At 41.2% G+C, this 70,860-nt stretch overlaps 2 protein-coding genes and 1 long non-coding RNA gene across 15 annotated transcripts in view; 1 reads left to right on the forward strand and 2 right to left on the reverse strand.

Moving 5' to 3' along the window:
- JAK1 (Janus kinase 1) overlaps positions 1 to 8,742 on the reverse strand; it is a 104,837-nt gene extending 96,095 nt beyond the window's left edge. For 2 of the 5 annotated variants that reach the window (XM_044430071.1, XM_044430069.1), the window contains exon 1: positions 8,469 to 8,741. Coding sequence is in view for 1 of the 5 variants with exons in the window: in XM_044430067.1 (XP_044286002.1) it covers positions 8,469 to 8,477 (9 nt within the window). In the remaining 4 variants the exon portion in view is untranslated. Of the gene's footprint in view, positions 1 to 8,468 lie in introns of all 5 variants that reach the window. The other 3 variants (XM_044430067.1, XM_044430068.1, XM_044430072.1) reach the window with 2 other exon arrangements.
- A 25,297-nt stretch (positions 8,743 to 34,039) lies between these two features.
- Positions 34,040 to 52,525, reverse strand: LOC123023501. 8 transcript variants are annotated; one of them, XR_006414757.1, is made up of 8 exons: positions 52,016 to 52,148; positions 51,306 to 51,438; positions 48,859 to 48,927; positions 43,437 to 43,588; positions 42,643 to 42,788; positions 39,051 to 39,138; positions 36,082 to 36,118; positions 34,040 to 35,275 (listed from the first exon to the last, which is right to left on the reverse strand). It is a non-coding gene; the product is annotated as an uncharacterized LOC123023501 (long non-coding RNA). The 8 variants fall into 8 exon arrangements; XR_006414753.1 differs by having other exon boundaries at positions 39,051 to 39,145; XR_006414759.1 differs by lacking the exon at positions 39,051 to 39,138.
- Positions 52,526 to 63,185: 10,660 nt separating this feature from the next.
- Positions 63,186 to 70,860, forward strand: part of AK4 (adenylate kinase 4) — a 47,939-nt gene continuing 40,264 nt past the window's right edge. The window contains exons 1-2 of one of the 2 annotated variants that reach the window (XM_044430321.1): positions 63,186 to 63,428; positions 64,218 to 64,372. In XM_044430321.1, the coding sequence (XP_044286256.1) occupies positions 64,228 to 64,372 (145 nt within the window). In that variant the 5' untranslated portion in view covers positions 63,186 to 63,428; positions 64,218 to 64,227. The remainder of the gene's footprint in view (positions 63,429 to 64,217; positions 64,373 to 70,860) is intronic. The other variant, XM_044430322.1, reaches the window with a different exon arrangement.

Consider the following 70,860-nt stretch of genomic DNA (forward strand, 5'->3'; position numbering starts at 1 on the left):
TCCCTTCCTGGAGAACGATTGCCTGGTGACAGTGACCCACGCGTTGGTAACTTCTCAACTAGACTTCTGTAACGCTCTCTACATGGGGCTACCCTTGAAGACGGTCCGGATACTTCAATTGGTGCAAAATAGAGCTGTCAGGTTGCTGACGGGGACTGGGCATTGTTCTCATATAACCCCAGTTCTCCATCAGCTTCACTGGCTCCCTGTTGAAGTCTGGGCCCAATTCAAGGTGTTGGTTATGACCTATAAAGCCCTTAACGGCTTGGGACCTGGTTATCTAAAGGAACGTCTGCGTCCATATATGCCCTCCCGCCCCCTACGATCGGCAGCAGATGCCCTTCTCCGGGAACCCTCCGTGAATGATATTAGGAGGGTGAGTACCCAGAGGAGGGCCTTCTCTGCGGTGGCGCCCCACCTATGGAATGCGCTCCCCAGAGAGGTCTGCCTGGCGCCATCATTATTTCCTTTTCGGCGCCAGGTGAAGACCTTTTTCTTTAAACGTTATTTTAACTGTTAATTTATTATTATTGTATTTATAGATTTTAATATATATAGCAGAGATGGTACCAGTTTTTAAATTATTAATTGTATCTTTTTATGAATGTTGTGAGCCTCCCCAAGGCTTTGTTGTGATGGGGGTGGCATAGAAATGTTTTAAATAAATAAGAAATAAATAAGAAAATTAGCAAAAACTGGACTAGATGGAAAAACTATTAGGTGAATCCAAAATTGACTGCTAAATCGGACACAAAGAGTGCTCATCAATGGCACCTTCTCAAATTGGATGGAGGTAATTAGTGGGTGCTGCTGGGTTCAGTTCTGGGCCCAGTGCTCTTCAACATCTTTATTAATGATTTTGATAAGGAAGTACAACACCCTAGAAAACAGAATGAAGATCAAAGACAACTTTGATAAACTTGAACGCTGGGCTGAAAGCAAAAGAATGAGATTCAGGAGGAGCAGGTGCCAAGCCCTCCACCCAGGAAAAAAAAATAAAGGCATCAACACATCATCAAGATGGGGAATATGTGGTTCCACAGAACTGAACATGAAAAAGATCTTGGAATAAGTGTGGACAATAGGCTAAGCATGAGCCAACAATTCAATGCAGCCGCCCAAAGGGCAAATGCTATTTTGGGATGAATTAATAGAAGTATTACTTCCAAATCACAAGAAGTAGTAGTTCCTCTATACTCCTCACTAGTCAGACCTCACCTGGAATACTGTGTCCAGTTCTGGGCACCAAGATTTAAGAAAAACGCAGGTAAATTAGAAAGGGTCCAGTGGAGGGTGACAAAAATGATCCAGGGTTTGGAAATGCTGCCCTGTGAGGAGAGACTGAGGGAACTGGACATGTTCAGCCTTGAGAAGAGAAGACTGAGTGGGGACATGATATCCCTCTATAAGTACCTCAAAGGGTGTCACAAAGAGGAAGGTCAAGATCTCTTCTTGCTAATGCCAGAATGTAGGACATGGAATTATCAATTCAAGTTGCGACAACTCAGATTCAGGCTGGACATCAGAAAAAGCTTCCTCTATGTCAGACCAATGCAACAGTGGAACCAGCTGCCTAGAGAGGTGGTGGGCTCTCCCACACTGGAGACATTAAAAAAGAACCTGGACAGCCATCTGAGTGGGGTGGTGTAAACTGGTGTCCTGCAACAGCAGGGGGTTGGACTTGATAGCATTCATGGACCCTATCAACTCTACTATGATTTTAAGTTGCTTGAATATCCTGGATTGGATCTTTAATTAATTTACTCTTGGTGCCTTTGAAGTCCAGCATGAGTTTGATGGGATATGAAGTATCTGAGGGGAATGTTGGGGAGGCAGGAGCCACCATACAAGTAGTTCATTGGAGCAGAGATGGTGATCTTGATACCTGTGTACTATTTCATCTTCTGGCCTGCAAGAATAAATTGCAATAGCCTTTCTGCAGTCCTTCCAAATCTTAAAGTGCTAATGATAAACAGTCAGTTGGAGAAAAGAGAGCGACCAACTGTGATCTGGTCAAGGAAGAGAAAGCTGACATGAATGTTCATGACCAAGTCTTGGTTAGTTAAAGGAGATGGCATAAAACCCTCTCATATGTGTCCTTCAAGGAATGGAGAGCAATACCAATCATAGTTTGAGATACGGGGAGAGCGGTAGTTGTAGTCTATGAAGATTTCATCTACCTAAGCAGATGCCCCATTCAGGAAACAACTAGTTGTGACTTTCTGTACCTTATGCAGGACAGTGTACCATTTGCCCCACTACCTATCTCCCTGTCTGAACTGACAAAAGTAATTTCAGCTGAGGACTTCAAGACTTACATGCCTTATTTGGTGCAGTTCTCTTGACTTCAAGACTGCCATTACAGTAATAGACATATATTAAATTATATCTGACCCAACACACTGTATTTTTAATCTTCTACATGGGGATGCAGGATGATCTATAGGTGGGGAGGTCTATGATGCTCCACTGTCATAATAGATTAACTAGTCAGGTTTGAGTAAGTTGCCTCTACCCTTAGCCAATGTGCCAACTTGAACGGTCTGCTCTTGGTTTCTTGATCCAGATGGCTGCCCAGAAGACATTTGTTGCCTAATTTTGCAGTGCTGCAAGATCAGCTTCTCAAATTCCCAAATGTACAACTGGTCCCACAAAATTGGTTGGTAGGTCTACTCCTGGAATAGGTCTAGGTCTACTGGAATCAAGGAGTGACTAAGTCTCTTCTTACAATATCCTCATTGCATCATATTAGTGTGATTGTAACAGCAAAATTGGCAGTTAGATGGCCAAGATTCAAAGTATATATAGCTAAACAAAGATTAGAAATCATTTGAGTACCTAATCTATAGTTGTGAGGTCAGAAAAATGCACTTGCTTATTACTACAACACCACTGATTCATATAATGTCAACCAATGGAATTCCTTGGAATGATCAAGAGCCTACTGTTTGATTACTGTAAAGCAATATAAGTGGGGATAGAACAATCTCCTCCAAAAAGGAAGCAACAACTGGACACTGCCAAAACACTTACTTAAAGCAAGCATTAGCTATATTGCACTACCAGCATTTAGCTGAATCAGCCAATCCCTTACGAAAGAGATGTTATGTTCTCCAACAGATATAAAGTTTTTGCTGAATAAAAGGCAGTCTAACATCTAAAAAAGTAGACATCACAGAGGCAATCCACTTAAATGGACATTTTGCACTGCTGCCAGAACAGCTTCTCAAATTCCAAAATGTCCAATTGATCCATAAAGTCCAAAATGATACCTGGTTTCGAAGTTGCATGCGGTGCAGAATGCAACAACTAGAATACTTCTGGAAACAAGACACTCAAATGATACAAAATAATTACATGATTTGCTTTGGCTTCCAATTGTTTCCAGGTACAATTCAAGGTTTTGGATTCGATCTTTAAAGTCCTAAATAGTTTGCCACCAAGTATCTGAAGGAACATTACATCTGCATGAGCCTCCCAAAGCTTTATAATCTGCAAAAAATCTATTATCTGGCCCATCAGCAAGAGTCATTAGTCTGGTGGAAATTAAAAATATGGTTTTCTTATTCCTTTGGAACTCCCCCCACAGGGAGATAAAGAAAATATGAGGCCACATTTACTTTAGTGTGCATTTCATATTTTAATTTTTTTTACTTGCTGTTGGCTGCATTTTGCAAATTACCCTTGTTTTGTATTCTATAATGTTGTCTGCTGAAGACAGCACACCCTGAAAGGCAAGTTATAAATATCTGAAATAAAATAAGTATCCTTCACCTTAAAGTAGAAGGCATTACATAAAATACCTCACATGCTAATCCAAATAATGTAGACTAAGGTCCAGTAGAAGAAAAACACAAGAAACAAAACAAAACTCTACCAAAACAAAAATCCAATGCCAGTTTACCTGGCAGTAAACCCACTAAACCCAATGAGGCTTGCTTCTAAATACACAAGACTGCAATATAATGCCACTAACAACAGCCTCAGCTGCTGGCATTATTTCCTGTTCTTTTCAAATATAAGAAAATGCATGTGAGAAAAATGAGTATCTGTAAGTTCCATTTGCAAGTCATATACAATTAAATTGGTATTCATTTTTCAATTGGATATAAGTTACACATACACTTCCATAGCTAGGCAACTCACAAAATTCACATCATGGCTGTCATCCACAGTATTAAGAGACAATACTGTTACAGCCAATTCTAAGTATGAACGGGAAAGAAGACCCACAGAGTTCTACTGTACATACTTATTAAAACTGTAGTCATAGGCTACAATTGTACACACATTTTTCTAGGAAGAACCCTACACTTCCTTTCAGTTGTATTATCAGTTATCAAATTCCAACAGTTACTGCATAATTTTCTTCACCCAATATTTTGTACTTTAACATTAAAAAAGAAAAGAAGTTTCTTGCCCTCCATGAATCATATTACCTTCAGAAATACAGTGGCTTAGGGAAACCACCATTTATTTGGATTCTTGATTCACCCACCACCTCCAGAGACTCAGGGGCAGGTATCAATGTTTTAGGGAACAATTCTATGCATTTAGACAGAAGAAATCCCATGATTTTCAGTATGCCCTGGTCAGCATGGCTGCTTGGAATGATACTAGATGTTGTAGAACTTTTTTTGTCTAAACATGCAAAAGATTGCACTCTGAAATGTTTACACTTGTGGTGTAGTGGTTAACAGCTCAGGCCTGGGACTCAGGTGATCTAGGTTCTAGGCCCCACTCAGTCATGAAGCCAACTGGGTGACTTTGGAGCAGTCCCAGACTCTCAGCCCAACCTATGACATAGGGTTATAATGGGGATGAAAGAGAGAGAGAGAGCTAGAAGAGAATGATGTAAACCAATTTGAGTTCTTTAAAAGAAAGGTAGGATTTGAATTCTCATAAATAATAAAATAAAAGTGAGCAAAAAGCTTAAGATACAAATCTTTTTAAAACCATGACAGCCAGTCAACACTTCCAGTTCACACAATCACAGAGGGCGGAAAAACCACTTGATTTCCGGTCCCCTCTGCTTGTTGCCATTCAAAACATATGGGATGTTGCCTATGATAGGCGGAGGATGCTTTGTTACCCATGACAATAAGCCACCTGGGTACACCTATAGCCATGCTGCTGAGTATAATTATGCAAATACTCCCAAAACCTGACTCACACATAAAGGGGAACAGTGGAACCCTATGGGTATTTCTTCCTCTGAAATCATGTGAACCTGATCTCTGCTGAGCAAACTGATATTACATATGCAGCAGGTTCACATGTAAATAACAAGCTGTGGTGGAAACTATGGGAGCATGGCTTGTCATTACAACTGAACCCAGCATCCATGGTGAAGTGTAGCATGCCATAGAAATAGCTTATTGTAAGGTGTCCATGCTTCACCTTGGCCTGCTTTCCTGTGGGGTTTCCAAGCCTTTAGCATTGAGTTCTGCAGCAGGAGTGGTTTCAGCACCAAGGGATCCTCCTGCCTGCATTCGTCACTGACCAAATCTGCCTAGTAAGTGTTGAGCTACTGGAGCAGTGCTCTGATTGCCTGTTCTATGCTGTCTTTCTGCCTTGTCAGGATGCAGCTTTCAGATGCCTAGTCACAGTGATGAAATCTCACTGGCAGTGGGGCATCACTGCATGCCACCTCCTGCAGCAGCAGCCACAGATACAGCCATGCTTGGTACTTTTGGGCTAGTCACTTCACTTTACTAGAGCAGCACTTTGAAACTGCAGCTTGTTTGTGCTCTTCAGTTAGCCAGCAATCTCCTCATGTGAAGGCTCCCATACACATGAGGCTCATAAGGGCTGTGCATCGGCATCACCATCAGGACAAATACCCCGAAAAGCTCATGTCTCCCGCTCTTCCATCATCTCCGCTGCTTCTATTTTGTCTGTGACATTCTTTAGGACTGTCAATAAGATCCTTGGTCTCCCACCATCACATCGAAGCTGTGAGGCAAACATATTTCTTGCAACAATCTGGAGAACTTTCCCGGGCAGATGCTCACATAAGCTCTTCCCAGTAGGTCACACCTCCTCAGTCCTCGACATGAGTGTCCACCCTGAGGCCCTCTGTGTGCCAGGATGGCTAGGGCCACACCAGGGAAGAATGTGGACCAATAAGGGAGAGGCAAGTGAGGCAGGAAATAGCAATAAACCATGGGGTTGATTTTCAGCCATGGGGCTTATATAATACCAACCACCATAAGGAGGAAAGATAAGGGAGGGTGGAAGTCACTCATCCATGGAAAACAGGTGCCTGTCTGAACCCTGGCCCCAAAGTAAGATACCAAGCTGTGCAGCTATCATAGAGCATGGTTTACCTTTATGTGCAAATGCACCCATAGTCTTCTTCACTACATTGTTCCACATATGGGTTGCTGATAAGCCTCAGCGGCTTATTGATCACCCCTACACATGCCAGGTGGCGACTGCCCATTTTCCTAATTATCCGTGTGGGGTGCAGCTTGTTGTTACATGTAAGCCTGGTGAATGTGGGTGGCTGGGATGGTTAAGAACAAATCATGGGTTTGGGGTGGTTTGTCTTCCACCCTCTCTCATCAGGTTTCTACATAATAGCCTGGGTACATATGAACAGCTAGAAAAAAAGCAATGCTGGATTCTTTTCCCTACCCCTATTCATACTGAACATACTCTGTTCAGTATGGTATGTTCTCCTAACATGGACACATGCACAGTAAAGGTTCCCCACTGTGCACTTACTGCTTTCAGGTGACACAGCAAGCTGTGCACTGTGGGAACATTTAGGCAAATTTCCCGGCACACATGTAACACACACAAGAGCTGGAGAAAGAAGCCAGGTTGTTGCCTCTTTTTCTGGTCAATTCAGCTGGTGAGGAGCCACACCAAGAAGGGTCATTAGGGAAATCAGATGGTATACAGGTAGCTTATAAACCCCAGCAGCTTATTAACCTCCTGTGTGTCATGCAAACTGGGCAACTGAGTGAACAATACAACCTATGAAAGTTTAGGTTACCTATGCAAGTTCAGAGATACCTTAAATGCCAAGTGACACTTCGTGGACACCTGAATTTGGATCTTTTAGGTCCCTAAAACCCATCCCACAAAAAAGGTAAAAACCTAAAACCATGAGTAATGTGAACAACCAGAACAGATTAACTCAAATTCATCTTTCAGTTGCACAAAATGGTATTGCTCAGTTTTGTTAAATTCAATAATTGTTCTTTATACTAATAAATGACATTGTTCTTTATACTAATAAATGACACTAAATAGTAACTTTATAAAGATGGCTACACTGTCATATAGAATCAGAATTTACCCTGTTGTGTTATTATTGTAACACCTTGTTTGTTAGTCACATATAATTCTACTTCATTTTAACCAATATCAACATTTTATTTTTGGCTGATGCAATCCACTTTACACAACTGTAATATGTTTGCAATAGATTGTTCTGTAACATATTACTACCTAAGTAATCCATAAACCAAAATTTATAAATAAATTGATAACGTACACAGAAAAGTCATATATTTTACTTAGTACTACATGGCTTCTTTTCTACAACACCAAAGAGCTCATCTGCCCTTGTGCAACACTGCCAATTGTGTATATATCAGTTCCTCTTTCTTCCAAGACCAGTCCCATTTTTGTCCTAGAATTACTACTCTTCTCCCCGTCCCGCTCTACACACACATCTGCAAAGAACAAGAAACTTCCTAATGTGACAACATTTAACAGGAACCATTCAGTCAATAATCAATATCACTATTGTACTTGATCCCTTTCCCTGAAGATTGCTACAACAAACAAAAGCATAAGAATTAGCAATTGTTACAAGGAACTTGAATCTTCATGTTGGGTCATTTACTCCATTTGGTGATCTCCGAACTGAGACAAAAACAAACTTGTACCAAGAAAGTCAGGCAGGCAGAAGTGACAAGAAAAAGGAAGCGGGGAGAGAGCAGAGAGTGAGACCAAGATCTCTGAAGAACACAAGCAGCCCCGGTTACGATTATAAACAGGATGTCAGCCATACCCGCTCTGGTCGGGCTGTTTATATCCAAAGTGCAATGAGAATTTGCACTCGCGAGCCGACCGTGTAGGCAACAAGGGAGGAAGCGGGTTCTTTTTTCATTTGCTAACCCCTAATCCGGTAGGGGCAGGAAGGCTCTCATCTCAAGCGCGCATCCCCTGCCCCGAGTCCACCAGTCACCTGACCTAGCCTAGCCCTCCCCTCCCCGTATCGAACTGTCGCTTCCCCACCGGCGCAGAGACTCTTGGGGGTGCACGCCCGCCTTGCCATAGGAGGAGGGGAGGGCTTAGGGATTCCCGCTCCCAGGAAATCCCATCCATCCTAACCCCATCTTTCACTTTAGCTCCCCTCCCATTCCCTCCTGCTCTCCCCTTTTTAAATAACCCCCACGGAAGGGAGAAAAGGGCCATTACTTCTTTGCTATCGACGCCCGCACACTCACCGCCTCCATGGACGCTTCTCCGAAGAGGAACGGGTTGCGCCTACCCCGCTGGCTCGCTCACTCTCTTTCGCTCTCTCTCACTCACTCCCTTCCCTCATAGTCGCCTCTCCAGTCGACGAAAAAGTTGAGAGCCGCGACAGAGCGTTTCTTCTAGTCCCCAGTTCCGGCCTCAAACCCCAAACGTCTCTCGCCGTCCACGCAGGACGCGGACAGCCTCGCAAGCAAGAGCACCGCCCGAGCCACACGCTTGCCTACGCCTGCCGAAGACTGGGCGAGAAAGCCACGACATGAGCCTTGTACGCATGCGCCTAGAATTGCTCGGAACAGGCGCATTGATGGTGAAGTTTTGTAGGCCTTGACGACACTTTCGAGCGCTTGAGGGTTCTCGTACATCCTTAGTACTTAAAGTGATGCGACGCTCCTCCGACAGGCTAAGCTGCTAGGGAAAATGGTGTCAACTGTCTTTTTTCTTTTTGTATCATGTTCTGGTGGGGCATTACACATATAATGCTTAATAACGTTTAAATGTAAACGATATACAAAATGCACAATTGCTGTGTGACTTTTGGCTAATCTGATTCCTGAGCATATAAGTAGTGAGACACCATGTATGCATTTTATTCACAAGCAACCTTTCTTTTGAAATTTCTGGTGGTATAAGAACCCTTCCAGACAGTCTCACCCATAAAAGGTAGTGACCAAAAACCAGACCTGCTTCAATTGAGGCCAGTGATGGCTGTTTTCAGATGATAGGGTTCTGGAGTCAGTGAAAGAGTAAGTCTCAAGAACCATGGAACACTAGAGTTGGAAATGGCCATGAAGGCCATTGGGTCCAACCCCCTGCTATTGCAGGACACTAAGTTACAGCATCCCATTTATCTGACTGTTCAAACACTTTTTGAATGTCTTCAGCAGGGGAGAGCCCACATCTTCCTCAAGTAATAGATTTCACAGTCGTACTGCTCTGACAGTGAGGAAATGTTTCCTGGGGTCTAGTCTAAATCTGGTTTCTTTTAACTTAAATTCTATGTGCTGCACTCTGGAATGAATGAGAAGAGATCTTGTCCTTCCTCTTTATGGCAGCCTTTGAGGTACTTCTATAGTGCTATCACATCTTCCCTCAGTCTTTTCTTCTTGAAGCTGGGCATACCCAGTTCTCACCAACTTCTCTCATAGGGCTTTGTGTCCAGTCCCTCAGTCATTCTTGCTGTTCTCCTTTGTACCCTTTCTAGCTTTCTGCATCTTTTAAAAACTTAGGTGCCCAGAACTGGACACAGTACTCCAAGTGAGGTCTGACTAGTGCTGAATATTGTGGAACTAGTATTTCATGTTTTGAAGGTGATGCTTCTGTTAATGCAACCCAAAATAGCATTTACCCTTTTTGCAGCTGCATCACATTGTTCGCTCATATTTAGTATGTGATCTACAATAACCCCCAGATCCTTCTCATTTGCAGTATTGTTGAGCCAAGTGTTCCCTATCTTGTAGCAATGTATTTGGTTTTATGTTGCTCTCTGCCCAGTGTTCTAACCTATCAAGATCACCCTCTTATCCTCTGTCTTCCAGGGTATTTGCTATTCCACCCAGTTTTGTGTTATCTGGAAATTTAATTATCTCTCCTTGTACTTCATCATCTAAATCATTAATAAAAATGTTGAAGAGTACTCGTCCCAGGACATAGGTACATAGAAACATAGTGAATCAGAAGGGGCCTCCTGGGCCATCTAGTTTGACTCCTGGATCCAACTGGCTCTGCTCATATTGAAGGAGCCTGATTAGTTTAACTAATGCTATTTGCTTTTAGCCTAACAAACATATAGCCATTTGCTTTCTGTATAACTGCTTGCTTTGGAGAGGAAAAGGGAGAAGGCAAAGGAATGTTGATAAGCGGCAGTGAGTGAGAGAAGCCCCCCACGCAAGGACTGGCAGGCAGTGATCACGCTCCGCCTGGATGCAAATAAGGGGCCTTCAAGAGGCCAGGCATGCAGTGGACATGCAGACCCCGCAAGGGGATTGGTTAAAGGGTCAGGCAGACCCTGAGAGGGGATTGGATAAGGAAACAATGGGGACAAGATTAAGTGAAAAAGAGAGAAAAAAAGCAGGATTGTGTGTGTGTTGCTGCCTGCCTGCGTGTGGGAGCAGTCACCCGGTGCCTTTGCTCAGCTGAATAAAGGAACCTAAAATGAATCTCCACCTTGCTGAACCTTATTGGCATTCGATTTGGGGGTCTGTAAGTCACCTGGCTAGCAGGGGCACCAACAATACCTTGCAGCACCCCACTTCTCATCTCTCCCCAGCTTGAGAATGTGCTATTGATGAGCACTGTTTGAGTCCAATTTTGTAGCCAATTCTAGATCCACCAAATGGTTGCACTATCTAGCCTGCTTTTTGCTAGTTTGGTCATCAGGATATCATCGGGCACTTTGTCAAAGGCTTTGCTAAAGTCTGGATAAATTATGTTCACAGTATTCCCATAGTCCATTTGGGAGTTTACCCAGTCAACAAATTAGATTAGTCTGGCAAGATTTGTCCTTGAGAAATCTATGTTGGCTTCTAGTAATTACTGCATTTTCTTCAAGGTGTTTGCAGACTCTTTGCTTTATCATTTGCTCTAGAATTTTTCCAGGGATTAATGTCAGACTAACTGGTCTTTAATCCCCAGGTTCATCTTTTTTCCCTTTCTTATAGATAGGGACAACTTTAGCCTTTCTCCAATCACCTGGCACTTCGCCTGTCTTCCATGAATTTTCAAAGTGGTTCTGAGAGTTCTCCCACTAGCTCTTTTATGATGCTGGGATGAAGTTGATCAGGTCCTGGAGATTTGAACTCATTTAGCCCAATTAGAAGATTCTTGACCATTTGTCTATCAATCTTGGGCTGTCATCCTGCCCCTTCAGCTTGTACTACACCTTCCTCAGGAAAGTTGTAGTTCTTCTTTTGGGAGAAGACTTAGCTGATGTAGGAGTTGAACACTTCTGCCTTTTCTTTGTCATCTGTTATCATTGTTCCGTCCATGTTAAATAGCTGAACTCCCTTCTCTTTTGTCTGTCTTTGGATATATTTGAAGAAGGCATTTTTGTTGTTTTTAGCTCCCCTTACTAGCCTCAGTTCATTCATCGCTTTAGCCTTCCTGATGTCATCTCTGCAGTGCCTTGTTACTTGTTTACACTCTTCCTTTGTAGGCTCCCACCTCTTATACATGTCCTTTTTTGTTTTCAGATTATCTCTTAGCTTTTTGTGAAGCCACATGGGCTTCCTCTGTTGTCTACTACTCTTTTTCCTAGTTGGAATTGTTCGTAGCATTTCTTTTTTTAGAAATATACCACCCGTCTTGGGCTTCTTTTCCTTTAGAGTGGTTTGCCATGCAACTTGGTTTATCATAACCCTGAATTACTTAAAGCTGGCTTTCTTGAAATCCAGGATGTATGTTTGGCTACATTTAGTTGTAGTTCTCTTTATTATTGAGAATTCAAGTAAGACATGGCCACTTTCCCCAGGGTTCCTGTAGCTGTTACTTCGTCTGCTATGTCTTCCCTGTTGAGTAGGATTAGGTCTATTATTATTATTATTATTATCATCTTTTGTATGCCATCCTATCATACAAGATCTCACGACGGCTTACAATATTTAAAAAGACAATTAAAACAACAATTTCAATAAATAAAACAGAACAAAACAATAAATCACAAAACAAACAGAGAGACTAAACTTAAAAGCTATTAAATTTTAAAATACTGTTTAAATAAAAAGGTTTTGGCCTGGCACCGAAAAGAGTATAAACTTGGCGCCAGGCATACCTCTCTGGGGAGTACATTCCAGAGTATGGGTGCCACAGCAGAGAAGGTCCTACTCCAAGTTGATGACCTTTTTACCTCTCTGAGAGAGAGTTCCCGGAGCAGAGCTTCTCCCATAGATCTTAAGGGGCGTGAGGGCATATAAGAAAGAAGACGTTTCTTCAGGTATCCTGGTCCCAAGCCATTTAGGGCTTTATAGGTCAAAACCAGTACCTTGAATTGGGCCCGTACTTCAACTGGAAGCCAGTGAAGCTGGTAGAGGACCGGCGTTATATGAGAGTAATGGCCGGTCCCTGTCAGCAGCCTGGCAGCTCTTTTCTGTACTAGTTTCAGCATCCGGACTATTTTCAAGGGCAGCCCCACATAGAACGTGTTACAGTAATCCAACCGGGAAGTTACCAGAGCATGTATCACTGTTGCTAGGGAGTGCTCATCCAGGTAAGGACGCAGCTGATGGATCAGTAAAGCCATACTTCTCATTCTCCTTCTACTACTTTCTGCTGGAGGAAATTATCAGCAACTCATGTTAAGAATATTTTAGAGAGGACTTGTTTGGCAGAATTTGACTCCCAACAGATATCAGAGAAATTGAAGTCCCCCATAATGACAACATCATGCCTTTGTGAAATACTGGCAATTTGTTTTTTGAAAGTTTCATCTTTATCCTCACTTCTGTTGGGTGGACAATAATAGACTCCAGCTGTTATGCTCCTTTTATTCCTGTTTCCATTTATATTAATCCAGATACACTCTTTCTGATAGAGTGCAGTACCTGGAATCACCTGCTCACCCAGACTGAAATGAGTCAAGATAATTAGTAACTCACCTAAAAAACTTCTACAATTTGTCAGCCACAGTCTGATCCAAGCCAGACTTTCAAGGAACCAATGTGAGCTATACAATTGTATGTATAGCTGAGGCATAGTTGCTTTGAAATGGGGCAAACTCCCTAGAAGACAGGATCTGCAAAATCTGGGCAAATGCCAATTCACAACTAACAATTCACAAATAACAGAAAGCAGAACACATAAATCTTATTGAAGGATCACTGCTTCTTTTAATGAAACTGTACAAGAATGGGTATAATATAGACACATTCATCTAATAGTTTATGTATTAATTACTAGCAATTAAATGTGCATGGTTTTCCTTTTGCAAAATTAAGTATGCTGTATGTATAGAGCAGGAGATGGTAGGGAATAATTATTTGTATGCATGTGACATGCCCAAGTATGCACATATTAGGTACTGGAGCAACTGAAAAAAATCTATTATTTCTATTATTATTATTATTTTAGTAGTATTTTATTATTAGTATTATTAGTATTATTTTATTTCTTTTATTTCTATCTCTTTATCAGGAAATGAGTGGTCTGGACATGGGTGTTAGTCTGTTGCAGCCAAAATGAGGAGTCTTGTGGCATCTTCAGGTACAATAGTAAGCATGCTTGGACAGAAAAAATATTGTATACTTCAGCCAGACATGTTGGCTGGATGTAGTGGGAGTCAGAAGACTTTTTTCTGCCAAGCATGCATAGGATTTTATCCTTAAAGATTAGCAAATTTATTTTGGCAAAAGATTTTGTGGATGTTGTCCACTCTATCAGATGCATTAAGGAACAATACTATGCACGTTTGGGCAAAAAAAAAAAAAAAAAAAAAAAACAGCTGCCAGCATGCCACAGCCAGCCCTGCTCTTTTTCCTGACTAAACATGGTTTGGATTACCCATTTAAGCTTTCTTGCTTAGCCCCCCATAACCATTAGCCTCAATATTACATGCATGCTGTTTAAAACCCATTAGTTTCCACTGGGTTTAGGCGGCTAGCTTATATCTACATACCTGGAAGCCATTCCCACCAAACTTAGTGGGCAAAGCTACAAAGCACTGTTAAGCAACGTTATTATGTCAGCAGTCTCTGTGCATATAGTGAACATTATCAAAACCTAATGGTAATAGCATGTACATTTAAATAGTTACTCCATTTTTTGTATCATATATCTACACTTTATTAATTAAAGATATGTCCTTTGAATGTTGTAAGGAATTGCCTAATGATGCTAGACCAACCGTAGGCCAAACAATTAATTATTCTTGATAGAAAATAATACAAAATCATACTGGTAGCAAAAAACATAAAGCAGAAGTAGTGGAGCAAGCCTGGAGGTTAACTGACTCAAAATACTAGTTAGTGATATCATAAATAAATTTAATAAGGAATTAAATTTTGTTTGCTCCTCTGCCCCCAAATAAGGTTTCTACTACCATATAGCCAGTACAACATAGAACTGGAATCTAGTAACCACTTTCAACATTACGAAACTAATTGACTTCATTAATTAGTGAAGAAAGAAAGGTATGCACAGCTGTGATGAGAAAATATTAAATGATTCAAACAATTTTCTTTAAAAATGTGCCATCCCTGAATTCCTAAAACATGCGTCCATCATTGTCTGAAGAAGGGACTCTAAAAGAAGCATGAAAAAAAGAGCAGCTTAATATTTCCAGACAGGAACAACTGAATGCTTTGAGAAATATGTATCTTATAGAAGATGCCCTAAAATGAATCCAGTTTAGTTGGCTTACTAAGAGAGAATATGTAAGTATTACATATTGGTTTGCTAAGAGAGAATATGTAAGTGGTGTGCAGATTGCATGTCCTTGTTTGTATATCTATAAATTAATATTACTTTTGTTTTTCTGCCTGATAATGAGTTCCAGGGGATAATGGACTAAGGTAGAGTAGGGAGACGGGATAAAAGAGGCAAAGATGAGGCCAAATATACCAGTCAAAGAACTAAAATGTTGCATTCAGAAAGGCAGCAATCCTCCTGGTGGTGCAAGGTGTGCAAATGTAGGTCCATAGTTTTAGGAACTGTATCCATTGTCTGAATTCCTAAATCAGCCTTCCTTGTTCCCCAGCTGTTTTGGACTAGAATTCCTAGCATTCCTCCAGCCAGCTTTAGATCTTGTATCTTGCATCTGGAGGGCACCAGGCCAGGGAAGTCCTACCTAAACTCTTCTCAGGTCACTGAGGTAGGCAAACCAACCCTGGTCATCCATACAGATGCTGTTAATGTACCCGAGTGATCGTCTCACCACCTTTCAAGGACAACTTCAAGGCCAGAAAAGCAAACGTAAAGTGACCTGGCGGACTGTACTACTCTCCCTGTGAAATTCCCTTCTGGACCATTCATCTCTAGACCTTCCAAGTCTGTAATATTCGCCGTTCAAGAAGCTTCAGTCACACACTCTGCTGCTAGCCTCTTTCCTAAGTTTCGAAACTTAAAGAGAGATGAATGTGCTTTTTAAATAAATAATATTTTCGGTGTCAGCAATGGAGCTTTGCCAGTGATGTAGCGTGGCTCCACAACTTAAACATGATACAATGCTGTGGAGCAAAATACGCTCTAAGAAGGAGTACACTAGGACCCAGCAGCTGCAGTAACCCAAAGAGGAAAGGGTGGTGACTAGATGCGAGTGACGTCACTGCCAGAAAATAGGTGGTGGGCGGGAGCAGTACCCTGGGGTGGGTGCCGGGGGAGGGTTGATTTTACCGAAAATGAAAGCTAGTTGGCCGTGTGCAGATTTAATATCCTGGAATTCTCATCAAGTATCGATTTGGTTTTGAGATAAATAGATCAGGTTTCATGCCTGCCGCTAATTTTGCTTCCCCTTCCCCTTCGGACCCTTTTGCTCGTTTCCAGGCGGGTAAGAAAAGATCAATCCTGTGCTGCTAACCTTTCTCCTAAGATCTGAGACGGCAGTGTTCTCGCAACCGTAGTTGGGGAGCGGGGGGAGTAAGAAGAAAATTACTCATAGATTTTCCGGGAAAGCAAAGGTTATAGGAATAATGAGACAGAAAACTTAGCTGGCGAAAGACTGTACGATAAATCCCACAATTGTCCTCTTTCTCTTGCAGTACCCTCAAGCAGAAACCGAAAAGGGAACTGCAACAACATTTTCGTCTCAAGATTACAGTTGGCAAAACCGGCCTTAAAGAACGGGCAGTCAAAGCAGGCCTCAGAGGATAAACCTAGGGAACCACTTAGCTGAATAAGTAGGTGAATAAGCAAGGTAACCATCAATCTAAAGAAGCTTCTCCTTCAGAAGTCCAGAACTCTTTAAGCTGCGAATCTAACAATTTAACCTAACTGCCCTGCTGAGGAAAGCTTTAGATATTTTATTCAATATTGCATTTATATCCCACTGCTTTTCCTCCAAGGAAACAAAGGCAACTAAATGATCCTTCCACTCCTTCAGTTTATCCTCATAACAGCCCTGTGGAGTAGGTTAGGCTGAGAGTCAGTGACTGACCCAAAATCACCCAATGAACTTCATGGTTGAGAACCCTGATCTCCAGCCCAGCACTCTAATCCCTAAAACACACTGAGGTGGGTGGGAGTATTTTTTCCTTGCTCATAAAGAAAGCCTCTCTTTCTATTTTTACCTTAAAGGAAACTGCAGTTTACAGACACATATACCAACTGGGAATAGACACCATATTAAGCTTTGAGTAAACATGCATGGGACTGCAGTCCATGGCAATTAACATTTCTAGGATGTTTGGTCCTTATATTTGGATATTCGTTTGTTGTTCATTAATTTTTATCCCATCTGTTTTTCTAATAGAATCCAAGATAGCATACATGCCACAGATTAATATGTAGAACACCACTAATAAGTTCTACATATTCCAGACCATGGCCTCACTGTTTACATTATGGTAGGAAAGTAGGAAAATTCTACAGCAGAATACTAATCTTATCACTTCTTGTTGCTCCTTCTAAGTGAGAGCCATAGTTCCTACTGTACAGAATGTGGTGAGGACTGTGGCAGAATACAAAGATTCTGTGAGGATTAGAATTTGGAAATATCCAATTGTCTTTACCTGTAATTATAGTAGAACACCTTCTGATGTCATAGTGGAATTTGTTGGAAATGTTTGTCATCAGTAGAATCACAAGAGCATTAATTTACCCAGTTGTTAAGATCTTTGTTACAGGTTCTTGTATGCATCTCCTATTAACTTACATAAGTCACATATTAAATCCTGATTCACCCTGTGGCACCCTCTATAGGGAGACAAATGTGGTGCCAAATCTTTTTAGTAAGCTTTTAATAGAAATTAAGTAACCTTTAAAAAGTTATGCCTTTTTATATGTTTATTTCCAATGTGAAGGAATCCTCTTATAGCGAAGAGCCAGGTCTCTTCTAATGGGATCTACAGCTATAGAAATAACAGAGGTGTGCACCACAGAAGACTATTTTTTAAACCTGCACTATATAATCTTCCTCTGACTTGTTCCTCTCCAAATGTGTTGGACTACAACTTCCAACATCCCTAGCTGTCATGAAGATTCCATGATTAGCAGTGTTTATCTCCCTGCAGATATAAAACTAGTTGAAGTTTCCCAATAGTTCTAATTCTTGCCTCTCTGAAAAACTGGTAATTTGTTTCATCATCCACAATTTCTTGGCATGGTGGTCTGTAGGACAGTGATTGCAATTTTGATTATATTTATTTGCCCTCTTATGCTTCCCAATGGCTACTGTGCACCTTCACTTAGACTTCTGTGCTGATCTACATATTTTAAAGAATATTTGGCTACTCATCCTGTCCATGCTGTTTTCTGTTGTATGAGTGCAAGAACCCTCAGTAACTGAAATTGTGATCCATTTGAGATAGGTTTTCAATGCAAAAACAACACATTACATAGTGTTCTGAGAGCACTGTGCTAATCAAAGAGTATAGAACTGCTTTAAATAAATAAATGTATATCTAGCCTTTGATCCATACTGTAGATATATCCTGCTACATGCTGAGTTAGCTGTTAATTGCTTTGGTAACATACATATCACACACTTGAGTGACCCAGGCAAATGATCTTTATAAGTGTGGCTTCTGCTGGCTCCTGTTCCATGTAGGAATAAATCAAAGAGGAATACCTGATATTCCTGATCCCAAAAGATTGAACATGAAGAACTTATGAATAGAAAACAAACCATGTCCAAAATCTAGAACACTCCTTCCAAGCACTGTAATATAAACAATAATAAAACTAGAATCAGTTAAACATAACTATTTATGCAATATAAAAATATATTTTATATTTGTACACATAGGTACAATTGCATGTTTCCTATCTTCCTTTCCTTTCCTTTTGCAACTGAGCACTTCCTTCCTGCTGCATATCCTGTAAGGCAAATAATCCACTGTGAGTTAATTTCTCTGACAATTTAAGATTTCTATGTATCATAAAATGAGCTATTTATCCTCATGACCCTGCCATAATGTAGTTGGAGCTAGATGGGGAGGGGGGGGGTTCTTGCTGGTAGGGCTAGCAAGCTGTCTCAGAGCTGCATAACAGGCAGTAATGTTTCCTTTCTCAAAGGTTCACTTCAGTGAGGCTGCCCATAACCTTCAGAACCTGGAAGATTATAGGCATCTTGTGCAGAGCAGGAGGCTGGTTTTGGCCACAGAGCTGCAAAACTTTGGAAGGGAAGCTGAGGCACCACCTGAACACCTAATATCCTGGTGTTACTTCTTTCTCCTTCCCCCCAGAACACCCAGCCACTTCTCTGATGATGCTTTGGTGACCTTCCAGAAGCTACCAGTGCAGTTCTATTCTGTGCTGGCTGTGAGGCAAGAGAGGTACTCAGAATGTAAAGAGCTGGGAGTCCAAAAATTCCTCTAGGCGTCTAAACACTTCTAGGGGCAATAAGGCTGCTCTACTAGTTGCTTTTAAACAACAATCTTACTCAGAGGGCATGCTTTAACTAGAACCTTAAAATCTAGTTGTATTGCTGCTGTTTGTTGAGTACTACTCTAGGCCTGAATTTTAATTTATGTATTGTTTTAATTTTTATTCAAGAGAATGTGGTTATTATAAAATGATATATAAATTTTGGAATACATAAGTTCATATGATACTAGCTTTCTTTGTCATCATTCCATTGTGATCATAGTTGGGTGAAGGTTTTCCTTTCATGAAAGATGGAAAAAACAATTAGAATTTTTATCTGGAGCCAAATGGTTGTATGCTTAAGCCCAGCAAAAGAGGTTCATTTGCACATGGACTTCCCAGGACTAAACCCTAAAGCAGCCTTTCCCAACCCAATACTCTCTAAATGGGACTACTATCCCCATCATCCCAGCCAGCATAGCCAGTAGTCATCCTGCCTAGAGATGATGGGAGTTGTACTCAAACACTTCTGGAGGTGCAGGGATGGGAAAAAATGTAGAGTCTTGACTGTGTAAAAGCTCCAGTTCCTTTCAATATTTTTTTCTTTTGAAAAAGTGATTTTTTTCTCCACAGGATCATATGTGTTTATGCTTACATATGCTAAGAAAAAGGCAATAGGGAGCCACTGCTCAGAAAGCACACCAGATTCACAAGACATGGTGTGTGACCTTGTGCAAGCACAGTCAGTGGGCACACTCTCATGACACAACAAGCCTGCAAGTTTATTAAGATATGCAATATGGTTTCTTTGCAGTTTCTTTGTGAGAACATCTGACAGATTATAGTTTTTCCTGGGTATTATCATTCTAACCTTCACCCACTGTTCTTTTCCTTCCATCAGAATTCTGCTGTACAGCAACACATATCCCAGGTGTCTTTGTGGCAGAATAAGTGTCCTGTGGTTGGACAATGTCACCAGCGTTTTCCTTATTGATTCATTGCTGCTGCATCACAACTTTTTTTCTGTTGGTTGGCTTTGCAAGCTGGACTTGTTTATACTTTTCAACAAATCTCTCTCCTGCCTACCATATTCCTCCAACCAATCTTTGCAACATCTCCTCCACCAAAAACCCTGTTCCAGTGGCTTGCAAGCTCCCCTCCATTTCCTCTGATACCCCATCTCATGATTTCTGCTTTGGACAGCTGTCAGCCATGGAGAGGTCCTGACAAAGCCACCAAATTCCCTTCTCGGGCCATGCTGTTCCTGTCTCCACCATTCATCTCTGCTTCCCTGGCAGTGCCACCCTTAGCTGAAAAAGCCCTGTCCTCATCACATCAGCATGGCGTTTATGTCTGAAGCAACCCACCCACTGAGCCTTCTCCACATGAGATTTGTCCGCTTTGCTCAATATCTTTCCTCTCCATTTTGCAGCTTCTCCTCCCACCCTGCAATTCAGTGAAGTACAGCTGTAGCAAATAGATCTTCTTTAATTGGAAAGCAGCTCGCAAACATCTGCTTATTTACTCTGATCCCAACATGTTATGGTTTCTGCTGCAGAAGAAAATCACTGTGCTGAGAAGGAATATGAGGAAGGAGTGTGGACAGGGGAAACTTATATGCAAGGAATGACAGTGGTTAGAATTTAGGATGGAGGGTTGACTCCAGCAAGTGGAAGGCGATCTGTCACCAGGCAGACTTTGAAAAACTGGTCTGCCCATGAAAACATAGAAACAGAGTGAGTCAAAAGGGGCCTCCTGGGCCATCTAGTCTGACCCCCGGCTCCAGCTGGCTCCACCCATGACATGCCTATCATGTGCATGTCCAGCCTGTCCTTAAACACCCTCCCTGGTGGGGCTTCAACCACCTCCCTTCTATGCCCTAATCCATTGGGCAGTGCATTGGTCTATCCCAAAACTCCTCAAATTCTCAACCAGACTATCATGCGGCACTTTTTCAAAGGCCTTGATGAAATCCAGGTAAACCACATCCACCACATCCCCTCTGTCTAGCCACCTCGAAATCTTGTCATAGAATCCCACAAGGTTTGTCTGACAGGACCTGTTTTTGCGGAAACCATGTAACGTGGCCACCAACCTCCCTTCCCTATCTAGGATTGCTAGCTCTTTTGCTACTATGGGCCTTTCCATTGTCTTTCCTGGAATGGACATAAGGCTAACTGGTCTGTAATTCCCCATGCCCCCTCTTCTACCCTTTTTGAAAATTGGGACCACTGATGCCACACTCCAGTCCTCTGGAACCTCACCCATCCTCCACGAGGCCTCAAAAATGGAGGCCAATGGGAGCAAGGGTACCCCTGACAACTCCCAAAGCACCCTTGGGTGTAACCCGTCAGGGCCTGGCGCCTTTGTAACATCCAGTACCCTGAGTTGCTCCTCGACTTCTAGTGGGATGACTCTAATCTGTGCCCCTAAATCCCCAGCCTCATCCAGTCCCCCATATAGATCTCCCCAGTCCTGCTTTGGAGAGAACACAGAGGCAAAACAATCATTTAGCATCTATGCCTGTTCCCTCACGTCAGTCACTGAATCCCTTTCTTGCTTATTAAGCAGTCCCACTGCCTGTCTCCCCTTCCTCCTGCTATTTACATGTTGATAGAACCCCTTTTTGCTGCTCCTGATATTCTTTGCAAGTCTCAGCTCCTAATCAGCCTTAGCCATGTGAAGAATCCTTTTGCAACAGGCCTCCTCCTCCAGGTATACCCTTTGGTGTACTTGCCCCAGTGCCTGTTTCCTACAGAGGTTCCTCTTATGCCTAATCTCTCTTACCACCTCTTTTCATATCCACAGCGACACTCTCCTTCACCTCCCCACCTTGCTTACTAGCTTGCATCTTCAAGACCTCCCTTTTGAGTGCCATCCATCATTCCTGAACTGTCCTGAACTGGGAGAACCCTCTCCCAGGAGACCTTCCCTAGACTGGGCTTCAGTTGACCAAAGTTGGCCCTCGTGAAGTCCCAGCTTCTAGTACTCAACCTGCCGCTTCTAGTACTCGAAAGTTTTTTACCACTTTTGCTTCATGATTTTCCAGTTGCTTAATCTTGAAGCACAAGGAGAATAGCATGTGGGTTTGGATGGCACACTAAGCTGCAGAAGGATAAGCAAACCTTACAACAAGCAATGGCTTGTTAGGGCTCCATAGCTACAATAAAACACCTGTGGGAAGCACACTAGGTTCAAACAGTACACTAAGCCACAGTAGTTCATTGTCATCTTGGCTTAGTGTGTTGTGTGAACTCGGTCTGGTTTGCACTATCATCGTAGCTTAAGCTACAGTAGTTTGTTTAAAGCTACATTGTGTGCCAGATGCCGTCTGAATACTTGCCACTCACATGCAGCTTGTCAAACATGGACAGCATGGTTTGTTGGAGGGTTAAACAACCCTCTAATAACCCATGGGCAAGATGCCAATGTTTTAAATCAGTGAATCAATCATATTTGTCTAATTTGTGGGCATGGGATGATTGCTCATGTGTGTGTGTCCATCTGTCCATCTGTCCATCCATCCAAAAATTACCTCTTGCAGTAGCAAATTATCAGTGGCAAATTTCCAGTAGCAAATGTTCATGCTCATCTCCATGCTGCAGGAGGGTTCATCCACTGATTTCTGTAGATCAAACCACTGTTTAAGGTAAAGGGTAACTGAGGTCTTTAAAAAAGTTCTGTAATGGGGTCAGTGTTCTGGGTTTCTAAGCCTTCTCAATATTGTTACCTACTTAGTAGAGAAATATTTCCTGAGGAGACTCTTGTTACCACTTGAGTGTGATAAATGTGGCTGGCATCACATGTCACTTTGCATGAAGGCACAGTTGCTGTGACCCCCTTATTTAGTAGATGCTTGTCAGTACCACTAAGGGAGCCTGTCAATTACAACATATCCCACTCAGAGCACCTCTAGGACAAAAAAAGACTGGGGGCAACAATTCAATTGTCTTCTTTCCAGTGACTTTCTTACATTGAAAAGCTCAGTGCTGATTGCTTTCCTCCTTAATTAACTGCATGAGTAGAACTAGAGAAGACAAGAGAAACTAAATAATTCAAGATGGACAGAAGGAATGAAGGCACTAAAACTTTTATACAAGGACCATGTACTTTTAGCTTAAAAATCAAAGCCCACAAAGTCAATATATAGAACTATCTGCCTTTTACATACCGCAGGCTTAAAAGGGTATTATTTTCATCCTTCAGACTTTGACTGAGCCAGTGAAAGATGTGAATATAACACATTAGGAACTTTGCTAACTCCATTGACCTGCACATAATTTCATTTTTACCAGAGGCCACTGCTAATTTGCAACCCATGGGACTTGCAATAACCAGTGTCTGGGGAGCTGTGTCAGTTACCCAAGTCAACAAGAGTGACACTGTAAATTACATTGTGATAACCTAAGGAATCACCACTGCAACACGATCAGCATTAGCTGGCATAAGCAGATTCCTAGGAAAATGCATTTCTCCAGTTAATGCTGTTGGTATTGCTCTCATACCTTACCTTAACATTCATTCTAACTTGGATGCCTCCCATAGTGTTTGCATTATCACTGTATACATAGAATTGTTTGGTGATGTCCATGTGTAGAATCGTCTCTTGGGTTGTTGGAAAACCCTGATACTTGCTATTTAGTAAACCAGAAGGGGGGCTTATATTTAATGACCAGTTTTTACATTTTAGTGTTGTCTAACATGGTTTTATTGTTAAATATCATGCTCTACCTCATGTGGAAAGGTCTGAAACAGAAATTAAAAATAAATAATAATTTATGTAACTTGTACTGTTGCTGCTCTCTCCCCTTTCCCTTTCCCTCGCCTCCCCTTTTATTCCTTCTCTCTCTCTGTTTTAGCTGTTTTAGTACCCTCCACCCCTATCTTTTGTCCTTTTAATAAATCCATATTTTTCCCCAACGCTTGGGTTGTCATGTGCTGAATCCAGTGTCTGGTTTGGGGCTCAGGGATCAGGAAGTTCCTGGGCAGGATTTTTAGCCCAGTTGGCCATGTGAGTGGGGAATTCTGGGTGATGTTCTGCTACAAATACAATCAAATTCACCAGTTGGTCTTCATTAAGTCTTTTCTGTTTAAAGAACAGAGCAGGCAGGACTGAAAGCTAGCCAGTACAGAAATGCATGAATTTAATAACAACACAATACTTCAAACTATAGAAGTCCATCTATTAGAAAGAGCAGGAGTTCAAACAACCATGAGTTTATCATAACTTTTCCTGAAAAGTTATGGTAAGCTTTTCAGCTATTTAGCAGAACATCCCCATGACATCAAAGTACTTCAGAAAAGTCATGGCATGCTCTGAATTTGATTCAGTTATGACATTACAGTCACTAAAATGAGTGGCACAGGAAGTCCTCCTACATGACTATTGGCAGGGGCATTCCACTTGGCAAGTGGTTCTCACAGCTGCAAATCTGTGCAGAGGCTATAAAGGAACATTTCCAACTGCTTCCACATAGTGTCTGTAATATAAGAAACCAGAAGATGGACAGTGCATGATAGTCTCTTTCTTTATCAGCATTCATATCATCCCTTTTTATACTGAGATAGTGCTCTCCCTGAACTCAGTGTATGACAATTTTTATAGCATGTTTCATTTCATAGTCATTTTAGTACCCTTCCTTTTAAAAAAAAATGTGTTTCTATGATGATTTAAAATGTCTTGCCAGCAACAATAAATGTTATCAGGAGTTTGAAGAATGTAGCATCCTAGAACTTTGTGCCTTTACACCAGCAAGTAATAGCCAATAAAAACTGGATTAATTAGCATCACCTCGTTTCATTAATGCCGTGAAACAATTGTAAGCATTCACCAGTGTTTCAGACATGCAGAATTGCTCCTCTGACTATTCAACAGTTTTTCTGGGTAGAAAGGTCATGGCATATGTTCACCCTCTTGAGAATTTCCATTACTGAAATGTAAAGACATAAAAAGGTTAAGGCACACATAGATCAGTGGCATTACCTAAACTGGGGACATAAATCATCCGGTTTATTAAGAGTGAGGGAAATAATATCAGAAGGATCCAAAGCAGAAAGGCTAGAAATTATCTGACAGCGTCTCTGCTAGCGAGGCTAAACTTTGGTGTAGTTTGACTTAGAACCGATCTACACATTCAAGGAAAAGTGCATATTATGGTATTCCTGAGAGCGTACCATGTCAGAATTCACATAGGATCCCTTGTTCCCCCAAGCAAAACATTCTGCACATAGAAACCCAGCACATCAAAGTTAAGAGTAGAAGGAAATTGATTTCCTGGCAAACTAAGTTGGCCATAGGCAGTAAGATTTTGATAGTTGGAAGCAGGAAACAAAGCAGTTCCTGAGCTGCATTTTGTAGTGGTACAGCCTGAAGAACCCTGCCTCTCAGAACTTCTGAATAAAGTAAAACCTCTTATAATGGCAGCCCCTTATATCTCAAGTGCTTCTAGCCCTTATGTTGTTCTTTATTCTCCTGGCCTCACTCAAGTCCATAGCTAAGAGAGAGCAGAGATTCCTTGTAGAAGATTTTCATGCTTATGTAAGTCAGATTTATTCCACATTTGCCCTGTTATTTTGCTTTTCTTTTTGTTAAAGAAGTAGAAATGGTATCTATGAATGTACATATCCTTTGACAAGTTTTGTCATAATGAGCAACTGCAAATAATTCCATTGGTTTTCTACCATTTAAAGGAAGATAGTATAAACTTTTTCTGGTTCACACTTCATTTAAAAAAAATAATGTCTATACAAGCACTTTTGTCCCATAAAATTGCCCTAGTTCAGATGTAGCTTTCTTCTCCTGAAGCTTTGGTACTCTTGTTGCTAGGGTGAGATAATGATAGTGCCAAGAGCACTAGATGTTCCCTTGAACACCTTCCACTTCACTTTTATTCTACCCCAAAAGCAGGACAGGAAAATAATAATGGAATTACATCTTTCAACAGAATGGAAATAAAGTAAACAACAACATCCTCCTCCTCAGAAATGGCCACTGTCAGTCTTTGATTTCCTGGAACAAATAACTCCAATGTTGCTTTCTCTTGGTGAGACATCATCTCTGGGGGGCATAGAAATTACAAGCAACTTCCTTTCCTAGAGTAGAGAAGAACTTTCCATTTTAGTCAGTTCCCTTAAAAGCTCCATATTCCTCAAGGAATAAAGTATTACATGCATTTTATTACCATAAAGTACATTTTGAACAAAATGATGAGTTCTGCAGCTTGTTTCCTTGCCTTCTTCCAGTAACAGGTACATTGCATTTGTATGGGAAATCCTTAAGTGGGATGGGAGAGGAATTCACTTATGAAGAAACTCTTCCTATGAGAAAGTCAGCACCTGATCTGGTTAATCTGTATATAAATGGTGTGATCTTCTGCCTGTCTATTTAGACTTAAATCTCATTATGTTCAATGGGCTTTCTTCCTAAGGATTGCAGTCTAAAGCTGTCCCCCACACCTTTAGTTACCATTGATTATATCACATAGGGAATGGCCAATGTGATCATATTATTGCAATACTTTTCAGTTTGCATTGTCTGTTGGTCCATTTTCAAGCTTGATTCAAAGCATTACTGTTCTAAGCCCTAAATGGCTTAAAGTCAGTTTCCCTGAAGGACTGCCTCCTCCTGTATATATACCTTCCTGGATCCTAAAACAATCTGCAGCATTCTCTTCTAAGAGTCCCCACCAAAGGAAGTGAGTCAAGTTGCTACCAAGAAGAGGGTATTTTATGTTGTGGTACCATGACTGTGGAAGGCTCTTTTGGCATCTGCATTATACTCTTTTTGGCACCTAGCAAAGACCTTCATTTTCTAGGCTTTTTAATTTTTCAGTTTGTTACATATATGTTAGGGTGAGGTCCAATAGATTGTGCCCTCAATACTCATAAGCATTTGAACTTGGATGCTGACAAGCATGCTAGGCAGAACAAGGGAGGTGATGAAAGCAATCTCTACCTACTTGCTTCTCCTGCTTGGCAAGTGAATTAGAAAGCTAATCTTGGTTGTCTAGTTGTGGGTATTTGGATGGGAAGGGAGGATGCGTCATATCCTGGCAGCTCTGGCCTCCTCTGCCCACTTCCTCTTGCTACTCTCTTTCCACTTTCTGAGATCACTTTGCTGAGCTCAGAGAAGCAGCCAGTGTGGTTCTTTCTACACTGGCTGTGAGAAGGGGATGGGGTGGAGATCTGAGCATGGATCCCCAACTCTGAGGTCAGAGCACTGTCTATGGGTCTTCACTCTGTTATAGCACTGCTGTTAGGTTTTATTTTGCTTTATCTTTATACTGTACTTTTACACATTTATATTGGGTCCTAAATCAAATAAAGCCAGACCTTTCCTTAGATGCAAACATGACAAAACTGAGACAAGACAAGACAATCATGCTAGGGAGAAGAATTGCAGGACTTTACTGTCCATGATGAAGAAATCGGAATTGTGAAAGATTTCACATACCTCGGCTTATTCATGAATTCAAAGGGAGAGTGCAGCAAAAAAATTCAAAGAGGACTGAGACTTGGAAAGGTGGCAATGAACAAACAAGGAATGATCATCAAGTATAACTATGTTTCATTAGAGACCAAGGTCAAGATCATCCAACCCATTGTATTCCCAATCACAATATATGAATGTGAAAGCTGGACAGTGAAGAAAGCTGGTGCATTTGAAACATAGGCAGGGCTCATGCCATTTTCTGTTTGCTTTTGACCACTAATTGCAGTGCCTCAGGATTCCTAGCATTTTTCCAAAACTTTACCTCACAACATTACTCACTTTATTCATGGTTCTTTCCTACCAGAACTCATTCTGTTTCTCACTTCTGCTTAAATGAAGTTACCGTACAGTTGTTCCCCTCCCAAAACGACCTCAAAGAAACCCCCTTCTATTATTTACCCCCTTTACCTCAAATCTTTCTCACTTCTTTCTATCTTGTTTTTTCCTCAATGAGCTTCAAACTCGCTTTTTGAAAGTTAGGAGATGAAAGAAAATTTGGTGTCAGTCAAGCTTCTCATCAATAACTTAACACTTTTGTTGTATCTGCCCAATTAATGAGGTCTGGAATATAGACAAATGTATAAAGTCAAAAAGAAAGCCCTCAGAAAACTAATGCAAAGCCTTAATGAAATGTGTGGAAGCCTTTTCATTCACAGAAATGTGCTGCACCGAAGAAAATTGAGTGACTTGGTTTTATTTTGTTTTTTGAAAGCTGTGTCAAGTGAAAATTCCAAAAGAAGCTGAGTTACAGTGTACGGAACCTCTGAACCTGTGGAAAATAGGGGCAGGATGTGCTGCCAACCTCTCCCTCCAAAGGGGGAGGGGGGGAAACTGATGCACCAATCAATAGGTATAAGGTACACAGATATAATCATGCAATCATTGACATATAACCAGGCAAGAAAAACCCTCTTTTCTAGAAATCAGCCTGTGTGCATCCTTGAAATGTAGCTGACACTGGCCAGGCACCAGTCCAGAGAAAGCCAGTGATTACAGTTATTTAAATATAATTTAAATAAATGTAATCACTCTGTGCAAACAATCTAGCTATCTCAGTCTGAGAACTAAACCCAAGCATCAGTTTGCATCACCTTTCTAGAGATACCGCTTCAATGACATACATATCCTCCAGTGAAAGAGAACTGAACATCAGATCAGATGTATCTTATTTGTGTGTCAGTGACAAATTCTGAATGCATAAATGATAAACCACAGTTAAGCAACAAAACAACAAAGTCTATGTTAGACAACCTTGATGTTCTCTGACTTTATGATGGGTGGAACCACTCATTCTGATTGGTAAAATTCTCTCTCTCTCATATCCCACTCAGATGACTGTCCTGTTTCTCCTTGAATGTCCTGAGTGTTGGAGACCCCATGACCTTTTTTAGCAACTGGTTCCACTGTCCCATTGCTCTGACAGTAAGTTTTTCCTGACATCTAGCTTTTCCTGACATCTAGCCTGAATTTGATGTGCTGCACTTTAAGTTCGCTGTTCTGTGTCCTATACCCAAGGATGAGTGAGAAGGTCTTTTTCCTTCCTCTCTGACAGCTTTTGAGGTATTTGTAGAATGCTATCATATCCCCTCCTAGCCTTCTCTTCTTGAAGTTAAACATGCTCAGCTCTCTCTGTCTCTCATCGTAGGGCTTAGTTTCCAGAGCCTGGATCATCTCTGTTGCCCTCCTTTGAACCCTTTCTAGATTTTCTGCATCTTTTAAAAACCTGTGTTCCCAGAAAGGAACACAGTATTCCAGGTGAGGTCTAACTAGGGCAGAGTAAAGGGGAACTAGTATCTCTCTAGTAGAAATTATGCTTCTACTTACATATCCCAAAATAACATTTGCCCTTTTTGTGGCTGCATCACATTGCTGGCTCATATTTAGCTTGTTGTCTACAACAGCTCCACTTTCTTTTTCAGCGCTGTTGAGCCAAGTATTTCCCTTCTTGTATCACTGCATTTTTAACCCCGCTCAAAGATGGACAACATGGCATTTATCCCTGTTAAATTTTGTTCTGTTGCTTTCTGTCCAGTGTTCTAGTTTGTCATGGTTGCCCTGGATGATTTTTTTGTCTCCCAGGGTGTTAGCTATTCAATCCTGTTTTGTGTCATTTGCAAATTTAATTATTGTTCCCTGGACTTCCTCATTTAGATCATTAATAAAGATGTTGAAGAGCACTGCTCCCAGGACTGAGCCCTGTAAAACTCCACCCATTACCATTCTCCAGCTTGAGAAGGTGCCATTGATAAGCACTCCCTGTGTCCAGTTTTGTAGCCAGTTGTGGATCCACCTAATAGTAGTTCTGTCAAGTCCAATTTTTGCTAGTTTATCAGGATTGTCATGAGGTGCTTTGTCAATGCTTTGCTAAAGTCTAGGTAAATTATATCCATGGCATTTCTGCTGTCCATTTGGGAGGTTACCCAGTCAAAAAATGAGATTAAGTTAGTTTGGGATGACTTATTCTTAAGAAATTTGTGTTGGCTTCTGTTCATCAGTGCATTTCTTCAAGATACATACGGACTGGTTTTTTGAAATAAATTGTTCCAGTATTTTCCCAGGGATTGATGTTAGACTGACTGGTCTATAGTTCCCTGGTTTGTCTTTTTTCCTTGTCTTGTGGATGGGGACAACATCAGCTGTTCTCTAGTCATCCAGCGCTTCCTCTGTTTTCCAAGATTTCTTGAAGATTATAGATAGTGGTTCAAAGAGTTCTTCCACCAGCTCCTTCATGACTTGAGGATGGAGCTCATCAGGTCCTGGAGAACTGAATGCATTAAGTTCATTAAGGTGCTCCTTGACCATTCGTCTTTTGATCTTAGGCTGCCATCCTTTCCTCTTGTACTTCCTCTTCGATAGGTAGGTCATATTTTCTCTTGTGGGAAAAGACTGAGCAAAAGTTGGAGTTAAGCAGCTCTGCCTTTTCCTTGCCACCAGCTATCTTTCTGCACTCCATGTTAAATTGTTGAACTCCCTCTCTTTCATTTGTCTTTTTTTCCTGTGACTGTAACTCTGTGATGAAAAGGTGTACCTAGGATAATCCTCTTTGTAATATAGCTCCAAAATAAATTGGTACCCTTTTGAAAACCAAAATTAGGTTTTAGAGCTCCAGACATACTCTAAAAAGTTAGGAATTAGGTACTACTATAGACAATTCATTGCATTTTAAAATATGGATTTAAATTGGAGTTGAAATGTATATATCCCTTATGGAATGATGGTCATGGCTGATTTAATCATGTACCTCTTGATTTAGGCAAGTTTAGGATGATGATGAGCCAAAAATTGTTTTGCTTGTGTTGGTGAAGACTGTAAAAACTGAAATGGTGATACCTGTTTTTAATGTAACAAAGACTGTAGCATTTACTTAAACAGCAATGGAGACCATGTGAAGCTGCGAGGCATTCATGAAGCAATGAAGCCATGTAAAAGAGAATTCCTTTGTCAGAATTTCATCAGATTCATACAGCAACAGCAAAACTACCACCTATGGTCCCCTCTAGTGTGAGGTTTTCAACACTGCAGCTTGTACTAGCAACAGAAGGTACTTTGTGCTTACCATTATCAATTATATTTTAGAAATTTTAGATCAATTTTACAGCACTTTTGGATGTTCCAGGAACCATTGAAACGAGCTATGTGAAGGAGCAGTACATCCTGTTTCTATGCTTCTTCTTTATTCCCCCTTCTTTATACTTCTTCTTAATTCTTTTCTCCCTGGACACAGCAACTGAATGCATAGAAGTCCAGACACAGATGCACAAGCTTCATTTAGAAAGAGAAGTGTCTAAAGTGTCTCTTCCTTTCTGTACTTGTATATGTGTTGAAAGGACCCTGTCTCCTATGGACACCACTATTTGTAAACAGGGATGCATGGACGGGAGCAGGAGGCATTCAGTTTCAGAACAAAACAAAACCTCAGACAAAAAGATTCTAGTGGGGCAGCAGCAAGTGAAGCACATATGAGCCCAAACCAAACCACGCCAGTCAAGGGGATCAGAAAGCATGCTCTCCAGTCCATTTAAACTGCTGGTTCAACACTAGTTCTGAGATGAAAGGTAACAACTGAAGACACCAAGTCCCATACAAAGGAAGCATGAGTTACAGACCACATTGTGGACAGGTTTGCCAATTGACTAGTATGGGAAATTGTCTGTGTTACTTTTCCTCTTTAACAGCAATGCAGCTAGCAAAATTCAAACAAGAAACTACTTGGAACGGAATTGCTGATTGCTGCACACAAGGGACAAGGTACTGAGATATACAAAGCACAGCCTGATCAAATTCTTTTGGATGAGTTTCAGTTAGTACATCTTGAGGATGTTGGCAATCCTCAAGTGCTTGGAGAAGTTCTTGTTAAACCCATCTGTACTGGATCCTTGACCCTCTTGGCCTATAAAAGCGAGCAAGGAGGGAATAGCTGGCTAGGCCAGGGAAGTGATTAATGCCTCTTTACAATAGGGAATGGTCCCATGGCATCTGAAATAGATGGTGGCAAGACCACTCCTAAAGAAACTTTCTTTGGGTCCAGGAGATCTGAATAATTTTAGGCCAGTGGGAAATAGTCCCTTCTTGGGCAAGGTTCTTGAGTGGGTGGCTGTCAACAATCCCCAGGCACTTTTGGATTAAACTAATTTCAGTAAAGATTCAGTCTGTATTTTGATACCTTTGGTCATCTGGTATGGTGACCTCTTTTGGGACAGAGCCAGGTAGAGTGTGGACCTGTTGGTACTTCTAGATATCTCAGTGTCTTTAGATACCATTGTAGGGGCCCTAAAATATGGAAGACATGGTACCTAGAGGAAACAGGTGACATAACATGGCTATTCTGACCATGTTGCATTTTTTGAACATTAGTTACTTGAGCCTTGGTTAAATGCAGGTACTCTTCTCCAAATGTACTAGGTTATCAAAAAATAGTATGAAGTTAGGAGGTACCCCCTTGGAATATCTGAGAGCAGGAGAAGCTGGGTACAGAAAATTAGCTGCTGTCCATTTATGCCAGCCATTTCAAAGCCAGCCTATCTATCATAACACAACTGATAAATTAGAAGACCCTCTGAAGCCACATGCAAATTATGAGAGACCAAATATATATATACGTCCCAAGACTGGAACAGATGGTAATCATGAATGTAGACTGAAGACTGTGTGGAAGTGCTGCATGCTGGCCAACTGCTTGGAGTCTATCACCTGAGGCTGAGCTTCCTGGAGACAGAAGGGAGAAGTGTTGCTTCACTCAAATCTATAGGTTAGCTTGTATTTCTTCTAATTGTTTGCCAACATCTGTTGTGATATAAAGTGTTAACTGGATTCTTTAATAAACACCATCATTCATAGCCCACCAATGTGCCTATGGCTGTTGAATCCCAAGAAAGGACCTCTTGCCTCTGGTAAAACAACCATCAATCAAGGTATTTTACTGGGACAGCTGGCTGAGTAGGAGGTACCACATTGCACTGGTTCTGCTCTTACTTGGACATCTGGCTCCAGAAACATAGAAACAGAGTGAGTCAGAAGGGGCCTCCTGGGCCTTCTAGTCTGACCCGGCTCCAGGACCTACTTGTTTCTCTTTATGTTAGTCCAGGGTATTCACAAGCATTCCTCCAGCACCATGTTTGAATGCATCAATGTTCTTCTCTTTTCAAATTTACTCTGCTTTTTAAAAAATTCTAATATTATTTATTTATTAAAACATTTCTATGCCGCCCCATTTGCCGAAGCCTCGGGGCGGCTCACAACATAAAGTTAAAATACAAAAAATAGTCTATTGCTCACTCCCACAATCGGCTCCTGGTCTTAAAAACATAGAACACAGAAACAGAACGAGTCAGAAGGGGTCTCTCAGGTCATCTATTCTGACCTCCAGCTCCAGTCAGCTCTGCTCATGACATGCCTACCATGTGCATGTCCAGCCTATCACTGACCACCCTCACTGATGGGGCTTCAACCACCTCCTGTGGAAGCCCATTCCATACCCTAGGGCTCCTAATTGTCTGGAAGTATTTCTGGCATCCAAATTGAACCTTGGTTCCCTGAGCTTTGCTCCACTGGAACGTGCCCTGCCCTCCTCTGCAGGGGAAAACAAGTCTCTACCCATCTCTGTGTGACAGCCCCTCACGTACCCATATGTCACCAACAGATTCCCTCGGAGTCTCCTCTTCTCCAGGCTCAGTTCCCTCAGTCTCACCTCATACGACTTCCCCTGCAATCCAGCCACCATCCTTGTGGCCCTATGCTGCACTGATTGCATCCTAGCTATATCCTTTGTGTAATGTGGAGCCCAGAAGGTAGTGCTTGGGGGATATTGCTCAGCCCCTTGGATTCTCCAGTATGGGGTCTCTCAGGGTCTGTCTTGTCACCCATTCTATTTCTACATAGAATGAGTGACAAGACAGATCCGGAGAGACTCCACTGAGTGGGGTCATCCAGAGCTTTGGCGTGTGTTGCCAATGACACAAAACTCCTTTTTATTTCCCTTTCATCTTCAGTAGGTGAAGCTGTGGATGTGCTCAACTGGTGCCTGGCTAGGACAGTGGACTGGATGAGGGCCAACAAACCAAAGCTCAATCCAGACAAGACTGAGGTACTGTTAGTGGCTGGTTGGTTGTCAGAAAGAGATTTCTTAATGGTGGGTGCGAACACCTCATGCAGTCATTTCATGAACAATTGCCTTGTGACCCAAGCTTTCGCATTGGCCCTCCATATGACAGGCAGTCTGGCCTTGTTCACATTCTGTGCCTTGAATGCACAAGGGGTCTGGGAATGGCACACCAGTAGTGGCTTAATCTTCAGATCGGCGCTTGTGTTTGCACACAGCAAAAGAGTCAATCTGTCCTTCATGGGCTTGTGCCCTGGCAGTGTCTTTTCCTCCTGTGTGATGTAGTTTCTGTTCAGCATCTTCTTCCAGAAGAGCCCTGTTTCATCGCAGTTGAACACTTGTTGAGCGATGTATCCTTCTGCCTTCATGAATTCTGTGAATTCTTTCCTGAAGGCTTCTGCAACAGCCTTGTCAGAACTGGAAGCCTCACCATGTCTTATCACACTGTGGATGCCACTTCTCTTGCAGAAATTAGCAAACCACCCTCTACTGACTTTAAATTCAACACTTGCTGCACTTGTAGAGGGTTTTTTTTTTTTTTTTTTTTTTTTGCAGTAAATTACTGTCCAATTTCCTGGCTTTTCCACAGATCATAGCTTCACTAACACTATCACCTGCTAGCTTTTTTCCACCTCTTCCAGCACTTGAGTCCTCTGCATGCTAAACAGAGTTATTCCTTTTGCCACATCAGCTCCTTTGATGGCATCTTTACTCTTCAAAATAGTCAAGATTGTCAACTTTGCCATCTTGTAGTCAGAGGCCAGATCAGTCACATGAATGCCATGAATTTCTTTCTTCAATTCAATGGTTATTTTCTCCAAAACCTTCTTACCATTCTTGCTCTGCACATTCGGGTCACCTTCATTACCGCTCTGCATGTTCTTTTTACCACCATGCTTGCTCTGCACTTTCTTTGGAGCCATTATTCAATAAGCTTTACAGCAAGTGACCACAGGTCTGTCTGCGACCGCGAGCTGGGAAGAAGGCCGCGATCACGATTGTGCTAGTGCAGGGTAGATGGCCACGATCGCGATCGTGTTTGTGCAGGAACATGGCCATGATCATGGTCGTCACCCAATGTGGAGTTTGTGAACTGGGGCAAAATTTTTCCAAAATTTCTATCCACGACCCGATTTGGTTGTGAACTCAAGCATTCATGAGCCGAGGTACCACTGTACTCCAAATTATAAGGTTGCCCACAGCAACAAGGTTTCAGTGGGTTTTCATGCTTCATATTCCTGTAAATAAAAGGAAAATACTTTGTTGTTCCCTCTCTGCTGAACAAAGGCCAGTTAAGTTGCATCTCAGACACTGACTACTTTTATTTCTCATTTCACACCTTTACTGGAATAGTCTAGTCTAGACTTTCCAAACCTGATGTGTCCAGGTGTGTTGGGCCATGCTGGTTGATAATTTGGAGAATTGTTCTCTGGGTATGTTTGAATTACACTAGTTTGAAGAAGGCTAGTCTACTCTGTTTAAAAAGCAAACTTCCCCCTATATCTATGAAAAGAATTCAAAACTATGTAAAAAATGTTATATATTAGAAACAAACCTATTTAAATACTCTATTCAGGTAAATAATATAGGCTGCTATCTTAAACAGATCTACCAGGGAGTAACTTCTATTGAGCAGAATAATCTTACATCCAACTAAGCATACATAGGATTGCATTATCAGGCTGCATGCAGTTGCCACAGCAGGATCCATTTTGCCAGAAAGTTCTATTAGGATTCTCTCCCTCAGAATGGATTCCATTCAAGCTAATAATTGCAAGAACTTGTGCCAGAGGACTGAACTACATGCTACATTAAATGTGCAGCTAGAGCTGAACCTTTTTAAAACTTCAGTATAAGCACACAGGGCCACAGTCCAGCTTGAGACCAGTGCACCTATGTGCCCGAGGTATTAAATCTTCCTATGTAATCACTTCCCAGCCTTCTGCTAAATTTCCTCTCTCATACTAGAGTTAACAAGGAAAAACCTGCACTGGTACTAATTGTGGTTAAACAATAGGCAGCATGAAGTTGGTATGACACTTACCAAAATGTCTGCAGGAATCACACCATTTTGTTTCCACCTTAAATAAAGGACACATTAATTTTAAATGACTGAACTTCAAATGTGTAAAAGAGCCACCACAGAAGCAGAGACTTAGAAAGGAATTGCCTCCTTTCAGCACCAGGGTCTTTATCTATTTAACAATAAATAATAAAATAGAGTGGAAGAGGCCAAAGGGCCGTCAGGTCCAACCCCCTGCTCAGTGAGGACTCCAACTGAAACCATCCTCTCATGGCTCTCCAGTTGCATCTTGAATCCCTCCAATGTGGGAGAGTCTACAGGCTCCCTAGGTCATTGGTTCCATTGTCATACTGCTCCTACAGTCAGGAAGTTTTTCCTGATATCTAGCTGGAATCTAGCTTCTCGTAACTTGACCCCATTATTCTGTGTCCTGCACCCTGGGATGATCAAGAAGAGATCCTGCCCTTCCTATTTGTGACAGCCTTTCAAGTACTTCTAGAGTAATATCATGACCCCGCCCCCAACTCTTCTCTTGTCAAGGCTAAACATGCCCAGTTCTTTCAATCTCTCTTCTCAGGGTTTTATTTCCACTCCCCTGATCATCTTTGTTGCCCTCCTCTGAATGTTGTCAAAATTAAGACATTTTGGCAGATTTTGCTTTTCCAACTGTGGCAATGATGTGTTCTAATGTTGAAAAATTGACTACTAGTAGTTTAGGGTGTATGATTTTCATCTTCTGGAAGGGAAGTTTTCCCATCCAAATATCACATTTATCAACTTCCACTGCTTAGTCTATACTACTGGCAAAAACCCCAAATAGCAAAAACAAGTTACAACAGTTGAGCATCTTTCTTTCTTTCAAAATTTTATTATACGCCTAACTAGTGATCAGTATCTTTCCCAAATAATTAAGCTACAAAGTTAAGTTTTCCAACTTTCATAGTGTTTGCCTTGCTTTCATCAATAAAGTATAACCAGCTTTCAGAACAGTCTTTTATCTCCATTTGTCAAATTCCTGTGAAGCTAAGATGGCTGCCATCCTTCAGTTATCACAGTACTGTACCTTTTGTATAGACAGCATCAGCACAGTGATAACTGAGCCAGGGCAGCCTGTCAGTCATTGCCTACCCCTATGCTTGGGATAACTGAATTTCCATTTACTGGATGCAGATTTTCCTAAGAATCAAAGGCTTTACCACTCCACGGCTGTTGCTCCAAAGAGATGATGATCAGTGTTTGATGTTTGACTCTTGAATGCTATTGCTGGGTTGACGCTATTGAATCTGCTGTACACATAATAAATTTTATACAAAAATAAATACTTCCTGGAAGTTTAGTTAATCATCAACCACACTGAGGTTGTGTATTGTATGACTCAATATGAATTATTTAAGAATCAATCAATAGATATTGTTTATTGAAAAACTGATAGCTAAATCATTTGAAACAGTATAAGAGCAGTCAATGCTGCAACCAGAGCTATTCACACAGAGACAATGTTCACAACTCGGATAAAATGGCCTAAGATGTGATGTTCACTCAGCATTTCTACTGGGATTTATGATGCCTTTTTTTTTTTTTTTTTTTTTTAGCAAACAGCTTCACATAGCAAACCATGTTTTACAAAACAAACATTTTAAAAAGCAGCGTCAGTGGTTCAGAATGGAGACATCTTGAAAGGAGAAATGCAATCCGATGAATAGCTTTGCTCACCTTACTAGGATTGGAGCATATAGGTTTAGTAGCATATTATTGTTAACAATACATTTAAAATTCCAGGCACTATATAGGGAAGGAAAAGTGCAGGATTACAAGCGCTTGACCATAGTAGTTTAAGGCAGGGATTTCCAGGATTTTTGAATCCATGGGCACAATTGGGAATTTGAGAAACTGTTGTGGGCACCACCACAGAATGCCCAGTCAGTGGATCATCACTTTGGCGTGTCCCTGTTGCATCTGTGAAACTTAGACTATGTCTTATTCAGCAGAAACTTGTTTTGTGTCATTGGACACTGCACCATCTCTTTAGAAAGGGATTGTCTAATTTAGCAAATTGCTGATACTTGGATGCTGCTAAAACTTCTTTTAAACCTCTGTTTTAAAAAAGTCCAATAGTTGCTTTTGTAGGGGAGGAGACTTTTATGCAGAATTTTATTCTGAATAGTCTTTAACATTCACTTTTTAAAATTTATGTACTTCATTAAAACTAATAAATGGTCCACATAAATACATTCTCCATGCCCTTGGAACAGCTAAAAGACCAGCATCACAAGTTGGAAGGATAAACACTCACAAGCAATGAATAAAGAACCTTACAATGTTTTCAATATTTGAAGGTATGCTGCATGGATGTCACTTTTAAATGGGTACTTATTTGGAAATCTGATCTGACTTTGCTAAAACATATGTATAATTCCTAGAAAGTCATATGTATTTCATATGTAGTCATTGCTATGCATGTATACAAATCCATGTATACATTTTAAAAACTGGGGAGGTGGCGTTGTCAGCCTGGGAACCCTTTCACAATCACCCTTAGAGGAGATGCCTGTGTTGGGGTAATGCTGGCTGGTAATGCTGATCTAAGGGTAAGGAGTACACATTTTGGAAGACTCTCAGTGGCTCTCTCCCTTCCTCAGTGCTGTTGCTCTTTCCCACCATGGCTTGCTGTCTTGCTGAGAAGACAGCCAACTGATGCTGCTCTTTCTTTCTTCTCCTCCATTTGTTTACTTGCCCTTTGGAGTCAAAGGGAAGGAATAAATAAGCAGCATAATTCAGGATTCTTCTGGCTAGCCTCTGTAGGAGAATGCATTTCAGCAAGTTCCTAACCCTAACATTTGATACCAATTTATTTGTTTGCACTATTTATAAGACATCCAATAATAAAACATTAGTGATGCAGCTCACAAAAAATAAAGCACAGTAAAGCTACAATAAGATAAAATGTACTGTACTTTCAAATTATGTTTTCAATACTTTTGCTATTTTACCTGGTGCAAAAAGTAATTTGCAAGACTACTCCCATCCAAACTCAGTGTTGTCCAGCAATCATAGTGTACTTGATAGGAGAAGTGTCAACTGAAATCTCAGATGAAAGATCATATAGTCACTACTCTCTAGCGTAGCATCTATGCATATATAGATAGGGGAGAAAGGGTCCTACCACTCCTGGAATTCTCAGCTAGCCAGCAATGCTGGTTGGGAAATCCTTGGAGTTGTAGGACCTCTTTTTGTTTCAACATGCCAAGGACTGTGCTCCTTAGGGCCCTTTAATTCAATAGGTGGCCTTAGGAAAGCTGCTGTCTCTCAGCTTCCTCCCTTTTTATTACTCTCATGTCACAGATGTAAGAATACTGATCTACATGATAGCTCAGTCATCCTTGCCATGGACCTAAGTATGTAGTGTGCTTTGAACATTCAAAAGGTGCTACAGAGATGTTAAATACTAAGCAGTCTTTGGATTCATCCCATCTCACAAACCCAAATCTTTAGTTGATAAAACAGAAAATAGTGCGAGAGGTGTGCTTTCTATTGTAAAAGTGTAAAGCAGACATAATTGTATTTTCACCATTACATCATTTACTTCTGTAAAGCTGTCAAGATTGGGCATCTGCATTTTATTCCAATCCAGGGTATGCAGCTCATGATCCACCAAAGTTTTGGTATACAACTCCAATCAGCACTAGGTAACTAGGTATCACACTAGGTATCTTTTTTAGGCCAAAAGATCTGGAGGACCACAAGTTGCCAATTCCTGCCCTAAAGCATCCTGATAAAATGCCCCTGCTGAAATTCCCATATGAAAAAGATGCATAGCCCTGAAACTGCAAAACAAAAGAAAATACATGCTGTCTTCCATCATTGGCACCAAGGGCTACTGGAAGCTAGTCACACAAAACATCAAGGGGAAGGGGAAGGGAAAGACCAGTCTAGTCCCATATATTGGCCAGAGAAGGGACAGCAGCAGGCAACTTACACTTTGCTCCAATTACAAGTTGCTTCAGAGTACAGAAATACATGAAAGGACACTTTCATTTCAATCACTGGTCCAGAAATTAACAGCTGGTGTGAGTATAAGAGTATTATTGCAATCCTCTAGAGTATTACTGCAATCTTCTCATGTAAATAAAAATACATGACCCGTAATGTCGAAGGACTGGCCACCCCCAGTTAGGCTATTGTGCTCATTTCAACTGGAGGACACAACAAATAACTATGCTTTGAATGCTTATGTATCATTAAAAAGAAAATGCTACTGATGTTTTCCCGTTGTTACCATGATGACACAGGTGAGGTGTAAGATTTTTGTAAGATCACAAATATTTCAGAATGTTCTTATGGTCAGATGAACATTTAGCTCAACTGAGCCTTATAACTCTGATAATTCTCATTTGGGAGCAAAACAATGATAAAGGCAGTTCAGACCCAATTAAGCACAGCAAGATATATTTTGGGCACCAAATTGTCAATATCATTATATCCTTACACACACAAATAAATATACATGATTTATATTTGTTTATGTTTACTCCGTGCTGCCCATCTCTGTCATCACTTCCCTCCTTCCATCTATGGGGTCTCTATTCATTTTTCTAAATTTAGGTTGTATACTTGCAGGGGCAAGGACTTTACTTATATTTCTTAGTAAAGCAGTGTGTATAGTTATAGCTCTGTATAAAACAAATAAGTAAGCAATAATTTCTTATGAAGAGGCATTCTGACTGGATTCTCTGCCTCTGGTATCAGTTTATTTTAAGTCAGTTCTTCCAGTCACCTGGAGCAGAAAAATTTACTTGGCACCTGCAAACTAGATACAGTGCACTAGTTTGGATTTTTAAATTCTTTCTACTCTAGCTTGCTCCACTTGCAAATCAAAAGTGTGCCCCAGTCCTCTGGTCATCTCAGGAGGTGCAATGCATAACATCTAGCCCAGAGTGCAGAACATCAAGCCTAGGGGCTAAATAGTCCTCTTCTGGGCTGGAGTAGAACCATGATCAAATACACCTTACGCGGAAATCAGACGTAGTCCTGTCTCCACTGAAGAAAGCAATTTAATAATTAGTGAAACACAAGCAGAACTAGAAAGATAACCTGCAGATAAATGATGACATTTTTGAGATTAAGACAAAACCTAAAGAAGAATTACATAATAAGGCTGCTTATATAAGTGATTTATGATGCAACCCAACCACTCAGATCAATGGCTGCTTAGCCAGTAACTTCAAGTAAGATGCAGATTGTACCCTCAGGCTACAATGTTCTTTGACATTTAGATCCAGAATATAAAATGCTAAATTAGTACCTCTAGAAAGTGAATGGACTGTGCTGCAAATAAATAAATAGATATATAAATAAAAACTGTATCTCAGGTTGAAAATTAATTCTGTAAAAAGCAGTGAATTTTGTACATTCGATACTGAAATCACAGAAGTTATTAAGTAGTACACAGGAAATCATCTACTGCGTTTTTGCATATACCGAGCTTGCTTTTTTAAAAACACACATGCACATGGGCAATAATGAGACAAAAACTTCTTGGAAAAATACTTTTAACATTTTAAAAACAAGCCACAAACAAATGTTACATAAGAAGCAAGAATCATTTACAGAGCAGAATCTGAAGCTCCATGCATTCAATTATTGAGTCTTGGGACCTGGTTTGACAAACCCTATGTACCCAATTTTTCTGATGACCCCCCCCAAATGTTAATATAAGTGGAGATAGTCATGTAATATTGTAACTCCCAGTTAGAGACTCCTATATAAACAGCTGTTCCCCTCACTCCTCCTCACCAAGGAATAGATGGGTGCTGCATTCAGTTCAGACAATAATTACCTGTTGGGAGAGGAGGCATTGATGGTAAATAATTAGCTAAATTTGAAACAATCCATGCAGTGTCATATATTTGCACAATCATTCCAGTTATCTGAAATTCAGATATCTGCTTTAAGGGATTTTTACACATGTGGGAGTGATAGCCATACTAGTATTTAGAAAAGCACTGATTCACTGAGGACAATCTGTGCACGGAAACAGTCTTACATGTGTGAATCACTCCTCTGTATGCTGACCAGCATCAACAAAACTACAAGAGAGATACCTCTGCACTGAACACCTGAAAGTGTGAGATATGATGCATTATAACGCTTATCACCAGTTCCATCAGGTAATACCATCAGTTTGTTTCATTGCCATAGCATTTTGTCTTTGAGATTGCAAAGTGTATGCATTTTTGATACCTATACTGATCAACTGCAGAGTGTGCAACAAGCACATGTCCAATAGGCCCTAGTATATGAATTGCATGCACAAGCTTAGACATGCACTGAATATCAGCAGGTTCTGATCTGAAGCCTTAACATGAAAAAATGGAGAGAAAAAATCATTTGCAAGATTTGTCACTAGAGAGTCTAGGATGTATCTATGGTCAAAAATAGGAAATCATTTTATGTTATCTCTACAACGTACGATGAACCGTAAAGCAAGAAGCAGGTAAGGGGCAGAAGAAAGGTTTTTCTTCCATTCCTTGGCAAAAAGCTGGTAGTGGTAAGGTCTCACTGATTCCTTAAGCCTTCACTTACCCTTTACTTTTGTAACACTTTTTTTGTCAGCAATGGAATTTATGTTCACACTCTGCAGGGTACCTCCTCAATCATGCTGCAGTTGTTATCTATGTATCCTTTCTCCCAGCTGCTTAGGATTATATCAGAAGATGGAAGCATTTAACCTGTTGTGTGGGAAAGAAGAGGCATTCTTACATGAGACCTAAAGTGAGGGAAAAGGAAAATACAGCCATTAAAAATAGAGAGAGACCATTTTGAATGGGTCCACTGAAAGGTATTAATCACAACACAATACTCTGCAAATCAAGTTCTGCAATGGAAGAAATAGTGATTCTTCCTGAAATCAAATTGAGCTTGCCCATTGATTTCACCTTCCTCCCCACCCTGCTTCATCTTTGCAGTAACTAGTATGTGCATAACCTATGTAAAGTGTCTAAATTTAAAGACACTTTACTGGTAAATTCCATATTCTGGAATATTAACAGTTCAGCTACAGAGAAGCTAAGATTGTCTTATGTAGAAGTTGCCTCTTAATACCTTTTAATTGGGGAATTAAAACATTGTTGCCTGTCTTGTTTTTCTTTTAAAACAAAAATCAGATTGCACCTTACTGTATAAAACAATGCAAAAATATTAACTACTTGCTGTAAAGAGGCAGGGAGACCAAACCTATGCCCCCTAGGCAGGTTCTAGACAAACAGGAAAATTTGAATTCCCATATGTAAGGGTGGAGAAAGAGCTCTAACCTCAGTGTTGGGGAACTATGTTGCAACCCATGTTTTAATAAATAAAATAAATAAATAAAAACCCACCCTCAGCACCTTGCAGTTGGTATGGAATAAATGGCTGGCTGCCTCATCAAGGTCAGGAAAGCACCACCCTTGTAGAAGGGGTGAAAGGCACAAGGAGGGGTGAAGGCTGCCCTCCCCCAGAAGATGATATTCACTGGTTTCCCTCTGTAGTGCTGCAACAAAACAGCCAAAAACAGCAGTTCAGAAGAAAGGCAGAGCAATAGGCACAGGGAGGAGAGGTGGAAAGTGCCTCTGTTGTTCCTCCCACTCTACAGTGCATATTTGTAAGTCTCCAAGTTCAGAAGTTTATGAACACTGAGGACATAATCATCAGCACCATGTTCTAGACAAAGCAATACTAGAATTGTGAGGACATAGCTGGGCTATGTTATAGAAGACAGCTAGACCATATTTCATAAAGGAATGGATTCTTTTAAGGTATATTAATATTCATAAAACATCTCTATTGGAAGTGAAAAACAGATAAAGTTTATGAATGCTGATCTACAATTGCTGAAAATACTTTAAAAGAGAGTGGGTCAGTTCTCATGATGCAACCCTCACTGTGGGTGACATAAGGCTAGTTTGACCCCCCCAAAAAAATATCCTGCCAAAAGTCATGATAATCCCTGCTTGAACCTTGTATACTCATAACAGCAGCTGACATGCACTGCACTGCCCTGACAATTAAGCAACCCATAGCAGGCTGTCAGGATACCTGAACCAGGTCGTGAACTTACCAATGAAAATCATTATATAATTGTTTGTTACTAGTATTGTTATGTAGTTTTAGTTCAAAAACGGCAAAAATCTCCATTAGGTGGTAACACTTGTTCTGGGGAGACTGCGGTGCAAAATTTGCTCAGCCAGTCTCCCCAACTTCCAGTGCTGCTAACTCACAGCATCATGGTTTGTGTGTCCACTTATTTATTTATTTTCAATTTTTTTATTTATTTACATATATTTATAGGCCATCTATAATTGCCGAGGCCTTCCTAGGCAGTTTACAATGTAAAGCATACCGACAGTAAAACACATTAAAAACCAATTAGAACATAATAAGTTGTGTTTACTTTATAATAAATAAATTTATAGGCTGCTGAATAGCCCAACAGGGCTAAGTGGCAAACACAATACAATTCAGGCTACCATTGGGGCGGGGGGAGAGGAGGGAAAAACTGCAGGTAGTAAAGCTCTTACAATCAATTGGTGAAACGCCTGTGAAAGAGGGTAGTTTTTTGTCTGGTGCCAAAACGGTGCCAGGCAGCCCTCTCTAGGAAGCCCATTCCAAAGGTGCGGGGCAGAAACCAAAAAGGTCCTTCATCTAATTGTCATCCCTTTTACTTCTTTTAGAGATGGTTCTTTCAGGACTTCATTTCCAGATCTTAATGGGCAGTGGGATTATATGGGAAAAGGCAGTCCTTCAAATAACCAGATCCCAAGCCATTTAGGGCTTTATATGCTAAAACAAGCACTTTAAATTGGACCTACAGAATAGGTGCTATATGGGCATGCAACTGGTATCTGTCACCAGATGTGCAGCCCTATTTTGGACCAGTTGAAGTCTCCAGACTGCCTTCAAAAGCAGTCCTATATAGAACGCATTACAGTAATCTAGTCAGGATGTTACCAATGCACAAGTAACTGTGGTCAGGCTCTCTCTATACACATACGGCCGTAGTTGTCATATTTGTTGCAACTGAAAAAGGTACTCCTGGCCACCACCTGAGACTCCAATGAAAGATTTGGGTCCAGGAGCACTCCCAAGCTGTAGATCTTTTCCTTTAGCGGAAGTGCGAGCCCATCAAAGACAGGGCAATGATCATCTAATCCATCGGACAGATCATCAACTGACAGCACTTCTGTCTTGCCTGGACTGAGTTTCAGTTTATTGATCCTCATCCAGTCCATTACTGAACTCAGACACCAGTTCAGCATGGAGATTGCCTCATCTGGATTCAATGTGAGAGGTATACCTGAGTATTGTCAGCATATTGCTCACATCTCAGCCCAAACCTTCAGATGACCTCTCCTAGTGGTTTCATGCAGATGTTGAAAAGCATGGGAGATAGTATAGAGCCCGGCAGAACTCCATAGTGTAAATGTCATTGGGTAGAGCAACTCTCTCAGCACCACCTTCTGAACATGCTCAGACAGGAAGGATCAGACCCAGTGCAAGGAAGTGCCTCCAACTCCTTACTCAGCCAACTAGTCCAGAAGGACAGCATGATCAATGGTGCCAAAAGCCACTGAGAAGTCTAGAAGTATCAACAGGGTTGCCCCCCTTCATCCCTCCCCTAACACAGGTCATCATATGGAGCAACCAAGGCAGACTTCATCCCAAACCCTGGGCTGAAACCTGCTTGAAATGGATCCAGATTATCTGCTTCCTCTGAGAGTGCCTGGAGCTGTCTGGCCACCACTTGCTCCAATACCTTTCACAAAAAGGGAAGGCTCACTACTGGTTGGTGAGCTCTTCCTGAGCTCTCTGCAGGAAGTATTGTAGTTCTGGGCCATAATTCAGTACTAGAGCACCAGTTCTACAGGCACAAGGCTTCAGGCCCTATCTCGTGGAAATTGCCCAAAATTCCAGAAAGCCGCTGCCAATCAATGCAGATACTACTCAGATGAACAAGTGGTCTAAGAGCTTCATGCATTCTTACAAATGTGATAAAAGTTTTTTTTTTTATTTTTCAACTTCAGTAATGTTAGGCTAGGCAACCTCAGTGGGCCCAGGAGCCCTTTTTATGCCACAGGACCCTTCCCACATGGGCTGCTTTCTGTAGAGTGCCATAAGGCAACCCCCAAATGTTTTTTCAAAAAATGGCTGCTTGGTACTACAGTGCTAGCCAGGTCATATTTAGCACAATTTTACACTAAATTTGACTCATATAGTGCTCTGTAGTGGCTATGGAGTGGTCTAAAGGTCAAAGTTAGCCCATTTAGCAGTTTGTGTAGTGAAAAAGTGGCAATTTTGGAGTCATTTTTATTTTTGGGTACCTGCAGAGGGGGCACACTGGGGGACATACCAGAGGGTGGCAGGGGGCACATGCCATGTACATGCCTTACATTGCAAAGCACTGTGCTATACTACAGCTTAGCATGGCATCAAAGATCCTCAGGCTCATGCTGTCCTGTCCTCTCCTCCTCCAGAGTGGCCACAAGGACATCAGTAGCTTTCACTTCCATTTTCAGTTAACCACAGCTTAGCATTATGTCTAACATTAAGCAGTTGGTTAAAAACTGAGGTGAATGATTTGGATTGCCTTGCAGCTGCACTAGAAAAGGAGAGAACATGTGTGGGGTGCTCAAGAGTTTGTGGTTCTTCCATAGCTTAGTGTTATATCTCAATGAAGCATTATGCAATTCTATTTTCCACATTTCTACTATTTCTGAAGCTTAAACAATATAAAACACAAGGAACTCCCATACCTAGTCACACTTTTAGCCCATTTAACTGAGTGCTTCCTTCTCTGACTAACTCTCACATTTCAGGCAGAAGTCTTTCCCAGCCCTGTGTCCTGTAGAAGGGCCCTTCCTCCATCCCTTTCAGGTTATGGACCACATGTGATTTATTCTTAGAAATACGTTCTCTTGAATGATTGGTTCTACATCATTACTATGAACAAATAAATGGGTGAATGCAGAAGGTATATATGCCAGTTACTATTTTGTGACAAATGTGATTTGTTTGATTTGTTCTGAATTGTTTGGCACATTGTTTAGCAAAACACGTGTATGTAGAGCATTTGTTGCTCCAATGAACTATGGTATAGATAGGCAGAATGTAGATCTCCAGATATTTTGGACTTCAACTTTCAGAAGCTACTGTCAGGTTGGTCAATGGTCAGGAATGCAGGAAGCTGAATTCCAAAGCATCTGGCGATCTGGTTTCTATCCACTCCTGAGCTATGGGGCCTCACATAACTTTTGGATGCATAATGTACTAGTATATATTTTCCTCATTGCGTAAACTACATGCATTTTCAAGCTCAGCTTGGTATTTATTTAAAACATTTCTATCCCATCCTTCATGGCAGCGTCTCAGGACAGCTTACAAACAACAATAATAAAAACAATAACACAATAGACAATAAAAAATAATAGTAAATACAAGCAATAGTAATGAAAATACAATCAAAGTTAAAAACACATTCAAAGAGAAAGATAATATAAATAATTATGATTTTTAAAAAGTGACTGTTAACTTCTAAAATCCCTAATTCTTAAAATAACATTCAAATAAAAAGGTTTTCACCTGGTGCCAAGAAGAATATAGGCTTGGTGCCAGATAAACCTCTCTGGGGAGCGGATTCCAGTCTGGGTGTCACCGCAGAGAAGGCCCTACTCCAAGTAGACATCTTTACCCCTTCAGGGAGGGTTCCTGGAGCAGGGCCTCTCCTGCAGATTTTAAGGGGCATGAGGGCATATAAGGAAGGAGATGTTCCTTCAGGAATCCTGGTCCCAAGCCGTTTAGGGCTTTATAGGTTAATACCAGCACCTTGAATTGGGCCCTGACTTCAATTGGGAGCCAGTGTAGCTGATAGAGGACTGGTGTTATATGAGAATAACGACCAGCCCCTGTCAGCAGCCTGGCAACTCTATTTTGTACCAATTGAAGTATCTGGACTGTTTTCAAAGGCAGCCCCACGTAGAGTGTGTTACAGTAATCCAACCGGGAAGTTACCAGAGCATGTATCACCGTTGCTAGGCAGTGCTCGTCCAGGTAAGGATGTAGCTGATGGACCAGCCGAAGCTGGAGGAAGGCGCTGCTCACCACCACCTGGGTCTCCAGGGACAGCTCTGGGTCAAGGAGCGCTCCTAAGCTGCTACAAAATTTATGCATTGATTTTCAGCAGGTTTGTAGATCCACATTTGACCATGGCAGTGTCTCCTTGTTCAGTCTTTGCAGTAACCAGTTGTTGCACTTATAAGAAAGAGGTGCATGACAAACATGATGAGAAACAACTGTCATCTTGATTTAAAAGTATTAAATACTAGGAACTTGTGTGCAACTGAAATTAGTAGCTCATTTCAATGAGGTTTGAGTAGGAGGATTCCCAGTAGTCTGTTCCCACAGTATGCGATATAAATGCAGAACTCAAAGAGCTACGGGTATGATGAAATAAAAAAAAATCTATAGCCTCAAAACTGATAAATAGAAGAAAAATGAAGATTTAATCACAGCAACACCATAGTTCAGAGAACAGACATTCAATAAGTGCCATTAAACCCAACACATTTTCTTCATAAGGTTAAAGAGCCAGACTTCTGCTCTGTGTTTTCTGAGTTCTTTTGAATATTTTAAAGCCCAGACCTTCAATTTGTTTGAACCCAGAATCTATCTTTAATGCCAACATTCAACGTTTTAAGTTAAATTAAAAATTAACAGTGGCCCCAAATTCCTTTTTATGTCTGTGTAGCTCCATTTTTCTAGATCTACCTTTCTGGCTTGCTTGCTTGCTTGCTTGCTTTCCTCTTTCTCTCTCGCCAGATGATGGTTGTAATATTGCTGAAAAATGCAACCAAGTTGTGCATATTTATACAATATCACATAGTCCAAACATATGCATATTTACTCAGAAATAAGGCAGCATCAACATATAAAAAACTGATATTACACCAAATCATACAGACGTTATTGAGAACAATTCAGTTATGCTATCTATCTGGAAAAGGCTTTCTATGTTCTTTGTAGGCTGGCAGATTGTTAAAAATGCTTTTCTTTTTCCCTTCAGCCACACCTTGCTTTAGACATATATTGTCTAAAGAACTCCATGTATGAAAAGAAGATCCTTATTCACCTGAAATATTAACTTATTTTGTCAAAAACCAAACAAATGAACAATTCAATAGACAAATCTCCCAAGTATTACTAGTACACCATAGCTATGTTGGTCCCCTATAGACAGAAGTAAAAGGCAGGGGGAACAAACCCAAAGATAATACATGGAGCAGGGGCACATCTTAACACAAATAAGTATAACATTAATTCTTTTCTAAACCCCAGTGCTGAAAAATAAAGGAGAAAAACAAACCGACTGTACTTATGGAAAAGATCTGTTAGGTTCACAGATTCTGCAATGATGGAATCAAGGCCACAGACCTAGACCTTTGTCACTTATTGGCCAGAGGAAGCAAACACCCTTATATTTTGTTAAATTATAACCTAGTAGGTGACCATCCAAGCTGGGGCTGTATCACCATGGCCTAGGCAAACTTTCAGCTTGCTAGACAGATGTAAAGGATCCTGTTCTCCCTACAAAGAACTAGGAATCAACTACACATGTAGCTAAAAATCACATAGAATGGGTAGTACAGATGAGGAAGACCTTGAAGTGGTGCTGGTCAGCAGCCAGTTAATACATGAATGCTCAGCAACAGATTGCATCAGAGAAACAGGGAAGAGGGGAAAGGACCACTGGATCATGTGGGAATGACTGCCTAGTCTTCAGCTATCTTTGGAGCTACCAAATAGCCTTGTTCATTTATAATAACTGGCATCTTTAAAAATAAACAAATTAATAAAACTTTGCATAAATTTCTTATTCCTGGAACCCCACTTTCAGAATGTCCCAGGCCTGATCTGCCTCAGTATTTTATTTCTAGAATAGGTGGTGCCATGGACTTTGGTCTAGAAATAGGGCTTCCATGTGGGAGCTGATGATAGCCATTCAGTCCACTCTGTCCATGCTCAAAGGCAGTATTGTCTTAGAGCAAACTTAAGCAAGACTTGAAAACAAGTCTGGGGTTAAGGCTGCAACCCTACATGTTTAATCAAAGGTAAGCCCAATTAATTCAGTGTGACTTATATGTGACTTAACATGCCTAGGATCAGTCTGAAAAAAGGTAAGCAACTCTCAAAGGGCCAGTGTAATAAAACAGGGCCAGCACAGTAAACAATATTCATTTATGGACACCCTGTGCCCCTCCAAATGGCTTAAAGTTCCTATCAAGACTAGCTAGCATAGGTTACAGTTAGGGATCAAATGAGCTGTCCCTTCTAGTGTTTTGGCATACATCTGAAAAGCCAATGTGGTCTAGTGATTAGTGTTGGATAGCAGCTTAGGAAATCTGTGTGGCTATGAAGCTCACTGTATGACTTTGGGTCAGTCTTGTCTCATGGGTTTGTTTCAGGATAAAATTGAAAAGAATAGAAAGATTATGTGAACCACCTTGGGTTCCCTGTAAGGGGAAATGAGATGGGGCATAAATGTATTTTTTTAAAAATCCTGATCTGACTGGTTTAACAAAGGAACCTTTATACCCTGTGCTGGTTGGGTGAGAAATGTGAGCGAAGGGGTTAATGCAGGAGCTTCAAAGTGGCACCTTCTCTCACTTTGAAGGGGCAGGCATGCTCTCTGGGCTGACAGCTGGCATCCCTCCCCATTATTGGAAAGATGGCCCATCCTAAGGGTTCAAAGTTTCTTGGTGTCAAAAGCAAAAATATGTGCTAGGTACAGCAAAACACACACATACAGTACATTGAATAACTGCCAGTTTCCTGCTCTACAACAGTATCTTCTGCTTGGTGTGGCTATATTATGGCAGGATGATGGTTCTGGAGTCCATCCCTACCCTACCAAATAGAAAAGAACAATAGTTCTGGCGGGCTGCTAAAATGAAAGATGGCAAGATCCGTTTGTAGTACAAGTAACAGGCCAAAGAAACCAGCTCGTCTGCCTGCCTATCGTCCCGCCTCTGGCTAGCGAGGTAGGCACGCCAGGCAAGTCCCAGCAGCAGGGAAGCCCCGGGTAGGAATATCTGCCAGGCAACGGCCGGGCAGGCACTCTTTCGGGAGCAATCCTCCCGCTGACAACCACACACCCCGAGTCACGGCTTGCCCGAGCCTCCAACCCCAGCTCTAGTTCTTCCTTTTCGGATACTTACCCCAGCCACCCTCGCAGGCTCCTTGCTCTTCCTCTTCCTCCTCCTTCCTACGCTCCTCCCTCTGGATGTTTCATGTAAACAACATCCAGGCTATATTTACAATCGCTTGTCTGAAGGGAGCAGCGCCAAGATTCTTAAGGAAAATAATAGTGCGCAACATTTTAAAAGCCATACAGGCGCACACGCCCTCCGGAGCAGAAGCCTCTCTTCTCCCGCACCCCCGCCCGGACACCCCCTTCCCTACGCCCCCCTCCCGGTCACTAAGCAGAAGCAGATTTCCCTCCTCGAGAAAAATCTCCCTCCCGTTATAAACAATCCATTCGGCAAAAGGAATCGGGCAACGACGGGACGGGACCCTGCTCTTCTAAACCGTCCCTTCCCCGGATCTCAACTAGTCTTTCCAGCCCCAATGTGAGAAAAGAAACAAAACACAACGCGAGCTCCCATCCCGAAAGTGCGCCTGCGGTCGGAGCGCGTAATGGTTAGATCGGAATCGCCAGCTGTTAGGGAGGACGCGTGTAAACAAAACGCACCCTGTCCAGCTGCGCGCAGCCACCACCACGGGTGATCGCGTTGACTAAAGAAAAATAAACGGGGGGAGGGAGAGTAGGAGGGAAGGAATCAAAATCCCCCCAATCGCCTTCCGCCGCCCCTCCCTGAGTCATCTCACACTGGAAAAACAATTCCCCGCCGCGTAAAAATTCACCAACCTCTAGCTGGGTTTTCCAGGACTGTCTAAAGGTGAATCGGTAGCCGACGGCTCGGGAGTTGGGATGCCAGATCGCAATGCCCTGCAATAAACATACAACCGCTCGTCCCCCCCCCTCAAGCCACTGCCTTCTGCCCACCCACCTTTCGAGCCGCGTTTCCTACCCCCTTTCCCTTTTTTTTTCTTTGTTCTTAGCGATCTTTGCATGAAGATTATCTTATGACGCAGCATAGACTCGCCACAACGTGACTGTCGCCATTTTTCTGTTTTTATTATATCTCTCACATACTGCCATGTGATAGAAATAAAAAAAAACCCCATACACACACCAATTACCAAAGATACAAAGGGAAACACACATACACAAACTTCCGGGTCTCATGATGAGAAACGAACAAGGCGCACACACACAAAAAAGAGACAACTTCAGAGAAGCGTATTGAAAGTATCTTTGGTATTTTTCTCCAGGCGAAAGCCTTTCAGCTGACAGATGGCGGGTGAATACAGAAGATCGTTCCTACCCTGCACAAGTTATCATCAGCTGCTGGCGAAACTGTTCCACTGCTATCCGACGCAGGCATTCCTCACTTAGCAGTGACAGTTAAGATGGTATCAAAACAAAGTTCTGGTTCGTTGAATGCCTGTAGTTTTCCCCGAAAAGGTTTTCTGTCACTCGACGTCACAGAGGATCAGACATTTTACCACTCCCCCAAAAAGTATTAAGGAGTTGCCTCATTTTGTGTGTTTTAACTGGAGCAATTGCTGATGTTGGAAGTACAATGCTAAAAGGAGACTTTCTTCTTAAATGGTTCCTTCTCCCAAATACCTAGGTTAACAGCTGATAAAAGAATTGATTCAAAATTAGGAATTTTAAAAATATTTATCAGCATATAAATATGATTACTTATCTTTTATCCTACCCATCAGTCCAAAGCCTCCATGGGTGGTTTACAAATCAAAATTACAATAATTAATATAAAACACATGATAAAATCACAGTACAATTAATACAATAATCCACAGCTAAAACAATCTCAGGTGTACCATAAAAAAAGGTTTTCACCTGGCAAAGAACCAGGTACAGCTTTGAGGAGCTGATTCCACAGATGGGGCATTGGAAGTGAAAGGGCCCCTCCCCTGGTAGTCACCCTTCTTGCTTCCTTTGGAGAAGGCTCTCTAAGAAGGATCTGCACTGATGATTTCAGGGTTCAGGTTGGCATTCCTTGTTAAAAAAATGGTGCTGGAACTCACTCCCCGCTGGCAGTAAGCACACATACCAATCCCAAGCAAGCAGCCTCCCAAGCAGCTATCTCTCACTATCAGATAGCAGATAGCAGACACAATAGCCTGCAGGCACTATGTTAATGATGTTTGCTGCTGATCTGCTACTCCGTTCAAAGATCAAAATCACTTGTAAAATCCATTGAAAAAAAGGTGCCGGTGCGTTCTATGACAAAAAAAAGCCCTGACCGGGCCCAAACTGTTTAGGGCTTTAAATGTTAGCACTTTGAATAAGACCTGGACTTCAAACAGTAACCAATGTAATTGACAGAGGACTGGTGTGATACGTTCATGCCAGCCAGTCCCCATTAGTGGTCTGGCTGCTCCATTTTACACCAGTTAGAATCTCTGGACCATTTTCAATAGCAGTTACAAGAGAGGTTACCAGAGCATGATTCACTGTTGCTAGGCTCTGCCTGTCAAGATAGGGCTGTAATCAGCCTGAACTGATAAAAGGTGCTCTTAGTCACCAAGGCTGCAGGTGAGCCCTGTGAAAATTCGGAATCTAGGAGCACCCCAAACTAGAAACCATGTCCTTTGCCATCCAGGACAGGTTGCATATTTCCCATCTGTACAGATGAACCTCCAACCAACAGTACCTCCATCTTGTCTGGATTGAGTCTCAGTTTATTGGTCCTCATCTAGTCCATTACCAAGCCCAGCATTGGTTCAGAACCATCACTGCTTCACCTGGATTTGGAGGCAGGGCTTCACTTGGAAGAGGCAGAGCTGAGTGCCATCTGCATATTGGTGCACAATATTTATTTCAACAGCATAAATCATTTTCAAGATAAAAGACAAGTTCACATAGACATCGACTTCTCAACATGTTTTTACTCATCCACCTTTCATGCTCAGAAACCTACATGTGAGATGATTCCACAGAATGAAATGCTTTACTGTATGTGTGGGGTTTTGATGGCTCATTCACACAAGCAAATCACCAACTGAGGCTGTAGTCATCAATTAGTTGACAGACCCATGTGAAATCATCACAAACTTGCTTAACATGGCAGGAACCCCCTAAGAAAAAGCCTCTCCAGCACTCATGCTAAGGAATATACTCTTCTTTATATTCCAAAATTCAAATACAACAAAATGATTGTAAGCCCCTCTGGACGGGGACCACTCCTTGCATATGCTGTAAACTGCCATGAACACTGATACAGCTGTATCATTAATCAAGAACAACTATGTCTTGCTTTTTAAGTTATCACAGAGATAGCAATTTTTTCAATATTAGCAATGCATCTGCTAAACAGCTGTATTGATTTTAAAATAAAAGGGCAAGTTGTAGTATCCAACTTTCAGAAACTGTACACATCAAACCTCACAAAACTAAATGGTCTTCAATAAAGAAAGTTTGGCCATCTTGGTTTACCTACTTCTCTTTTCTTTTTTGTAGAAAGGAATTATCTTAAGAGATAATATAGAATTCTCCCTCCATACTCCAGATGTCAGAACTGTAATTAGAATTCCCCTACCCCTAGTTGTTCAATTTGTTTGGTTTACCCATTTCTTACTCTCCCTTGACAAAATAATTGAGTCTGGACAAACACGTTTTATTACTGTTGTGCCTTACAGTACAATGTATACATGTTTCTTAAACAAACACCCCACTGAGTTTAAAGAGATTTGCTCTCAGGAAACTGCATATAGGATTAAAGCCTAAGGAGCAGGACAAGTGCATAAACAAACAAGTGCTTTGAACTCTACACATATAATAATATTAAATTCTACCACAGTGGTAAGATAGAACAAAATGAGAAATGTGGCCCCATGATTTATTTGCTGTACTTTTAAGACACCCCAAAAATAGCTTTTTCTGGGCCATGTACACAGTCAACACAGATGTTCAACAGTAATAACAAAAACACTTATCTTGCTTCCCTCCCCCTCTAATGCAATACAACAGCAGTACCAACTTCAGTGATAAAATTGAACCCCTCCACCAAACTGTTTTGGAAACTGGTCCAGCTCCTGCTGGACTGACCTTTTCTCAGTCCCTGCAATGACAGAACTCTACCAGCATACCACAGAGCACACTAACTTCTCACTCCATTCCCTTACTACCTTGAACAGTTTATGCTAGGTTTATTGGTAAGAGGACAGGTGAGGCTATGCTTAAGAGAGATATACACTGAGCTGCATAATTTTTCTGTTTGTTTTCCTTGTTCTCTATGTAGTGGGAAGGGCAAAACTACTTTCACTGTTTCCTTCTCATGAAGCTTCCTTTGTATGTGTTCAGAAAATTTGGATAAATCCTGTCTGAAAAGCAGTACTTCTGTGTGCTTTTGCATAAGGGATCAAATCCTGTACTCCTCCTCAAAACCAAGCTAAGTCACTGTTTAAAATGGCATTGGAATTCAGTTTACCAGGAAGTATCTTCCTAGCCCAGAGGGCTTCATGTGCCCTGGTCATTCAAAATGTCTAGAGTCTAGATAAGCTTATGAGTTCATGCATAGTTTCTCAGTAGCTTGAATTTACATGTCTAAGCAGACCTGGAGATGGGTTCAAGTTACTCAACTAAAGTGTCAATACACTGCAATTAGAAATATTGTAATCTCATTGTCTCTGTATGATTGACAATTCCTTTATCTGTTCTGTATGTGATGACCTCAGAAACTTATTGTAATGTCTGCATTCTGTCATCAATTGCCCTGTACCTGTGTACCTATAAATGCTCTGTAATGTATTGAAGCTTTGCAGCAGAGTTCACCTCTGCCTGCCCGGTAATGCATTATTGTGAGTGTACCGCGAGGAACCTGGGTAATGCAATAAAGCCAAGATGGTCTGGACGCTTGATCTTTCCCACGAACCCATGTTTTATTTCCTCTTCGCAAACTGAGATTCCGGGATTCTGTCATATGGGAGTATGCTGGAGTCTGTTTGCAAATGTGTATCATATCCCTCCCCTTCATGGATCAGTGCATTGCTGTAGCAAAGGGGCTGGTGTTGCACAATGAAGGTATGAGCTATGCTGTGCAGGGGCACCCAAGACAAACAGGTCATAGCAGAGAGCTCTGACAAAAGGTGAACCACTGGAGAAGGGAATGGCAACCCACTCCAGTATCTTTGCCATGAAAACCCCATGGACTACTGTCCAGGGCAAAAGGCAAAGAGATATGATGCCAGAAGATGAGTCTCTCAGGTTGGAAGGTGTCCAATGTGCTACTGGGGAAGAGCAGAGAGCTGGTACTAGTAGCGCCAGAAAGAATTAAGCAACTGGGTCAAAGCCGAAAGGACACTCAGTTGTGGATGTATCTGGTGGTAAAAGGAAAGTCTGATCCTACATAGTAACCTGGAATGTAAGATCTATGAATCAAGGTAAGCTGGATGTGGTCAAACATGAGATGACAAGACTGAACATTGACATCTTGGGAATCAGCAAACTAAAATGGACAGGAATGGATGAATTTAAATTGGATGACCATCAGGTATACTACTGCGGGCAAGAATCCCTCAGAAGAAATGGAGTAGCCCTCATAATCAATAAAAGAGCAGGAAAAGCAGTACTGGGATACAATCTCCAAAATGATAGAATGATCTTAGTTCAAATCCAAGGCAAACCATTCAACATCACAGTAGTCCAAGTCTATGCCCCAACCGCTGATGCTGAAGAGGCTGGTTCTATGAAGGCCTACAACACCTTCTAGAATGAACATCCAAAAATGATGTCCTTATCATCATGGGGAATTGGAATGCTAAAGCAGGAAGCTAAAAGATAACCAGAATAATAGGCATGTTTGGCCTTGGAGTACAAAATGAAGCAGGTCACAGGCTGGTAGAATTTTGTCAAGAAAACACGCTGGTCATAACAAACACTGTTTTCCAACAACCCAAGAGACAACTCTACAAATGGACATCACCAGATGGTCAAGACAGAAATCAGATTGATTATGTGCCCTGCAGCCAAAGATGGAGAAACTATCCAGGCAATAAAAACAAGACCTGGAGCTGACTGTGGCTCAGATCATGAGCTTCTGTTGCAATGTTGAGGTATGACCTAAACCATATTCCTTATGAAAATACAGTGGCGATGACAAATAGATTTAAGGAATTAGATCTGCTAGACAGAGTGCCTGAAGAAGTATGGATGCAGGTTCACAACATTGTACAGCAGGTAGCAACTAAAACCATCCAAAAGAAAAATAAATGCAAGAAAGCATAATGGTATTCTGAGGAAGCTTTACCAAATAGCTGAGGAAAGAAGGGAAGCAAAAGGCAAGGGAGAAAGGGAAATATACACCCAATTGAATGCAGAATTCCAGAGAATAGCTAGAAGAGATAAGGCCTTCTTAAATGAACAGTGCAAAGAAATAGAAGAAAGCAATAGAATGGGAAAGACTAGCGATCTCTAGGGAACATTTCATGCAAAGATGGGCATGATATAGGACGAAAATAGCAGAGACCTAACAGAGGCAGAAGAGATTAAGAAGAGGTGGCAAGATTACACAGAAGAACTATACAAGAAAGAGCTTAATGTCCCTGATAACCACGATGGGGTGGTCACTGACCTAGAGACAGACATCCTGGAATGTGAAGTCAAATGGGCCTTAGGAAGCTTAGCAACAACAACACTAGTGGAGGAGACAGTATTCCAGCTGAGCTATTCAAAATTCTAAAAGACAATGCTGTTAAAGTGCTACACTGAATATGCCAGCAAATTTGGAAAACTCAACAGTGGCCACAGGATTGTTATGCTCAAAATCCTACAAGCTAGGCTCCAGCAGTATGTGGACTGAGAACTACCAGAAGTACAGGCAGGGTTTCTAAGAGGCAGAGGAACTAGAGATTAAATTGCCAACATACATTGGATCATGGGGAAAGCCCCGTTCCAGAAAAACATCTACTTCTGCTTCATTGACTATGCTAAAGCCTTTGTTGTTGTGGATCACAACAAATTGTGGCAGGTTCTTAAAGAGCTTGGAGTACCAGATCATCCTATTTGTTGCTTGAGAAACCTGCATGTGGGTCAAGATGCAACAGTGAGAACTGGACATGGAACTACTGATTGGTTCAATACTGGGAGAGGAGTACGGCAAGGCTTTATATTGTCACCCTGCCTATTTAACCTATATGCAGAGCAAATCATGCAAAAGGCCAGGCTAGATGAATCTCAAGTCAAAATTAAGATTGCCAGGAGAAATATCAACAACCTCAGATATACAGATGATACCACTCTAATGGCAGAAAGTGAAGAGGAACTGAAGAGCCTCTTGATGCAGGTGAAAGAGGAGAGTGCAAAATTTGGCTTGAAACTCAACATTAAGAAAACTAAGATCATGGCATGTGGTCCTGTCACTTCCTGGCAAATAGATGGGGAAGAAATGGAGGTAGTGACAGATTTTATTTTCCTCGTCTCCAAGATCACAGCAGACGGGAGCTGCAGCCAAGAAAATCAAAGACACTTGCTCCTTGGGAGGAAAGCTATGGCAAATCTAGACAGCATACTAAAACACAGAGACATCACCCTGCTGACAAAAGTTCGTGTAGTCATGTCTATGGTTTTCCTAGTTGCAGTGTATGGCTGTGAAAGTTGGATCATAAGGAAGGCTGAGCACCAAACATTGAGGTCTTTGAATTGTGGTGCTGGAGAAGACTCCTCTGAGTCCCCCTGGACCGCAAGGAGATCAAACCAGTCAGTCTTAGAGGAGATCAACCCTGACTGCTGTTTAGAAGGCCAAATACTGAAGATGAAACTCAAATACTTTGACCACCTAATGAGAAGGAAGGACTCACTGGAAAAGACCCCAGTGCTGGGAACAATTGAAGACAAAAGGAGAAGGGGACGGCAGAGGATGAGGTGGCTAGATGGGGTCACTGGGTCAGTGGGTGTTGGCTTGGGTGGACTCTGGGGGATGGTGGAGGACAGGAGAGCCTGAAGGACTGCTGTGCATGTGGTCATGATTGGTCGGGCATGACTTTGCGACCAAACAAACAAACCACATTCCCTCTCACAATTTTCCCCTAACCAAAAAGCAAAGCAAATAATATGTAATGTAAATATGGAGGAATCACCTTTTGGAAGTTAAATTATTTCCTTGTAATAATTGTTATTTATGCAATTGTATTATTTATGCAGTGTCTGCCAAGTATATATTATCAGTTTATGCAATGCAGTATCATGGTGGCATAAGCTTTCTCCAAATCGAATCAGTCATATGGAGTCACTCCTGATTGTTCCATATGGATTTACAATCTGTTTGGAATTAACTCAGAATAGAGACTTAGTGTTTTGTTTCCCCATCTGTGGAACTCCTAGCCCATGGGTCCTCAAACTACGGCCGGCCTGCAGGATTGATCCGGCCTGCCATCAAGCCCACACCATCGTTCACCCCCCCGCGGGGAGGTGCTGGCTTGCTCACTCGGAGATGGAATCTGCGCGAGCAGGCCGCCGCCGCCGCTCCGCCACCACTGCCTGCCTCCTGTGCATGCGCTCGGAGATGGTCTCCGAGTGAGTGAGCCGCCGCCACCTGCCTCCCGTATGTGCGCGCTCGCTGCTGCCTTGCAGTGTGGGCGGAGAGGTGTGGCTTGCTTGCTCGGAGATGGTTTTGGACTCGCTGGGAGATCTCTGAGTGAGCCACTCCAACAAGCACCTCACTGCCCGCTCCCCCAGGCACCAGTAACCGCAACCTTTCAACTGGCCCCTATTCAAAAAGTTTGAGGACCCCTGTCATAGCCTGTTAACATCAAATAGGTACCAACACTTTTATTTTCAGCACTTGCTGAAGCCATTTTTAATTAAACAAACCTTTTCTGAGTAACCAGGCATAGATCTATTAGCACAACCCAATCTTAAAGGTTCAAATTGTGTCTTTTGATTACTATTTTTCTTGCCTTTTTATTTTTTGCTACTCTTATTTTATACAATGTAGTATAAAAGTCTACTAAATAATATAAATAATATAAAATAATATAAAATAAATATATTTTATATAAAATAATATAAAAGTCTACTAAATAACTATAAGTCTACTAAATAATTAAATGATTCTTCAATTAAATTATTTCATTTAAACAATTAAAAAGTTCTATTAGCATTTCTTAATATAGGCCATTGCCAATGTTCAGCTGTAATCTCTGTGGTTACTTCCAGAGTATTATTGCCATTTTCAGACAGCTTCTGTACCTGATTCTTTATCTGCAGAGTTTAACAAATGAAGCTTTTTAGAGAGGCAAACTGCTAGTTGTTGCAGTCCAAAAGCACAGCTATAGAGGCCAACTGAAAATTAGTTAACATATTTGGATACCAAATTCTGTCTGGGTAGCTTGGGGCAAAAAGTTTAGGATGTAAAGCTATGCATACTTCCTTGAGGATAAGTTCTGTTGAACTGAGTGCAGCTGTTGACTCTTGAATTGTTGTTTTGCATTAGCAGATAACAACCTGGCTCAAGCTACAGCAAGGAGCAAAGGCGCAATATAATAAACATATGATAGCTGATTTGTACAAAACAAACTCTTAGAATTTTCACTAATTCAGAGGGCTGTTTTTTAAAAAGATACTATTCATCCAGAGGTTTATCCACTTGCATTTGATATCTAGAGTTGTTGCATCTAAAGGAATGATGTTGCACCAATGAGGAATGATGGGAGTTGTACTTTAAAACCCCTGCAGGGCACAAGGTAGCTCATTCCAAAAAGATTATAAAATGGAACTTGGAGCTTTCTTTCTTAATTAGTTTTAAAGCCCAATCCTATGTCTGTTTAGGAAAAAAAAGTCCTGCAGTTCTGTCAGAATCCTGGAATCTCAATTTGAGAAGAGGAAATAAAACTCGGGTTTGTGGGAAAGATCAAGCATCCAGACCATCTTGGCTTTATTGCATTACCCGGGTTCCCGTGGTAGACTCTCACGATAATGCATGCATTACTGGTCAGGCAGAGGTGAACTCTGCTGCAAAGCTTCAATACCATTACAGAGCATTTATAGGTACACAGGTATAGGGCAATTGATGACAGAATGCAGACATTACAATAAGTTTCTGAGGTCATCACATACAGAACAGATAAAGGAATTGTCAATCATACAGAGACAATGAGATTACAATATTTCTAATTGCAGTGTATTGACACTTTAGTTGAGTAACTTGAACCCATCTCCAGGTCTGCTTAGATGTGTAAATTCAAGCTACTGAGAAACTATGCATGAACTCATAAGCTTATCTAGACATTCTGAATGACCAGGGCACATGAAGCCCTCTGGGCTAGGAAGATACTTCCTGGTAAACTGTGAATTCCAACAATGATTATTTACAATGTATATTTGGACTAAATGGCCTGTCTATTGTAGCTTACAGCTAAAGTGAGAGAAAGGGGGGGGGATGAATGGCATTTTAAACAGTGACTTATCTTGGTTTGAGAAGGCAGTACAGGATTTGATCCCACAAAGCAAAAGCACACAGAAGTAATGCTTTTCAGACAGGATTTATCCAAATTTTCCCAACAGTTCCCAGCAGTCCTAGCTAGGGTCTTTTGTGAGTTGAGAACTTTTTTCCTGTCTAAACACAAAGAGGATTCCATTCTCAACTGAAGACAGACAAGTGATACTGAATACAGAATTTCTTTGTAGATGTTTGTGCTTGCTAAGGAAAAACTGTTTCCTCTTTCCCTTTCATTGTTCTCTTGGCATTCTGACTGAAATGGGTTGAAACATTTGCTGGGACTTGTCCATAGCTGTGTGCCTGCTACATCTGTCTGTTCATATATATAGAGAGGCCTAAGGGGGGCTGTGTTGAGAGTTGATGTGATCTCACTCAGCAATGGTGTGTCTGCATGGGTAGAAGTGGAATGCATTCACTGGCTAAGAGGTGAGGAGCTTCCCACAAAAGCACATCTCAGGATGACAGAATGCTTGCCCAAGTTGGTAGCTTCATATCTAGTTCAGCCTATGGAGCTAACTAGCATATTGGGCAGGTAGAATTACAAGCAGGAATCAGTTATGGTTGAGTGGTGAACATGAGCAGGAAAGTAGAAGCTGTGCTTGTCCTCAGAAGGTTGCAATCTATCAGAAACTTTGAAATTACATATTAAGCAGTAGTGGTAAGGAAAAATGTAGCTACAGAAAAATGCAATTTCTGATCATTTACATAAAATATTTTCTGCCTATGTATTGCTGAGACACAGCTTATTTTCGGGTAATTTCTAGAGGTCCACCTTCAACTCAGCACCTGCTCCTTTAAATTTCCATCGTTTTCCTTACATGCACGGTCCCCCTTGCTATCCATTGCAAAACTATGAAGTTTGTTTAGGATTTAAAAATAATCAGATGTGTTTAATGTCCAAAATGATAGGTCGAGAGCAATCTTATGGAAGCCAAGAGATTAAGACTTCTGAATAAATACGATTACACCAGTCCATCTTCACTCTCTAATAGTTCTCATTAGGCGCCAGTAGGGGGACACACTTTTCAGTGCTATGCTTCTTGCCCTTAAAAATAGCGAAGAATAAATTTGTATAATTGAAAAAGAAATTTCTTGGTTCCAATTATTAAAAAAAGTTTTGGTAATACCATAACAACTGAAATTGTCAGTTTTACCTCTAGATGCTTATTGTATAAATTTTAAAAAATCCCCTCCCCATCGTTTGCAATATTCTGAAATAGCGCATACATCTTCCACTCTATTTTAAAAATCACACATTTCTCAGTTATACCTACATTCCAGTCGATTTCGTCCAGTCCTACGGGGAGGTGGGCGGAGAAAGGCGGAGCATAATTTACCCTACCATCTCTGGAACACGTAGTGCAATAAAGTTGCAGCGTTCACAAGAGGAGTACGGCGAACAATTTCATGACTACAAATCCCAACAACCATTGCTTCCGAAGGGGTGGAGTTTATTTGCTGTTGTCTACGCCTTTTTTTTTTTGCCTAATGATGTACTGAAGCTGCGAAGAGGCTGAGTAATCGAGAACAGCAGTTTGCATTTGCAAAGAGATTCACTGTCTCTTTCTTAAAGGCGCAGGCGGAACCGTGGGATTGCAAGAGAGGAATATTGCAATCTTTTATTTTTGCTTGGTTGAGGAGAGATAGGTAACATGTGAAACATTCAGTTGAACATTTAAAAAAACGCCATTTTGCGAGCTTATTTTCCTTCATAAGAATTTTCTTCCACTTTTGTATCTCTCCAAAGAAGTGGTGAGTTGAAATGTCTTTTTCCTTTTAATACTACGGTCGCTGTTTAAATCAGGGTGTGTGCACTTGTGAATAGTCGATCTGAGGAAGAGACAAAAAATGGGCAGCGTTTTTATTCTGTTTTATTTTTGTCTCTCTTCTTGTTTCGCAGTATCAGTCGGCAGAAATTTGGGGAGAGGTTTCTAGGGAGCCAAATCAGTGTTTTGGGAGATTTGGTAGTGCGGTGCTTTGATAGATGGCAAGTTTAGTGTTCGCTCTACCAGCGCCGGAGGAAGTTTTCTGTCGATTCCTATGGATATAGAAGGAAGCGCTCTCGTGACAGGGTATTTGGGGAGACTTGTTCACGTGCAAAACCGAAAAGTACACCTCATAGTTCTTACTCAAACTTCGTATTAGTCCACCTTTTCCTTGCCCTTTCAGAGACATTTCTCCCATTTTTGAAAGGAAGCCCCAGGAAGTGGCAAACCCCCATTCATTTCTCCTCTCCACCCACCCTCCTGTAGGGAACATTCCTTTTTGGTCTCCTGTAGCGAGAGAGGGGATGGGGAAGTAAAAAGTGTTGCTAGATCAACCTTGGCGGACATCAGGCACACTATGGAGCTTATTCCTGTGACTAGAATGACCTGAAATGTGTGCTTTCTGTTGCCATATGGAGCTATGTATTGGAATAAGAAATTGGAGTGGAAGAAAATATTTGTTGTTCTCTAATAAGAACGAGCGTGATGGAGGCTGCCTTTGCTTTGAAGGTTTTAGTTGAGCGTTGTGGTTTTTTTACTATAATTCCTTTCCTAGCTAGATTGCCATGGCTTCCAAGCTTCTGCGAGCTGTTGTCTTAGGTCCCCCAGGCTCTGGCAAAGGAACTGTGTGTGAGAGGATCGCCAAGAACTTCGGCCTCCAGCATCTTTCCAGTGGGCAGTTCTTGAGGGAGAACATCAGAGCAAACAGTGGTAAGTGGGCAAGGCAGAAGAAAGAATGGCTCTGAACTAGTACGTGCGAGATTGCATGCAGAGACCATGATTGGAACAGATCGGTTCCAGCAGATTGCATGGCTTTGTGCAAAAGAGTATCTATACGTTTGTAGCACTTTTAGGAAAGAAAAGGATTGGTGCATTGTTGTCTGTGGGCTGGTAAGGTAAGTAGCAATGGGTTGTATTTGCTATCTTACTCAATTTGAAACTGCACCCCTCCACTGTACGCTGTTTGACTTAATGATGGCATTGATTTATGCAGGATTACTAAAGGGTCTAGCATGGAAACTTGAGTTCCGCATGGAAGATTCCAGCAAAAATTGCATTAGCAGTAGTAGGCAAATTTAAGGACCTGCTACATGCTATAGCAATTGCAAGGGTTGATATAGCAATTCAGTATTTAATGTTGCAATCCTGCATCCTTTTATCCTGGAGCAAGCCTCTTTGAGTTCAGTCAGGCTTATTTCTGAGTAGACACGTGTTAAAAAAAAAAAGTAGGCACTTAAAAAAAGGAGGCAATGTTGTGAAACACCCTGTGAGCTGCATAGTTAGTTTTATCTTTAAAAGTGAGTTTAGAAGGAGAGAACGGTACCTTTTCCAAGTTGGGTGAAACATAGTTGTATAGCGTTGTCATACTTCTGAGAATGTTTGCATACTTGTGCCTCAAATGTACGAAGCTGCTATTTGTGTATGGTCTTTCTCCTCATCTTCTGTTGAAAAAGCTTTGGAATTTATGAGCCTTATCAAGTTATCCATAACATGCTATCCAAATGGCTCATGGTGAGTTGTTTTCAGAACTACCATGCAAATTAAAGGGATGCTATGGTTTTTTTGGTAAAGCTATGCCTTGTATCCATGATAGCAGCCTACACTGGAATAAGCCTTTTATAACAATAGGCTTTGTTAAGCTGCAATACAGTCTTAAAGGCCTTGGTTCCCAACCCCTTACATCTTTATGTGCATACAGTGTTTTGTCTCAAAACTGGCATCTGTTGACGTTGGCTTCTTTGTTCATGTGATCATTATCCTAGGCATCATCCATTGTTGCCATTTTATCAGATGTTATTGTGTTAAGCATGTGAAGATGATCCTTGTACAGAAGGACATAGTGTTTGTAAAGTGTTCCTATAATTAGCATTGCACCACAGCCTAAAATGTGAAATTGTAATAATATATTTTGGACACAATTCTTATTCTTTTAGGAAGGGTCCTAGCTTGCAAAGAAGACTATAATTTCTAATGCTGAAGAAGGTTTGCACAATTTCTTAATCTGATTGTAATTGAACATGAGAGATTATTATAACTATTGTGTTTGCATCACAACTTCAGAAAGGATAAGATCAAGTTGCCCACTTGATTTCTTGCACATTTGTGAAAAATTTGAACCAATAACTTAAAAGATCCAAATTACCTCATTCTACATATATGTAGTTGTTATTCCGGGCAAGGGCTCCTGGACTGAAACTTAAGGCAGCAATTGGTGTATTTTCCCCCTTTTGTATGGCATTTAATACAAGCATTATAAATAATGGCTTTAGTATAAACGGGACAAAGAATTTACAGAAGATAGAGTTGTGGATCATTAGTATGCTATAAATGTTTTGCCCTGGATAAAACTGTTTCATTGAATATAGGTGCAATGGAATTTTAGAACCTGTATATTGTAAAGCTGGGATATGTAAGGAGTTGAATCCTATATAATTGAATCTTATGTTAGTTGGATTTTGGGTTTTAGATATTGTTTTATTACACCTATGTTATGTAGGTTGGGTCTGTTTTCTTGTGAGCTCTGGGGTGGCATACAAATACAAATCAATCAATAAAGAAAGATTTTCTCGGGGAGGGGAGAACAGGTGATAAGGTAAATGCCTGAAATCATTGGATGTAATTATACAGCTTTTGGCAAACATGTAATCCATACACTGTGCCTGTACACTGTACATACATGTACACATATACATCTGCTTATACTCACAGGAAAGTAAGTAACCATTTGCAATTTGTGTAACTCGGGTGCAGAAATGATTTGGAATAAGGGACCAGCTTACCCCATCAAACAACCTGCAGGCTGGATGACATCAAGGGTTGTGGCCCTATCCCCTGACATGACCCTGTCTTTCTTTTTCTTTTCTTTCAGTGATGGGAGGAGGCCTAAAGCATGGAGGAAAGCTAGCTGCTCCCCACTCCTGCTGCTATTTCTGACCCAAGACAGCAGCAAGTATGTGGGGTGCCCTGGGTGTTGTGACCTGACTGCACAGGAAAGAACAGCCATTCTCTCTGGTGCATGTCAGCCCCAACCCCTGCTGTGTCCCACCTACTCAGATTGGAGCTGGCAGCGGGCTTGATTTCTCCTTATTTCAAAATATGTGATATAAAATAAAAGCAATACATGCAGTGGAGGCTAGTGGCTCCAATGGCAGAAGGGCTGTATACCCACTCCAGAGTATAGTCAGAATATTAAGGAACCATCCAATGTGTTCAACCTGTTTTTAAAGTTCAGACTAAATTCCAAAGAGAGCATAAGCTCCCTCTCTAACCCTGGAACCTCTAGCTTCCATTTATTCAGTTAGAGATTGAATTACCTATTTTCATTGAACACCTTCTTGGCTTTATAGTTAAGACATCTTACAGGAAGAAATGGCATACTACTGAGATAAGGGGATATGATACCTCATTTTGACTGGAGGGGATTGCAGTGCCACAACTCCTCCCTCCATTAGGAATCATTTGGTGGATTCTAGCTTTTGTGCAGGTTTTCCCCGGTCCTGAAAGGCTGAGAGCAGTTAGATCTTTACACTACAATGTGCTAGGTTTTTTAAAACTCCTTTTTCCTTAGGGCATACCTGCTACTGAAGAACAACCCCTGAGAACTTCTCCAAAATGGAATTAGGCCTGTGGACTGCATGTTGCCTTACCCTTGATATAGGTCAATATATTACGATAGGAGACTGTGAAGAAAAAAATGTAGTATATGATGGACGAATACTGACTATATGATGGATAAATTGGATGAAATTCTGAATTTTTTATACCTTTCTTATTTTCCATATTAGAAGCCTAATTTCAAACAGAACCATTTTTAGTTCAGTGTACTTCCTTTTGAAAAATAGCTACTACTTAGAGAATGATACTTAAATCCGGCTATACTCTATAACCTTATAGAGCATTACTGCTGATCTCTTAATGAAAAGCCCTGGTTATAGTGGTTCTCTTTGGGGCCAAAATATTGAATGATCTTCTGGTCTGGTCAAAACCACTTCTGTCAGTACCAGCTGGGTTCCTTTCTCTATTCTGGAAAATGACGCTCCATCCTGTGTGCAAGTTTGACATGGTTAGTGTTTGCTCTTAACTTACCAAAAGCTAGCTGAAATTATATTGCGCCTGCATAACCAAGCAACATAAGATTAGGAGCCACATAACAGTCATTTTGTATGCAAAAAGTTACAATTGCTATCATTTTATATCTTTCCCCTGCAAGCCTAATCTTGAAGCACCTCCTTTTTCACCATTGCTCCTTTTCTAGCACTGTTCTTTCTGGCTTCCACTTCTATTCTAATCTGTCTCGTAATGCTTGGGATCTCACTACTGCCACCACAGCTTTCATGTATTTCAGACACTTAGATTAATTGAAATTATTTTCTTCATAGATTTTATTCATCTAATTTTACATTACAGTTATTTTTGTTACTAACAGAGGTGATCAATTGGGAATTAATTTCATCCTTTACCTATATCATGGCATCAAAAGTTGTTTTAGAAATTTCCACCATATTTTGTAGATTTCTGCACTCCTCAGTGTGCTAAGGTTGTAAGGGAAATGTCAAATGTTTAATGTTTCTGTTTATCATGCGATGGAGAAATGGAATAACAAATTGACCACACATTGTTTTTTCTTTAGACTTCCAGGCTTATCTATATTGCAAGATTTCTATCTTTTTGATAAAGTTGCTCCTTAGTAAATTACTGTGCTGATCCTTTATTTCTTGGCAGCTCCTTTGAATTCATTCTAATCTGCCATGCTTTCAAGACTGCCTCCCTCACAAGGCACAACAGTGAATTGAAAACAAAATCTATGTTGATCATGGAGATTTTATCAGACTTGTAAAACTGAAACTTTAACTGTAGGTTAAAAGAACATGGAACTGTAATTATTATCATCAAACATTATGACAGAAATAATATATGTATGGTAGAATAATGTTCTGTTTGCTCTACTGTAGTTCATATTACTTGAAAACTGCACCAAGTACCCTTGTTTACAGCTTTGGAAGTTGGAAATGGCTTGTTTTGATAGTTGAACTATAACCATCTTGGTGGATAATTTAGTGTGGTTATTGCTGAATTAGCTACAGCAAATATGCATGCTTCCATTTTAATGTGAGAGCTTCTGGTTAAATTATTAGCTTGCTCTTGCTGTATTCTATGAAAGTTACGTTTTATCTTGAGGATTTTGGCCTTGGACACAATGGCCTTAGTGAAGCTGTCCTGTGAAAACTTTTTTCATTTCTAGAATAGAGTTGTTTCCCTTACTCCAAAGTGTGTGAAAAGAAGCCCACTCATCTCTTTCCCTATTGCTGTTTAAACCTCTCCCCGAAGCCCTTTCAGACTTCTTATGAATGCAATTTCCAATGCAAATTAAGTTTATCTGCATAGGATATTTGCATAGGAAAAATGTCAGTTTCCTCTTTTCCCCCCTAAATGACCAAGGGGAATGCCCAGGAAAAACTAGTTTGGCATGGGCATGCTTGCTTTATTGTTTTTAATAATGCACAAGGCTAAACAAGAACCCTGTATTTTTTCCAAGTATACAGAAAAATTTGAAGTATATAAAGTGCATGAAGAGAAAAAAGCAGAAGCACTCAAATAGGATTTAAATGTTATATTTATTAGAATATTTGTAAAAAATTGAAGACTGAACATGTATTTGCCTTATGTTTTATTTACTTTAAACTGTGGGCACACAAATTAATTTATTATCCCAAAGAACTGTGCATGATACGCTGATCAGCTTTTTTGCATGAATGTTGCTGGGGCACATTCAGTTTTACTTCCCACTTTACTACTTCCATTTCAGTATAAGACACATGTATTTCAATGACACACATGCACACTTTGTTATACTTGCTTAGGTATAATCATGTGATAGACATTAATTACAACTTGGGAACTGTTAGACTTGCAAATTTTTAAATGGTGAAATTAAGCTCTGGAAATTTTTCTTGGGGTAATTTCTTATCCACTTCACTATATCCATGATCAGTGAACACAAACAGGTTGCATTCACACATGCTAAACCAGGCATGTCCAAAGTCCAGCCTGGGGGCCAATTGCGGCCTGTTTTCAAATTTTGAGCGGCCCGCAGCCTCTTCTCCCCGCCGGCTCAGCCTGTCACTCATCCCCGCCGGCCGGCATTTTTCCCTTCACCGCACAGCGGTTCCTGCAGGTGTCCCCTGCTGCCTCCTGCTCCTTCAAGGCTGGTGGTTATATTTCACCAGAAGATGGCAGTAGACCTGAGTCAGCACTCTCGCCGTGTGACCCTTGTGACACAAGGCTTGTGTGCCCATTTCTAAAATGGCGACTGTAACTAAAAAAAGAAAAGTTGACAGCAAGGGCCGCCGCTTCCAGGACAAGTGGAAATTGGAGTATTTTTTCACTGAAATACAAAACAACTGTGTCTGCCTAATTTGCCAAGAGACTGTGGCTGTTTTTCAAGGAATTCAATATCAAGAGGCACTACCAGACGAAACATGCTAACTACAACAAGCTAACTGGGAACAAACGCGGCGAAGAATTGAAGGAACTGGAAGCTACTTTAACGGCACAGGAGCGCTTTTTCACAAGAGTCTGTGAGTCAAATGAAAATGCCACAAAGGCGAGCTACGAGGTGGCAACGCTGATTGCCAAGCACTGCAAACCTTTTATTGAAGGTGAATTTATTAAAGACTGCGTGATGAAAATGGTGGAGAAAATTTGTCCTGAGAAGAAGCAAAAGTTTGCCAATGTTTGCCTGGCTCTTAACACTGTGGTACGGAGAACTGAAGACGTTTCATCTGATATTAAGAGACAGTTAGAGGCAAAAGGAGTGGAGTTTGACTTTCTTTCGTTAGCCTGCAATGAAAGCACGGATGCATCTGACACTGCTCAGTTATTGATTTTTTTGAGAGGAGTAGACAATGACATGAACGTGAGTGAAGAGCTACTTGACCTCCAGAGCCTTAAGGACCAAACAAGAGGAACAGATTTATTTGTTTCTGTTTGTTCCGCCGTAGATGACATGAAACTACCATGGAATAAAGTCACTGGGATTATTATGGATGGTGCACCTGCCATGGCTGGCGAGCAAAGTGGATTATCAACCCTAGTCTGTAACAAAGTCAGCGAAGGAGGCAAAGCTATAAAACTCCACTGTATTAATCACCGACAAGTTCTCTGTGCCAAACATCTGAAACAGGATCATGTTATGAAAC

The sequence above is a fragment of the Varanus komodoensis genome, unplaced genomic scaffold (assembly GCF_004798865.1).
Source record: "Varanus komodoensis strain SLA01 unplaced genomic scaffold, ASM479886v1 scaffold20_1, whole genome shotgun sequence".
NCBI classification, from domain to species: Eukaryota; Metazoa; Chordata; class Lepidosauria; order Squamata; family Varanidae; genus Varanus; species Varanus komodoensis.